Source organism: Humulus lupulus, chromosome 3, assembly GCF_963169125.1.
Source record: "Humulus lupulus chromosome 3, drHumLupu1.1, whole genome shotgun sequence".
Taxonomy (NCBI): domain Eukaryota; kingdom Viridiplantae; phylum Streptophyta; class Magnoliopsida; order Rosales; family Cannabaceae; genus Humulus; species Humulus lupulus.
This window is the reverse complement of record NC_084795.1, coordinates 116,082,618-116,154,706: the sequence shown is the minus strand read 5'-3', so window position 1 is coordinate 116,154,706 and position 72,089 is coordinate 116,082,618. Positions and strand designations below refer to the sequence as shown.

The following is a 72,089-nucleotide window of genomic DNA, read 5'->3' as shown; positions in this document are numbered from 1 at the left end:
AAAATAAAAAAAAAAAAACCCTAGATTAAACTGGTACGAGGGCTGAATATTAGCAGGTATGCAATTAAGCAATTAAAATCCTGGATGCAACCAGGTACGCGACCTGAAAAATAATTGGTCGGCTATCAAGCATATACATCGATCTTAAGCAACCTCTTTAACTATGAATGTGTATAAGAACTTAAAAGGTTTAAAAACACAGAAATATGAGGGAAATGCGTAGAGAGCCAAGTTAAGTAGATATAAAACAAGGACAAATAACCTCGAACCAAGTCATTTGGAAAATTGTCTCGGCCTAAAGGGCCCAATTACAAGGGATGAAAGGTATCCCAAAAAAAGTAGATAATAATTTCTTAACTTTGAGATCCGATAACTTGCTCATGAGAAGATACTTCATCCTCCCCAGCTGGTGAGGCCTTATCAACGGGTTTCGAGGGCTCCTTTTAAAAGGCAATCTTGAAATTTTACGCGGTACCACTCCCACAGCTCGGTATCCAAGAAAGAAAAGTCAACTTCCTGATTAAAGGACCACACCTTGTAGAACATCTCCTCCAGAATTTTATTGGTATGAATTTCATGGCCATCGACCTTTGGCTAGAGTTCATTGCCTTTGAGTTGAAGTTCACAAACCTTTTCCTAGAGCTGATCACGAACCTTGATTACCTTTATGGCTTGCACCTTAGTAATCCTCTCGTTGGACCGGGACGTCTCAAGGTCCACTTCAATATGCTGGATCCTCTCAAGAGCTTTTCCATGGACTAGTTCACGAGCTTAGTAAATGCACTTTATATAATTATGATTATATATGACAAGATCGATGTGAATTAATTTTTTTTATAAACTTATTGTTTTGCATAAAGATATAATTCATATCTTAAAAATGATCATTTGTAGATCAGTCTTAACCATGAGTGGTCATGAACTCCTATTCACGTCTATTTAATCTTTTTATTCATTCGTTAATGTCTCTTAGTATAATGGGGCTAATGACTTTTGTTTTGGAGATTCAATAACTTGAATGGTTGGGAACATGATTTTACAATAATGAAATCCATGCTTTCTTAATGGATCGAATATTGGTTACCTTAAGGGTTAATTCTGGATTTGAATAGTTATTGAGCTCTAGTCCAGAATAACTATGGATCGAATATGATTTTAGATTAATTATTCACATGTGAATTAATGGTACTTAAGGAACAAGAGGTAATTAGAAGGATAAAACAGTAATCCTTCACCAGCTCTAATTAACGAACCAATAAATGGAGGACAAAACTATATATATTGATTATATCAATGGACTGCAAGAGAATACTTTGTAAATATAATCTTATAATTACTAAGAGTACAATGCTATATTTATAATGGAGTAATACTTGAATTAATAAATAAGATTATTTTATTAAAGAGTTTAATTAACAGTAAAGTATATTAAAGCTTAGTATTATAGGTCTAGGATCCTCGAGTCGCCTCTGTATTACACTATCAAGGATAAAGATGTCACATGCATGATTAATGGAGAAAATGACTAAATTACAAATTACTTAATTTTCCAGGGCTAAGTAATAATTATGGGTGATTAATTAATTACTTGACTAATTAGATTTTATTTAGAAAACTTTATATGAATTGAAATTAATATTAATCATTTTTTGGATTAAGATTATCTTAGTATAAGATAATTATTCTAATATGATAATTTAAGATAAATTTAAATCTGAATTTATTGATATTTATTTTTAAAATAATATTTTTATATATATATTTTGAATAAATATATTATCTTAATTTTAATTAAACAAAGAAATGAGAAAAATTAGGGTAGTGGAGTGTACCACATGCCACTCATTGTCCATGCACAATGAGTGGTGCCACAGACACTATCACATGTGCCAAGGATTTGAATTTGAATTTTTTAAATTCAAATGTTATTTTTTATTCAATTAATTGTTTAATTATTTTTTTAATTCAATTAAAATAAATAATTAACTTAAATATCTTTAACTGGTCAATTTTGAATTAAAAAGATATAAACTTGTTTTATTATCTATACGTTTAGAAACAAGAGATCATTATTAGACACATTAAGTCGATAGTTTTTTCTAAGCATGAAACTTAAAAACCTCTCTACGCCTTCTCTTCTCCAAGCACTGTAGATCTCATGTGTTGAGAACATCTACAGAACTTAAATAATCAAATCATTGAATCTCACATGCCCACACACGTCCTTGTGTGTTAAAGGATTGACTTGGAAGACTTTGGTGTGAGCCTTCACATGGATAGGAAGATTGTTTGATAATACGAAAAGACTCAAGGATTCTTGATAGGCTACAAGAAGTATTCATATTTTGTGCATTGATTTAATGTGTAAATATATGTATTCATCCTTGCTTGGTATTAATGATTATTTAAAACCACCACCACTTCCTCTGCGACCCTGATTTTCTATTTTAATAACGACAATTACTGTACGGGAAATGTACAATCTTAGCTTCAAAATCAAAATTTCAATGCTTTAATACTATTGGTTAGACTCAGTGACCGTGTCTACACTATAAAAGGGGTAAACTAGAGTTAAGATTTATTGATCACACTTCTCAATTAACTCTCTCACCACTCTCTTTCTCCAGCTCTCAAGAACACACTTTTTCTCCAAGAAAATCAAAAAGATTTGCTTGACCTGTGTAATTTTTAAGGCCTGTTACATCCCAATTCTCATTTAACTACCGTGGATGTTTAAAAAAATTTGGGAAAGACTTGGAACAAATAATTTGGACAACAATTCATGTTGATGCAAACTTTGTTGCAAGGATTTTGGTATCTCAGACATGGGGAAATTTTGATTTCATTTTTGTGTTTCGCATCTTCTATTGTGTAATTAATTTTCATATTTTCCTTGTATTTACTGTTTTGAGTTCTAAAATTAGGGTAGTGACTACTCACTTTACCAACACCATTTATGTGTTCTCATTGGCGAACATTTGATCATAGTGGGGAAGTCTAACGTTGGCCCCTACTTCAAGGAATACTTCTTCACCTACATGATCAAATCAGAATATCACACCTTTCATAAAGTGGGTAGGTCCGGATTCACACTAACTCATGCCTTGTACATTTCTTATAAACTTTCTCTAATTTGTTCATTATGTAGTCCAACATGTACCCTGAAGTATAAGGTGCACCTCGTTAGGCTTCGTAGGTTGACGGTAGAGAACAAGCATGCCAAGTTAATCGTCAATAATAAGAACTTAAGGGTGTGCTGGCTGTTCAAGTCACACAAACTCATGTAATCAGGCTCATCCTCCATAAAGAGTAGGTGAACAGATCGTGTTCGAACCCAATAAGAGATCCTAGGAGACCCAGAGGACTAACCGAAGATGACACGACCAACTTTCGGCCCATACTCCACTCATTCCTCAATGAGTCATGTGGGGACGTTGGCCCCCGAGGAGGTTGGCTCCACTCAAGGTGATATAAACTTGGACCCCAATGAGGCTAATCACCCCATTTTTAAGCTGCCTATCTGCCCACTTCCCAATCGCGTCTATACCCATCATATAGGTTTTATACTCCCCCTGTAGGAATATTTTATGATCTGGCACTATTTTCTTTAAAGACTAGGGTAGATGAAGGCCCTCATGATAGGTGGATCTTTGAACCAGTTAAGGAGATATTTGAGTCAGACAGAGGTCCCTAAAGAACCTAAGTATATAGACTTAGTCTTTGACAGTTTTCTTTGTACACTAGTGTTGTTCATCTTTTATATTGGTCTTTGCATTTTTGGTAATAGTTTTCTATTCATATTTTCTTATTGCTTTGTCTTATAGCTTGTGTTATGTTATTTGAAGATGAAATAAGTGTTGCTCGTCTATTTGTTGCTGTGCTTGCCTTCGTAAGAGCAAAAGAAAAGAAAATAAAGTGACTGATATCACAATAACAAAGAAGGTATCACGCACTCAGTCTTCTACCCCCCCCCCCCCCCTTCCGTGGTGCCTCAAGTTGCTCTTCCCCTAGTGAGAATTGACCTTACTACGATTAAGACTTATGCAAATAGGCCCCTTCCTTCTAAGCCGGTAGGGACTACTCTAGCCAGTTTTTAAATGAGCCATAATCTTTTTCAAAACATATGCATTCCACCACTGTCAGGTAATATGTATATAATACAAGGCGGGCACCAAAACTCATTGCTCCAGCTCTTCATAATCTTACCTACAACATATAAACAACTTGACAAGCGATAATACTTAGTAAGTCAATCTAGAAACACAATGGCAAAAGTACTAATGCAAACAACAAGGATAAGATTCTATGTGCCTGTAGTTGTAGGAAAATAAGAAAATAAGCAAGTCTAACCCAATTAGCGTTCCAAACCAAACAAGACCTTTGGTCCCATAACCTAAGAGCAACTAACTTGCCCTTGGGCCAATAAAGTCTAAAACTAAAGTAACCATATCACAGTACAATAATACTATAACAATTATTAGATGCATAACCAAATAAGAGTCTCTGATTTTGTACCTTACATTCACAGAGATTATAGAATAAGCTACCAATAATATCCACACAATTATAAGTTACTACAAATAATGAGCTCTAAACAACTCTTCTGAACATTCCCTGTAATGGGTGCGAGTGTAGGTGCACCAATCTAATAAAATCCATCAATGTTGCTCCTGGTGGTGAACACTAGGAAAATGACACTGCCTAAAAGAGACATAGACCAAATTAACAATCATGAGGGCACCCAATACCCCTCTTGAAGTTGAAGACAACATACAACTAATATCACACACACCATATTCATACCTAATCGGCAAAAGTCCTCAAATAATATCCATGTAGGCACTTGGCTCTACCAATAAAAATTTTATAACTCAAATTTGCACAAGCTCATTTTCTCTACTAGTAAGCATTTATAATTCACATCTGAATAGGCTTATTAGTTTTGCTGGTAAACTCATTCAATTATCATTCATATAGGCTCGCGAGCCTTGTAAGTAAATGCTTAGTTAGAACCTGGTCACAACTAGCATATGCTATAATAACAGTCTCTTGCTTTCACTTTCTACAAAATCATGTATACATATGCTTGTGTTCTAATAGATAAGCATAAAGTGTATATGTGTTGTAGCCAAACATAAAAGATTGAACTTACCTCATAAGTTGACTTGCAATAACAGGTTTCCCTTTGCATAACTCAACCATAGTCCTTAGCAGTATTGTTTTTAATAAATAGAGATGGATTATCAATTATGGTAACTTTTATCCTTTTAATTATCTTGGGCATTTAAGATATCTCAAAACATATAAGTTGCTTAAACTAAACCCTAGCAAGTTATGCACATCATATTCTATTTAAGATTTCCTAAACTCGCAAGTTTACTAAATCAAACTAAGCCTTACCATTTGCATATCCTTAGAATTCTTTAACCTTAAGCCTGTAAAAAGTATCTATTTCCACAATTATTACTTATCCTTAAATCTTTTTTTTTATTATTATTTAAACTTAACTTGCTATTAAAATGATAACTTTATTTTTTTCCTTAAAGATCATCTTAAAAATTAACCCTTTATAATTTATCTTACAATTTGTGATTTAAAAATCGTACATAGATTTTAATTGGTCTTGGAACTAAATTTTCTACTGAAGACCTTTTTAAGGGTAAACAAATCAAAAAGTATATAAAGTGTATTTTATTTGCAAAAAGGTTGTATTTTAATTTAAGTTTTATTTTGATACCCTTAGATTATTTTTAGGGAATTCAACCCATATTGATTTTAAGTGTTAATTTCAAGACCTATTTGATAATTAATTTTATTAGATAGGCAAATGATATTCTAAATAATTAGAGCATTTATTGACTAGATATTTAAGGGTCTATTTAGTAAGACAATTAAATCTTGTTTAATGATTTAAATGCTTAATGTGATTATTAATTATTAGAATATCATTTGGTAAATTAATTGGATTAATTTAATTAATTAAAAAGCAAAACATGTTTTGAGAAAACACATATCCTAAAATAATGAGTGGGAGGGTGATAACTATAACTCCTATGGTCTCCATTATTAGTTAACATCGATTTTCCATGGAATGGGCCTCGAGGTGTCTTTGTTTGCGTCCCCCTAAGGAAGGTTTTTGACTGTGTTATTATTTAAGGTAAACTTCTATATAGAATTCGATTGATGATGTATTTCAAGTTTGACTGACCCTAAGCCACACTGTTGAGTTATGTCATTATTCTAAAATAATGGGTTACACTCACAAAGCTTAACTAGGCTTTCAAGTGGACTAGTTAATCTTTACCAAACTAGCGGTTGTTCGTAAGTCAAAAGAGCAAATAGTTGATTTTAAGTTTTCACTTATGAATTTGAGAATTGTCTCAAAATTAATTTAAGATTAGTCTGACCTACCCTAAGGCTAGTCCAATAATTTTTAAATTAATTTATCGCAGAATTAGTAATAATTGTTTTTTATGTGTTATTTAAATTATTGTTGCATTCATGCATCATATTTGAGCTTATAAGTCGCGACTCTAGGCAAGTCAACAACACATGACTGCTGGAGGCAATTAGTATCGCGACTTGAGCTTATAAGTCACAGCGTAAGGCAAAGTTAGAGGCTAAGCAAAGGGGATATTTTGGACACGGGCCGTGTCTAAGATATCTCAAGTCGCAGCCCGTGTCCAGAATGTCCCCTTTGCTTAGCCTCTGACTTTGCCTTGTGCCGCGACTTATAAGCTCAAGTCGCGGCACTAATTGCCTCCAGCAGTCATGTGTTTCTGACTTGCCTAGAGTTGCGAATTATAAGCTCAAGTCGCGGCTCTAATTCCATTAATTCTCAAAATAGGACTTTCAACCTCATCACAAACTAACTTTTAGTCGTCCTTAGCATCATTTTGAGTCAAACAACCGCCAAGAGCTTCGTTTTTCCACCATTTTCTATTCTTTTTACATTTTTCTCATGATTCAATGCACCAACCTACAACAAAGATAAACAAAAGCGTAATCTTACACAAAACACAAATAAAGAGTCAAGATTACCAAAAAAATACATTCTGAAACAACACTAAATTGAAGTTATCAAACTCCCCCAAACTTACTCTTTGTTCGCCCTCGAACAAAGGACTCAAAACAAACCTAGACTCTAACAACATGAATTATACCAACAATAACAATTATGCCTCAAAATCATTAATGTTAATCATATAATTCTCAGAAAACTACCAAACAGTTTATTCAATCCAGAATTCTGATTAAAACACTCCATCAACACACTTTACTCTACTAACATTTTGGATTATCAAATCATGATCGTTAAATAAACGTATTTGAAATCAATTATGCCAACCAAATTTCTTTCTAATCAATCCATTCAAACCAAGTAATTCCATAATCTCACCTACTTGCTATTCTCCACTAATATAAATAATGATATGGATAAGAATCAATAGGACTTATATAGGCTTGTAATGACGGCTTAGGTAAAGGTAGAGGAAAATGTAAGCACATGACCCAAAAAGCACCGAATTTACTTCCATAGTAATACAACCTCATAATCCCCTCTCTTGTTTTTCTTTAGAGAGATGTAAAAAATATATTTTTTTCATATGATAGTCACACTCCCTCAAACTTGGTTTTGCTATATATTCATATTGGGAGTGTGTCGAACTTATGTTTTTTTTTCAATATATATACTCTCTCTAATTGTTTTTGTTTTTTTGCACTTTTCATTTTCTAAACCCACTAAAGTCACAATTAAACCCTATTACACATCAATCCCCATAATTTTTTCTTAATCATATGCTTATAATATATTAGGGACAGATATATAATCAAGCTTCAAGTATTAGGCTTAAATGATGGTTTAGAACAAAAAGATACAATGTTAAGCTCAACAGGGGTAAACAAAGGATCAAGTAATTTAAGGTCGACAAGAAAAGCTGAAACGGTTCAAATGATAGCCTAAATAATTTTTTTAAGCATACATGATATATTATTTCGCCTTAAATAACAAGTAAGCAAGTTCTAGAATTTTAGAAAATAATTTCCACTTTCCATTCATCATTCCACTAACCAATCTCAGAAAGCATAACCAATATCAAAATCATAAATTTAACATCATGACAAGATATTCAAAAAATATTGTCTAAACTAAAATGAACTAACGAAGTGTTCAATCAAGCACAATTTTTTTTTTTTCAGATTTCATTTTCTTTGAATTATACTCATAATATTCACTTTATTCTCATCAACACTTGTTGTCAATCATCATTCATGTTGATACTAGACACACTAAAATCAAACTCCAAACACTAACATAAACTAAACAAACCACACAAAACAAAGCTAACATTAAAATAAGCTCCCTCCCCCAAACATAAACTAAAAATTATCCACAATGTTTAAAAATAAGTTAAGCAAGAAAACTTACCTGGTGCGAATCACTTCAAAAAGGTGGTGGATCTAGAAAAAGATGCCAAGGCGATGGATGAGGAAAACAGTGTTGGTCCGCCTCCTGATTTGACCATCGGTAAACCAACTCATTCTGTCTGTCATCCTGAGCTCTACAATAATCATGAAGTTCTCCCAAATAAATGTGAGTATGTTGGTTTTGCCGAATGATATAATCCAATCTAGCCAAGTGCAGATCCAGTGGAGCCTCAAGTTCCAAATATTGAGGATATTCTCCTCTCCTTTCCTCCTCAGCTGCCCTTGAATTGGCTGGTTGGTCATTGGAAGGCGCGGGTTCCTCAGCCGCATCTCTTTCCCCTTCAACTCTCACATGTCTGGGTTGTGGTACTGGTGGCTCCAAGGATGGGTAATTGAACTTTTACACCGTAGCATGAGAAATAGGCCCCATTGCCTTCCTATAAATATCACTAGGATATTTAGGTACCTCCTGTTAGGAAAAAATATATTTTCCTCAATGAAAATTGTTAAGAAAATACAACTCTAGACAAAATATTACAAATAATTAATGATTGATTAAAAGATGTTCAACTCTATGACTGAAAATACAAATAAACAATAGAAGAAGAGAATATAGAAATACAACTCTAAGAAAAAGGACACAAATAAAGTAAAAGTTTTTGAACAAAGGATTACAACTCTTAAGCAAAAGTACATGTAAATAGAACAAGAATAATATGAAGAAAAGCATTAGTAGAAAATAAGAACAAGAACAAAACAATAAACTCTCACTCACACAACCAAGTGAAGAGTGTTGGGGATCACCAAATTTAACAAGGTTTGAAACCTTTGTCCAAAAGCTTATTTCCCCCTAATTGAAGCACTAAGGGACCTCTCACAGATTTTGGAAATGCTTTGTGGAATAATCAAGCCTCTAGGTGTTTCTAGCCAAGTGCTCTAATGGATAGAAAAGTTGTCTTTCAAGTGAGCAATAGGCTCCTATTTATAGAGTTTAGAGACACCCTATAAATTTCAATTCCACCAATCCTCGTGGCTGTTACCAATGATTAATTGGATGTTTATGGAATTAAAATTTAGATTTGGAAGTTATTTATGTTTTTGGAGCCGTTCAACAAAGTTGGAAAAAACTGAAGATTTGGTCAAAGTTTCACCTGTGGCCGCAGCCAGGGGCATTAGTGGCTGCGGCCACTTCTCTCTGTCCCACAGGCCGCGACCACCCACATTTTGTGTCCGTGGCCAATGACCAATTTCAGCACAAAAATTGTGTTGTTTTTCCAAACAGTTCCAATACCCTCCCAATTGATTTTGTAACCCCCAAAACATATCATTGGGGTTAAAATCATATCTCTAACAACCATTTCACATATGACTTTTAAGAAATTTATATCAATATTGTGTAACAACAAATTTACACAATAAAGGGTAATATTTGGAAGTTACAAATTTGTAGCTGAATTTGCAACACCAAATATGTTACATATTTGGATATTTCTCATATATCTAAATATTGTAACTCTCTATTAAATGTTTCAATATGTGACACTCTTTGTCACATTTATTTAATCTAAAACATTATATTATAAAATAATATAACATTCCCCCACTAGATATAATAGTTATCTATTGTAACACTTATTTAATCAATCATTATATTTGAAATATAACGTATCCCCCACTTGATTAAATAAGAACTCTCTCTTATAGGAGTCATTGCATTGGTGCATAAAATAAATTGTTTTTCAACTTGAACTTTACTATAGTGTAATTATCATAAAATTTGGTTGCACTAGACATTACACAATCTTTTCATGATAACAAATCGGTGATAACACATACACCTTTGTGATGTTCACTTGACACCTCTATGTCTCGCTTTGCACTGTTAATGGCCATGTGCACTTTCCATTCATGGACGTTCTTGAGAATACTCCCAATTCTCATGAGAGGCGACACCACCCCTAGGTCCATATAGGCAAAATTCATACAGTATTTTGTTACCAAAAATTCTTGTCTTCATAAGAATAAATTCTATTAAAAAAACCTTTCGGTTTTAACACTCAACTTGGTAACTCACAAGTACTCAACATCTCAGACGGGACTTGTTTGGAGTACAACTAATATTCACTTGATTGACTTGTTGTTAACTATTGAACCTAACACTGGTTGAATAACTAATGTTAAGATAGGTTACCATCAACTGTGAATCTCTTTAGAGAGTTTAAGTCTTATCCCTCGAGAAGATGTAGCCACTAAATCCATCGTTAGTGGCTTAGTGAAAGGATCCGCAAGATTTTCACTTGTTCTCACATAGGATCACTACTAGAAATATAGGTTTTTTACTTCGGTTTTTATAGTGAGCATACAAAAAAAGCGAAGTAAAAACCTTTTCAAACTCTTTTACATTGCTTTTGAAATTGGCGCTTTGAAAAAAATTACATACTACTTCGCTTTTTTAAAAAAACGAAGTGAAAAATTCATAGTGGAGAGGGCCGTGTTTGGTTGCACAAGCCCTTATATTATGTTTAAAGATAGTAAAAATGCAAAAAAATGGCCAAGCCAAATGCAGCCCTTGTGCACTTTTAACTTCGGTTTTTAGGTAAAAACCGAAGTAGAAAGTGCACCTTCCACTTCGATTTTTACCTAAAAACCGAAGTTAAAAGTGCACAAGGCCATATCACTTATGGACCTTTAACTTCGGTTTTTAGGTAAAAACCGAAGTGGAAAGTCCACTTTCTACTTCGGTTTTTACCTAAAAACCAAAGTAAAAGGGCTTTATAACCCCTTCACTAGACCCGAACGGTCATCTTCCTCAAACCCTCTCTACCCTCTATGCAAAAAAAACCCCCAAAACCTCCATTAACCACCGTGAGCCAACACCCATTTTGATTCTCCAAACCCTTTTTTTTTTGTTTTTTCTTCATTTCTTGCAACATTTCTACCCTATAAACCGAAATATAGTCCAAAACTCTGTTTTTTTTTTGTTTTTTAGAGAAAAAAAAGCATTTGGCCGTGGGTATTTTCTTCATTTGAAAGTGGTGTTTCTTGCCGGATTTTGAGCGGATATTTGTCATTGCAAGGGGATTTTGAGCTTCAAAACAGGTATAGATTACTAAAATGTGGTTTTGATGATAATTTTTTATTTTTCTATGTTTTTTTTATTTTTTTTATTATTCCGAATTTAAAATTAATATAATTAATATTTTATTAATTTTTATAATTATTTGTTTATTTTGTTAGTTTAAATAATTTGATAAAAATTAGGTTTATTATAAATATATATATGTATATTAGTTCATTTTAGAAATTTTGACAATAGATAAATTTGTTTTTTAAATATTTGAAAAAAAAAATAGCTTGAAGATGATCAAAGTGTTGTTCATTAGTTTCATTAGCTAGTTTGATTTTTTTTATTTATTGGTTTGATAATTAATTATGTAGTTTACTAATTATGTAATGTTTTAGTAGGGTCGTTGATTGAGTGGTGAACTTTGTTGTTCATTTCGGGTGCATTGAAGATTAATATTGAAGGTTAGTTATTTTTTTTATTTATATTACTACAAGATTTATGTATAAAGATAAGACTAATGTAATCATGCATATTAGATTTAGTGAAAGTTATGTTTGAAAATTAGTGAAGTAGGCTCTGGGAAATTTGCGTGCTGTGGTGATATAAGGATGGATTGATTTATGCTTGATTATTTTGTTTGTTTGTGTTGTTGTTATAGGAAATTTTGAAATTGCGGTATGCTATAGAAACAGAGGATACTCTGCCGAATTTTTAAAAAAAATTATAAGACTAGAACCTAATAATGATAGATTCATCTATGCTTGATTATTGTGTTTGTTTTAAATGGTTTTATAGGTAATTTTGAAATTACGGTATGCTATAGAAACAGAGGATACTCTGCCGAATTTTTTAAAAAATTTATAAGACTAGAACCTAATAATGATGGATTCATATATGCTTGATTATTGTGTTTGTTTGTATTGATTTTATAGGTAATTATGAAATTACGGTATGCTATAGAAACAGAGGATACTCTGTCGACTTTTTTAAAAAATTTATAAAACTAGAACCTAATATAAGTTTTTTTCTAACTTATTAGGAATTGAATATTGTTATTAGTATGGATAAATCATGGATGCTTGAGAGGAGAGAAACATCACAATTTCAAGATGGATTCAACAAATTTTTAGAGTTTTGCCTAAAGAATTGTAGTGATCCACAAAAAATTCGTTGTCCTTGTATCGATTGTGGTAATGGAGTAAAGGGGAATATTACCATGATAAAGGATCATGTATTTTGTCGGGGATTTGATATGAGTTATAGTAAATGGTATTGGCATGGAGATTTATTAAATGATGATCCATATCCATTAGGTAGGCGAGGTGTAGATGATTTTGAGAGTAATGATTTTGATGATCATCCTATAGAATTGCTTGATGAAGCACAAGAAGAGTTTTTTCATAATCCAGAAAAATTTGATAGTATGGTTAGAGATGCAGACAGACAATTGTTCAGTGGTTGCAATAAACTAAGATTGCCCACAATGGTTAAATTTTATAACATAAAAGCAGAAAATGGAGTTAGTGATAAGTGTTTCAGTCAATTTTTAGCTGCTTTCAAGGAGATTTTGCCGCTAGAAAATTGTTTTCCGGAGTCTACATATGAAGTAAAGAAAACATTAAGTTTGATAGGGTTGAAGTATGAGAAGATTCATGCATGTCCGAATGATTGTATTTTATATCGTAAGGAGTATGCAGACATGGACGCTTGCCCAGAATGTGGTTTATCACGGTGCAAACCTAACAAAAGTAAGGAGATTAGGAAACTAATTCCTCAGAAAGTGCTATGGTACTTACCTTTGATTTCACGGCTGAAGCGATTATATCGAAGTGCAGAACACTCTAAGAACTTAATATGGCACGAGACTGGACGAGTGAAAGATGGTAAACTCCGACATCCTGCAGATTCACAGGCCTGGAAGAAGGTAGATTATATCAATCCAGAATTCAAAAATGAACCAAGACATCTTCATCTTGGTTTAGCTGCTAATGGAGTAAACCCACATAGATCTCTTAGTAGTAGGCATAGTTCATGGCCTGTCTTCCTGGTTATGTACAATCTTCCTCCTTGGTTGGTGATGAAAAGGAAGTTCATGATGCTTTCATTAATGATTTCAGGCCCAAAACAACCAGGACATGATATCGATGTTTACTTGGCACCATTAATTGATGATTTGAAAGAGTTGTATGAAAATGGTGTTGAGGCATATGATGGTTTTAAAAAAGAAGTGTTTAATTTGAAAGCGGTGTTGTTATGGACTGTTAATGATTTTCCAGCATATGGTAACCTATCAGGTTTAAGCACAAAAGGTTACCAAGCTTGTCCAATTTGTTGCACCAACACAAGGGTCCGTCGCTTGTCAAATGGACGCAAAATGTGTTATATGGGTCATAGACGATATTTGCATTTAAGTCATCCTGACAGAAATAAAAAAAAAAACATTTGACGGTACTGTGGAACGAGACATTGCTCCTTTGCCATTGTCAGGTGAGCAAATTCTTAAGTAAGTAGAAAAAGCTGACTTTAGGTATGGGAAGAAGAATAAAAACAAAAAAGTCAATGGATGTTTTCAAAGAAAATCAATTTTCTTTCAACTTCCTTACTGGAAAGATTTACTCGTTAGACATTGCTTGGATGTCATGCACATAGAAAAAAATGTATGTGAAAGTATAATCGGTACATTACTTGATATCCCAGGTAAAACCAAAGATGGTTTGTCTAGTCGTTTAGATCTTGTTGAAATGGGTATAAGACACCGCTTAGCACCTGAAGAAAAAGGGGCTCGCACATATTTGCCTCCTGCTTGTTTTACATTGTCTAAAGAAGAGAAGCAAGCCGTATGCCAATCATTGGCAGGGATGAAAGTGCCTGATGGTTACTCATCGAATGTTCGAAACATGGTGTCTATGGAAGATTTGAAGTTAATTGGAATGAAATCACATGATCGTCATATATTAATGCAACAATTACTTCCAATTGCCATTCGGTCAGTTTTACCAAAAAGAGTTAGAGATAGTGTGACAAGTGTGTGCATCTTCTTTAATCAACTATGCGGAAAAGAATTGGAAATGAAGAAGTTGAATGCATTGCATGATGAAATAGTTGAAAAAAATATTTTCCACCATCATTTTTTGACATCATGATACATTTGATGGTCCATTTAGTAAGAGAAGCCAAGTTGTGTGGGCCAGTTTGGGCGAGATGGATGTATCCATTTGAAAGGAATATGAAGGTGTTGAAAGGATATGTACGTAATCACCATCGCCCTGAAGCTTGTATGGTTGAGTGTTATTTAGCAGAAGAAGCTGTGGAATTTTGTTCAGAGTACATGGTTGGAATCGACACAATCGGAATTAGCAAACCACGGAATAACTCGGATGGAGTTGATAGAGGATTACGAGGGAAAGGAACAGTAGTGACCATATCTCGTGCAGAATTAGATCAAGCTCATTTAGTTGTGTTGGAAAACAATCCCGAAGTTCAACCATATATAACGTAAGTTATAGATTTAATAAACATTATGCTCATTTTTATGTATAATTGAAATTTTAATATGTTGTACTTTGTATTGTAGTGAGCACATGGAGTTATTACAATCAATGATTCCCAACAAGGTTAAAAATAAACAGAAATGGATTATAGATGAGCATAATAAAACATTTAGTCGATGGTTGAAAAATATTATTCTAGCAAGGTTGGGAGAAGAAAACCATGGAGTGTCGACAAAGTTAAAACGCATATCATTTGGACCAAGTGTTCATGTAATAAAGCACAATGCTTACATTGTTGGAGGAAAAAGATTTCACACAAAGTCATGAGATGATGCTCGAATGGTTCAAAATAGTGGAGTAAGTATTGTGGCAGAAGCAGTGCATTTCACTAGTGCAAAAGACAATAATCCAGTTGCTGGTACTATGGCATATTATGGGGTTGTTGAAGAAATATGGGAGCTTGATTATTCGTTATTTCAAATTCCTCTGCTCAAGTGTTCTTGGGTGGACAACAATGTTGGGGTTAGAATTGATGAACTTGGATTCACTTTGGTTGATTTAAGTAAGAAAGGTCACAAGAATGATCCTTTCATCATGGCTACCCAAGCAAAACAAGTGTTTTACATAACTGATCCTGCTGATGATAAATGGTCAGTTGTTTTACGAACCCCATAAAGGCAGTTTATAGAAGATGAAAATGACGAAGAAAACGATGATTTGTTTCATGACAATTTTATTGTTGAACAACCAATACATGAGCAAGTTGAGAAAATCCATGATTTCCATGAAGATGATGATGATAAGGAATACATTAGAAATTATATTAGAGACGGAATATGGGTAGATTGTGGATCAACCAAGAAAAGAAAAAGGAAAAGAAAATGTGTCCAGTGAGTAATGTATTCATTTTTATGTTAAATATGTATTTATTTATGTCATAATTGTAACGTTAATTCTTGTTTATGTGCAGATGACAATTTCTGAAGGGGAGAACACACCAAATAGGCGAGGCCCAACAAAGAAGAACAATATCAATAATAAAAAAGCTAAGGGAATAAAGAGAAATATTCAGTTTAATGATAAAGGTCAACCTATAGGGAAAGCATATAGTGAGATGCAATCGTACCTTGGAGTTAAAACTAGGAGAACGGTCTCTCTCAATTATAAGGATTGGAGACAAGTCCCACAAGAATTGAAGAATAGAATATGGGAGGATGTATATGTAAGAAAATATTTTAATTACTTTAATATATTGATCATTTTCATGAATTACTTTGCATTTCATTAATCATTTTCTTTCTATTTCAGGGTGCCTTTAACATTCCAGAAAATTGGAAACCAGAATTAATGAAAAGTGCGGGAAGAATGATGAGAGATTTTATGACCAACATCACTAGTGACTACATCTACCCTTTGGCAGAAGACGGTCTGATAGATGAACTCCAAATCCTTCCTAAGCAATATCCAGAACTTGACCTAGAAGATTGGAGGACATTTGTTAGCCACCATTTATCTGTAACGTCATGCGTTGTCGGGTACCTTTAAACGACACAGGTCGGGATTTTTCCCCCGGGTTAAGAATATTATTTTAAATAATATTATATTTTTTTTGGAAGTATTCCATGAGTTATTGCTAGCCAAAATATGAATTTTGTGATTTTAAAAGTCAATATAAGACTTTCGGTCCTAGACCGACACAAAAACCCTGATCGAGTAAAAATCTTGAAAATAAAACGAAAAATCATGGCAATTATATTTTGGGCATAAAATACATTCATAAAAGTTAAAGTTTGGTCAAAAAATAATAAACCTAAAAGAAAATGGAAATTTTAAGGCATTTTGTGGTAAATGCCTAATTTTGCCGAAATGGGGAATTTTATTCCATGAAGGACCTTAGGTTAAATTTTATTATGTGATTAATTAAATTAAATGTGAGAGAAATTAAATTTAATTAATTAATGTTAAGTTTGATGATTAAAACTTAATAAGAGTGAAAAAATGTGTCAAAAGCCAATTTGGACTTTTCTTCTCATGAAACCTTTATTAACCTTTATAAAAAAAATAAAAAAAAATTAATGATCACATATATGGCAAAGGGTGGCCGGCCATGTGGTATTTTAGAGTGGTGTGAACCCAATTTTATAAAGATTAAATCCCATTTAATGAAGAAGTCAAGTGGGCAAGTGGGTAGAAAATCACTCAAGTACTTTGTGATATTTTGAAGAGTTTTGTGAGCAATTCTAACTCTAAGAACCGACCACTCTCCCTCTCTCATTCACTCATCTGAATTTTGAAGACCTCTCAAAGTGTTCTCTCAATATTCAACCTCAAGAACACCAAGGAAAACTTGGAGGCTAAGTCTTGGTCTAGGAAGTATTTTCCCTAAGGTAAAGCTTCACTAATCTAGGCTTTTGTAAAGTTTTAAGCATAGAGTTTCAAATAGCTAAATAACTATGTTGTTGGGGGAAGTTGGTTAGGGTTTTTGAAAGGTTTTGGAGGAGCCAAAGCTAATAGGAAGGTCCAAACCTTAAGCAAGAACACCAAAGAGGTAAAAAGTTTACTTTTGATGATTTTGTTGTAGGGTTTTTAGTTTTAAGCATTATTTTGTATATTTAATGCTTAAAGTTTCTTTTTGGTGATGTAATAAGGTTATGGTAGTTGTTTAATAATTTTTATGATGCCTGTGTATTGATTTTTGAAAATGGGAACCAAAACCCCCAAGGGTTTTGTAGGATACCCTAAAACAAAACATGTTTTAAAGTGTGACTTCCAAGGGGTCAAGCAGCCACTGTATATTGGTTTTGTAAAATTAAATTGTACTGTGATGTTGTTGAGATTGAGTACATAAAATTGAGCTTTTGAAACACAAAAAAATGTTTAGAAATGAGTAAGTTATTCTATTTCAAAGTTTAGGTAAAAAACTGTTTTTTCGTATTCTTATTTTCGGAACCAAGTTTGGACAGCCACTGTATAAGGAAAATGAACCCCGTTTTTTCTAAAATTTTGTGGACATATTGCTGGAATAACCTATTATTCCACTGTAAAATTTGGTAAGAAAATATTGAACGGTTTGAAAGTTATTAACTGTCAAAGTTTGGAAAAAATAAGGACCTGAAAATAAGGTCATTTTTACCTCATTGTTGGAAAATGATTTCACCAATCAAAAATGCTCATTTTGACCTAAGATTTTACAAAGAACTAAATGGCATAACAAAAATAGAATTGAGAAATTTTGGTAACAATTGGGTAAGTAAATTTCAAGTTATGAACTAACGAAGTATGTAGTTAAAAATGTGAAAAATAGGTTTTTCACACTTAGTGTAAAAAAATGAGATTTTGGAACATAAGGTAAAAAGTAAAATTTTGCTTATTTCAAGATATAAATTGGTAAGTCTTGAAATCATATTTTCACTAAAATTACCCCTTTGAGTTTAAATGAATTATTTTTATTAAAGAGCTTTTATTCTTTCTAAAAATAAGAGATTTAATTTATTAATAGTTAATAAATTAAAAGAGGGTTTAAAACCCTATAATTTGAGAAAATAATTAAATGAATTATTTTTCTAGTAAGTAAAATTGATTAATTGATTTTGGAAAATTAATTAGTCAAGAAGGGAAATTTTTAACAGTTTTCCTAATTAAGACAAATTAGGCAATTTTCTTAAATCGGTTTTTAGATATTAAAACCTTAAGAAAACTAAAAGGAAAATTTAAAGAGTTTATTTTCTTTAAAAATAATTAAGGAATTTATTTGTATTTTCTGGATATAATACCGGCTAAAATCTTACATATTTTAACCGACTAGTCGAAAGTGCGGGTTAATAGCGATACCTTGAAAGAATAAGATTTTTAGCGGGTTGTGGGGAAATACCATTGTGATACCCGAGCCTAGGTATCGAGACCTTAGGATAGGTCTCCCCGAGACTTAGGGTTTAGTCTCGAATATTTTGTATGACTTTCCTTAATAGGTTTAAAACCAAGTAAGGATTATAAATCCTTACAAATGACTTTTATTAAAATGACAAAACTGCCCAGAATAATAATAATGAATTATGAGTGCCATAATTAATCCGAGTATACTGTATGGATAACTACAGTATTGGCTAAGCGTAATTGGACTAAACGTTGGAGGGTGAAAACCTGCTGAGCGCTAGCGACTCCAAGTAAGTCAACTTATATTGTATGGCTGCAACATGAAATGATTATTGTCTTGTATGTTAGTATAGGGATACATGCACATATATAGACTGTCATAGAAAGTTGCTTAGAGACGTTAGTCTAGTGAGTGCTGATTTAGAAAATATGAACGGTAGATGTCTGTCATATCCTAGACGATTGATCCCCGTCACACTGCTTGATTTTATTTATGTCCAGTTCATTACCGCGACGAGTGGCCATGAGATGAGGATAAGCTGGTTAAACCTAGGGGCGCCAAGATAAATGGGACCTAGGGGCCCTCATGCTTACTTAATCATTGGACGGTTAGAATCCGAGCAAGTGCTCTGATAAGTTATTCCCGGATAGCAGCCGTGAATATTGGCCATTCAGTGAGAGTGCCTAGAGATACTAGGGGTTGCCAAGATTGAGTGAGGCTGAACACCCTAGGGGCAACTGCTCACCAGCACCACTGATTAACATAGAAGTCTCCGTAACACCGTGTAAATTGGATTACACTCTTGAATAAGTAGCAATGCCCTAGGTAACACAATAGTTACCCTTGATGAGAATATTTATTGGCTAGATCTTAGTGTGGAAACTCGGTTCTCTTTTACAGATTAGCAATTATGTTGGAGGGCGCGTTATGCCTGAATTGTTGGAAATTGTCGAGCGTTGGTCTCGAATTATATGGTGATATAATATATCTGCTTGCTTTGGGATTTTCTGAGTGCAGGGATATAATTGTTGATAAGAATTAGTTGCGATATAATATATCTGCTTGTTCTTGGATTTTCTGAGTGCATGATTTTTATCTAGATATGAATTAATTTATCCTTGGTTATCAGGCATGACCATAAGTTTGCTAGGACACTTTAGCGTTCTTGAAATTGATTGTGTAGGGTCCGGATGGGTCCGGATCCCTATTTCTCTACCTGCTTTGTTTGAAAGTTGATCTTACTAAGCGTTTTCGCTTACCTAGTTGTTTCATGTTGTAGGTAAGGGCAAGGGAAAGGCAGAGCAGTGAGCGCCGGAGTCTTCCTTGCAAATGTACATGTGGACCGACCTTTTGGGAAGCCTTTTTATTTTTGGAAATGTTGTGTAATTTTCCTAAACTATGCTCACTCTAATCTTTATAAAACATGTTTGTAACTAAATGTTAAGTATGGCCATACGACTTTTTAAAAAGTTTTTTTTTTCTATGTGTTTTTGAGACATTTTGTTAAATGAAAACATTTATATTTCCGCATTATTGAGTCTTGAAAATCCGGGTCGTTACAGTTGGTATTAGAGCTCGAGTTGAGCCGGTTCTGTAGACAACCCACATGTACATTTCGCAAAGATAGACCGGCACTCACTGTAAGTATTGTTTCTTCCTTTAGTGTGTTGTTTTCTTTTTATTTACCTTCATTCTATATATTGTAGGTTATGGTCGATATACCTGAGATAGGTGACCCTGTGATAGGAAAACTACCCATGATCCCTTCGCCTAGAATCAATTTTCTATAGACTCTTTAACGATGAGAATTCCTTGCCACTTTGAGTAGGAATGACGACATTGGCGTGCCATTTGGAAATGTATGCAGTACATGACAGAAGTCTTCAGTAGAGCCAGAGGAGGATCTCGAGCAGTCTGACGAGGATACCGACATAGAGCTGGATATGTTGATGGACAACTTAGATTAGGTTATGATGTGAGGGTCTTGTTGATACTTTTTGTAAAGACCTTGCAAACCTACTAGGTTGTAGGACTTTGGTGTAGTTGTAGCTGAGAACCCGCCAATGGAGGAAGTGGCTAATGAAGAACTTGGCGACGGGTAAATTTCTTATGAGGAGCCGATGGACCAAGATGAGGAAGATCGCGAAGAAGATTCCAAGGAAGATCCTGAGGAAGATCCCGAGGAAGATCCCGAGGAGGATCCTGAGGATGGTTCTAATATGGCAGCGGAAAGCGACACCGGCTAGGTGTTAGGAGCTGCATAGGTGTTAGAAACCCACCTACTTTTGAAATTTGTACCTACCTTGTATATGATTAAGGAAATTAGTAACTGGTCTAGCAGGGATATAAGTCCATTTTTTTTAGGGCTAATTTTGTAAATCCCTTAGACTTGCCAACCCAAACTTCAAACATTGTTGTATATGGTATAGGTTATGAAATGAAGTTGCAGGATGACACACCGTACATGCAAGATGTGTTACTTTGTTCGGATAATATTCATAATGTGGTGGCAGAGGGTGTTATCATTGATGGGGTGGGTCCACTGACTATTCATGGTGTTCAACTGACAGACGAATACGCGAGGGTGCGAGTCACCAAAATGTTACAAGAGGATGCTGAAATCCCATGTTCTGTTGGGGAGATACACTATGTTCGAGATACTTATGACGCATTCCTTCCTTGGCCAAAAGATTTAATTATGACTGACCAGGTATAAACGAATTCTTTAATTTGTTACCTATTAAAATATTTGTTGGTCCATTATTTTAATATTATTTTTACTTGATGTTGCGTAGGTTCCTCTAAAAAAGAAACCTCCTATGTCAAAAAGTTCATCCAAGGATATGTCAAAACCTCCTATGACTAGCCCGCATCTGTCATCAGCTGGGTCTCACATCAATCCAGAAAACACTCTGACCGAAGGCCAACCATTTGCCGATCACATCATGAATCGCATCCATGTTAGCCTTCAGTTTATGGTGAGAGAATTTTGTAGAGTTTAGGGAATAAACTCAGTCGTCTCCATTCCAGTGGACCCATCATTCATGAATCGCGAGTCAATCTTCCTAACTTCAGAGGATGTGGAACAAGTTGCTACCTTGCATATGATTGGAGGCTCAGCAATGATATTCGGATTAAGGTATCCCTTAAACTAATTCTTTGGAATGATAGGAATTTAAAATCAGTTATGAGTACTGCTCTGTGATCTGTTGAAAATTTTCATAGACATTGAATGTTTACAGGTTTGGGAAGTCCTATTTATAGGGGAAACTCTGCTGAAATTTTTCAAAATATTTAACACTAAAGAAAATTTTGCAGATGCATTTGGGAGTCCTTATTTCCAAATCAGCGTGTCTATTACAAGTTTTATGACATTGAACGTCTTAGCATTAATAATGTTAACGATGTAGAGCAATCAACCATTGACTTGGCGAATTGGTTGATGACAATGGATAGAGTTGGTCAACTTTACTTTATACCTTGGAACATACGGTAAGAAATAGTGTAAACTTTTCTCATTTGATTAGTCATATATTAAAAATTTAATTATTTTACTTAACATACGCTTCTTATTTTATGGAACATTGGATGTTGGTGATTGCTATGCCAAAAGGAAAAATCGTGTTCTTAGATCCATTGAAATCACACAAACGTCCTGAAGAAATTGATTCAATGATAATGAGGTAAGTTTTAAATTTTTTAAAATATTTCTTAATATGCAACAAATATTACATGTTACTACATTTTAATAACTTTTGTTAATTTTCTTTTTAAATAGTGCATATTATAGGGCTTCTTTCGATGAATTACTCGGCAATCCCACAAAGATATTCAATGTTACATGTCCAAGACAACCACAAAGTCATGAATGTGGTTTTTATGTCTTGAAGTACATTAGAGATCTTGTACGGGCATCAAATGCAATGACTACCCTAAAAGAAAAAGTAAGTTAATATTTTATAATTTATTTGCTATCGATAATCTATGAAATTAATTTATATTTATTAATTTTACAGTTTGGTGGGAAGACGCCATATTGTGAGATTGCAGACCTCTTGCCAATCCAACATGAATGGTTAGGCAAATTGATGACATACATTTATCAGTAAGCCTATTTTGTTTAGTTGTAAGTTTAGTCTTTTGTAAATGTATTAATGTTAAGGCTAGTTATCTTACTTAAGTACTTGTATTTTATATGCTTATGTACAACATTTTTAATTAATAAAAGTTATCATATTTTCATTCAAAAAAAATTCTTAACCAATTTCAATTGTAAAAATATATATAATTGTAATATCATATAATTAAATCGTTGAAAAATAATTAGGCCAAAAAAAAAAAATATTAATTAGATCAATTAAATAAAATTAGGCCAAAATATATATATATAAAAATAGAAACCGTCCATTTAAAAATAATTAGAAATATATTTTAAATAAAAAAGGCGGGCACTTTCTACTTCGGTTTTTAGGTAAAACCGAAGTAAAAGGTCTGCTTTCTACTTCGGTTTTACCTAAGAACTGAAGTAGAATGTCCCCTTTTACTTCGGTTCTTAGGTAAAACCGAAGTAGAAAGTAGACCTTTTACTTCGGTTTTACCTAAAAACTGAAGTAGAAAGTACCCTTTTTACTTCGGTTTTACCTAAAAACCAAAGTAGAAAGTGCCCAGGATGGTAGCATATATTCAATTTCTACTTCGGTTATTATGTAAAAACCGAAGTAGAAAGTGGGGATTCTACTTCGGTTTTTAGCTAGTTTTTACTTCGCTCCGAACTACTGCGGTTGCGAATTTTAGCGAAAACCGAAGTAAATCAAGCTTAAAAACCGAAGTAAAAGCCCCTTTTCCTTGTTGTGGATATTGAGATGACTCCTCTTTGACTCAATTCTCATACATATCCATGTCTTAGACTAATATGTCTAGACTTCCCATTATACACTCTGCTGTATTCTCTAACCAATGTTGCTTGGCTATCACAATGTATCGATATAGTGGATACATTCTGTTTGACTAGGGGTATCTCTTTCAACAGATCCCTTAACCATTTGGCCTCTTTGCTGGTAGCAGCTAGTGCTATAAATTCTACTTCCATAGTGGAATGGGATATACAGGATTTTTTCTTGGAACCCCAAGAAATTGCACCCCCACCAAGTGTAAATACCCAACCAGTTGTGGACAAGTTTTCCCCATGATTGGATATCCAGCTTGCATATGTATATCCTTCTAATATTGAAGGAAATTTGGAGTAGTGAAGGCTTAGTCCTTTGGTTTTCTTGAGATAACCTAGGACTCTTCCAATCGCCTTCCACTGATCCACACTTGGATTACTTGTAAACCTACTAAGTTTACTTACAGCAAATGCTATATTAGGTCTAGTACATTGGGTAGCGTACATTAGACTCTCTATAGCACTAGCGTACTCCAATTGAGCCACCGCTCTTCCTTCATTCTTCTCTAGTTTTACACTATGATCGAATGGAGTATTGGCATCTTTAACCTTGAGATGGTTAAATTTGTTCAATACTTTCTCAACATAGTGGGCTTTCCATAACGCAAAACCCCCACTATGTTTCTTTACTTTGATACAAAGTATAGTGTCAACTTCTCCAAGATCTTTCATCTTGAAGGTTGATGATAGAAACCTTTTAGTTTCTTCTATTCCTTTCATGCTATCACTTAGAATAAGCATATCGTCCACATATAAGCAAACAATGATCAAATATCCCTTACAAGTTTTGGAATACAAACACTTGTCTCCATTGTTATGTCTAAAACCATTAGACATGATGGCTTGATCAAATTTCTCATGCCATTGCTTAGGAGCTTGTTTCAATCCATATAATGATTTTACAAGTCTACATACTTTATGTACATATTTTGGTAGGACAAACCCTATGGGTTGTTCCATATAGACCTCCTCATTGAGGTCACCATTAAGGAATGTCGTTTTGACATCCATTTGACGAACATATAAGTTGTGTATAGAAGCTAAAGCGTACAAAATTCTTATAGAAGTTGTTCTTGCAACAATGCATAGGTATCGAAATAATTGATACCCTCTTTTTGCCTAAACCCTTTAGCTACTAATCAAGCTTTAAAGGTTTGGATAGTGCCATCAGTGTGGTATTTTCTCCTAAATACCCACTTACACCCAATTGGCTTAGACCCCGGTGGGAGTTCAACCAATTCCCAAGTGTTGTTGGAAAGAATGGAATCCATCTCATCATTGATGGCATCTTTACAAAATGAACTGTCTCTTGATTGCATAAATTCTCTATAAGTCTTAGGATCATCTTCAACGAGAAGTACAATAGGAATTTTCCTAATGGCTTCCTCTCTATTTCCTTCTACCATGTAGAATGAAATTCATTGAGAATCAATCTCATCCACTACTAGACTTTTCTCCTTTTAAAACCTTTGACTTCTTCTAAGTTCAAAGGGTTGCTTTACATTCTTTTGAGAATTCTCCTGTTGAGAATCAACTTTGGATGTAGAAGCTTGAGAATTGTTCTCATATAACAAGTTCTCCTTTAGAGATGTTGAAGCTTGAGAATTGTTGTCACATAACATGTTCTTGAAATATTAAACTTCTCTAGATTTAATCACAATATTAGACTCTAAGTCTAATAGCCTATAAGCTTTAATATTGTTGGCATAACCAACAAAAGCACACTTTATGGCTCTTGAACCTAACTTTGTTCTGTTAGGTTCGTTTTTCTTGCAATATGCAAGACACCCCCACACTTTGAAGTACCCTATGTTGGATTTTCTTCCTTTCCATAACTCATATGGAGATATCTCATTTTTCTTCATCGTTATTCGATTAAGAATGTGACAAGCGATTAATAATGCTTCACCCCATAAGTTGAAATTCAACTTAGAAAATACCAACATAGAATTTATCATCTCTAGATAAGTCCTATTTTTCCTTTTGGCAACACCATTGTGTTGTGGTGTATAAGGTGCGGTGCACTCATGAATTATACCATTTTTTTCAAAAAATGTATTGAATTCATCAGAGAAGTACTCTCCTCCTCTATCACTTCTTAGCACCTTAATCTTTTTATTTAGTTGATTTTCAACTTCTAATTTATATAATTTAAAAGCATTAAAAGTTTCGTCTTTATGCTTTAAAAGAAACAAATAGGTATATCTACTAAAATCATCTATAAAAGTAAGAAAATTCCTTTTACCATCTCTAGTTAAAATACCATTTAATTCACAAAGATCACTATGGATTAAATATAGTAAATTAGATGATCTTTCTATACTAGGAAATGGTTTCTTAATCATTTTTGCCTTAACACATGTTTCACATTTATCATAGCTTTTAATAGTGCATGCAATCATACCACATTTTACTACTCTTTTCATGGTTGAAAAACATCTATGAGATAGTCTAAGATGCCCAAAAAATAAAGAATCATACTCAACTGTATAGGTAGAATTAGTAATTTTATTGATAACATTGAAAGTTACATCATTGGTGCACAATTTAACCTTACCCTCACAAGAGTACCCCTTTCCCAAAAATACATTTGATTTGGTAAGACTAAGTTTACCGGAGTCAAAAACGACTTTAATGCCGAGCTTGCCAAGCAAATCACCACTTACAAAGTTTCTACTCATTTCGGGAATAAAAAGTACATTCACTAATGTAACTTTCTTGCCGGAGGTGAAAAAGACTTCAATGGTACCTTTGCCAAGTACCTTGGATTTTCCCTCATTGCCCATTTGAATTTCATGGTTGCCCTTTGACTCTTCAAAGGTCTTGAACAATGATTTGTCATGGGTGACATGGACGGTGGCACATATATCATACCACCACCCTTTCACCTTGCCTTGGACCGCCTTCTCCTCACTAAGGGTAGCAACTATGTTTTCCTCTTGAGTTGCATTCGCCTTAGGTCCTTGTTGGTCTTTTCTATGCCTACACTCTCTAGCATAGTGACCCTTTTTCCCACACACAAAGCAAGGACCTTTCTCGCCCTTAAACTTGTTTGGGTTTTTGGACACAAGGATTTCTCGTTACCCTTTTCCCCTTTGTGTTTGGGATGTTTTGGTTGTGACACAACATTTTCTTTGGAAGTGTCTCCATTAGACCCCTCCACAAGTTTATCTCTACATATTGATTCCTCATCGGTTCGAATATGTTTTTGGATTTCCTCCAAAGAATAATCCTCATTTTTCTGAAGTATTCTTTTCCTATTGCTCTTCCAAGTTTGTGGTAATTTAGCCACTATAACACCAACTTGAAAGGCCTCAGGAAGCTCAATCTTTAACACTTTCAATTTGTTAAAAATTATTTGCAATTCATGTATTTGAGGAAGAATAGGTTTATCACCAAAAAATTTGAAATCAAAGTATTGAGATATGAAAAACTTTTTGGTACCTTCCTCTTCTGCCCTGAACTTTGTCTCAAGTGCATCCCATATCTCCTTTGCTGATTTGGTCTCGGTGTAGAGGTCATAGAGCCTATCAGAAAGAGCATTGAGGATATGACCCCTATAGAGGAGATTTTCCTCCTCCTTCTTCCTTCTTTTCTCCACCTCCTTGGGAGTCTCCTTGTCGGATGGCGCTGTCAGAGGTTCTAGAATGGACTCTAGAATGTAAGCGATTTTGAGAGTGGTCAAAAGGAATCTCATCTTGTATTGCCATCTAGTGAAATTGGACCCATCAAACCTATCCAACCTCATTAGATCTTGATTCATCGTCTTGATGGTCTCACCTTCCATTGAAACAAACAAGGGTTATGCTTTTGAATGTTAGGAAAAAATATATTCGCCACAATGGAAATTGGAAAGAAAATACAACTCTAGACAAAATATTACAAATAAATAATGATTGATTAAAAGGTATTACAACTCTTTGACTGAAAATACAAATAAACAATATAAGAAATAGAAGAAGAGAATATGGAAATATAACTCTAAGCAAAAGGATACAAATGAAGTAAAAGTGTTTGAACAAAGGAAATAAAAGGATTACAACTCTGAAACAAAAGTACAAGTAAATAGAACAAGAAGAATATGAAGAAAAACAATAGTAGAAAATTAGAATAAGAACAAAACAATAAACTTTCACTCACACAACCAAAGTGAAGAGTGTTGGGGATCACCAACTTGAACAAGGTCTGAAACCTTTGTCCAAAAGCTTATTTCCCCCTAACTCAAGCATTAAGGGATCTCTCACAGATTTTGGAAATGCTTTATGGAATAATCAAGCCTCTAGGTGTTTTTAGCCAAGTGCTCTAATGGATACAAAATTTCTGTCTTTCAAGTGATTAATAGGCTCCTATTTATAGAGTTTCGAGACACCTTTTGAATTTAAAATTCCACCAACCCCCATGGCTGTTACCAATGATTAATTGGATGTTTATGGAATTAAAATTGATATTTGGGAGTTATTTTGGTTTTTGGAGATGTTCAACAAAGTTGGAAAAAACTGAAAGTTGGTTAGAATTGCACCTGTGGCTGCGGCCACTGCTCTCTGTCCCACAAGCCGCGACCACCAACATTCTGTGGCCGCAGCCACTAACCAATTTCAACACAAAAATTGTGTTGTTTTTCCAAACGGTTCCAATACCCTCTCAATTGATTTTGTAACCCCCAAAACACATTATTGGGGTTAAAATCATATCTCTAACAACCATTTCACATATGGCTTTGAAGAAATTCATCTCAATATTGTGTAACAACAAATTTACACAATAAAGGGTAATATTTGGAAGTTACAAATTTGTAGCTGAATTTGTAACACCAAATATGTTACATATTTGGATATTTCTAATATATCTAAATATTGTAACTCTCTACTATATGTTACAATATGTGACACTCTTTGTCACATTTATTTAATCTAGAACATTATATTATAATATTACATTATATTGTAAAATAATATAACACCTCCCATACTGCACATAGATCAGTATCATTGATCAGTTCCCCAAACCGGCAGTGGTAGTCAGTCGACATAAATCCCTGATGCTTTGGCGGATAACTCAGTCAATATCGATAGAGAGTCCCATCATAATAACATAAACCAGAGAGTCCCATCATAATAACATAAACCAAAAGACACCTATAAGTCCCATCATGAAATTTGTCATAGATATCATAAATCATTGAGCAATTAGCCTTCAACATTTTATCATCCACAAAAATTTGCCAACCGCGGTGTTGAATTTTAGCCCAAATAATATTATAAGTTTCCTGAGGATAAGGATCATCTTGATATTTCATTCCGCGCTCTTGAATTACCGGACGCTGAGATAACCTTTGACAGTGATCAAAGGCATCCTTGTTAATAAAACGTGTCGGATCGAATTCGTGAATTGGTTGAGGTGTTGGTGGGACTAGCGGAGTTTGGGATGATTGGGTGCGGGAAGTTGAAGGACAATTAGCATTCTTAGATGAGGCAGGCCTAGTAGGTTGTTTTCTTGGACCCATACTTACACAATGTATAAATTAAAACAACACAAAAATTTAGCAGCACTTCCCCTAATTTACTGTAATTTCCTCCACTGAATAATTCCAAAAATATCACTCAAATACACTAAATAGACTAACTAGGCAGTTCAACAACCTAATTCAATCCCTTGGCATAAAATTACTTCAATTAAAACTTCAAAAAGAGAATACTTACAAACCCTTGAATCTTGAAGACTACCCACTCTTCAATTCTCCTTTCAATCTTCACTTTTCAACAATAGAAAACAAAATTAGGGTAAGAGGAAAAGAAAAGAAGAAATAGATCAATATGAACTAGGAATTAAAAATTAGGGATATGGCTTAAGGTTATTTGAAGTAGAAGGTAAAGGGAAGAAATGTGAGAGCATTTGCAAAAGAAAAACTGGTTTGAGAGGAAAGGAAATGAAAAATTAGAGGTATGGCTTAGAAAAAATGATTTTAAAACACTTCCCCTCTATCTGACATAGGCGCGCCACGACCTAGACAAGGCATAAAAAAATTCCAGAATTCTCTTTCCCAGGCACTACGACTCAACCTCATCAAGTTGCTGCCCGCCCCTATTTTTAAAACTCAAATGCTCTATGTTTTGGCCAAGTAAATAGAGTATCGTTCCCACAAAGACTATTAACCAATTACCAATAATTGTTCTTTAATTTCTATTTGGCAAACAAAACAACTAATCAAAAGATGCAAATCAATAATAAAAAGACCTAGGTATTAACTTCATCAACTTTTCATTCTACTAATTTTATTAATCAATTCTAAATTTCTTTCTTCTTTTTCTAATAGCAGGTTAACATAAATCGATTCCTATTTTCTTCAAGATATAAGATCTCATCCTATATGTAGGTTTTCTACATCTTTGTGATAACTTAAGCATATAGCAGGAATTAAGCATAGAAACGTAATTACTACACAAGCCATAAAAGTACTTTTGTCAAATATGTAACCTATGTCTATATAACGATAGCATATTCAATTTTCATCTTTTGAATTTTGAATCAAAATCATAAATTAAGAAAATATTGATCATGTATTTACTAACATTAAGCAAACATTATATAGATTAGAATAAAGAAGAAGAATCAATAGAACATCATAATTAAATTATATAGAAATCCAAGTGACTACATTAAACTCTTGATAGAAAATTGTTTAGTTCATATAAGACATGACTAAATCAACAAAATAATAATTCAGAAACATAAGATTCAAAAACATAAAGAAGAAAGAAAAATATAAAAATGCAGAACAACTAATCTAATAATCAAAATTAGTCTCTAAAAACATAATTAAAATATGACATTATGACCTAATTAAACCCTAAGTATGAATTTCTAGTAAAAAAATGACATAAGCTTTGTTTTTCATACGAGGGTCGCGACTTGGGCTTCTCTAGGTGGCGACCCGTGTCAATTTTTGAAGCATTACAAATCTGCTCAAGTCTTCAAGCGCCGCGGCTGAGACATCTCAAGTCACGGCTGTGTCCAAAATGTCCCATTTTCAGGCGTCACGGCTGCGACTTATAAGCTCAAGTTGCAGCACTAATTGGCTCCAGCAGTCATGTGTTTATGACTTTCCTAGAGTCTCGACTTATAAGCTCAAGTCGTGGCTCTAATTCCATTATTTCACAAATTAGGTCTTTCAACCTCGTCTCTTCATCACAAACTGACTTTTAATCGTCCTTAGCATCATTTTGAGTCAAACAACCGCCAAGAGCTTTGTTTTTCCACCATTTTATGTTCTTTTTACATTTTTCTCATGATTCACCACACCAACCTACAAAAAAGACAAACAAAAGTGTAATCTTGCACAAAACACACAAAAGTGTAATCTTGCACAAAAATAAATTCTAAAACAACGCTAAAAATGAAGTTATCAATTTACTATTCCAAAAATTATTGATATTCATAATATACGCTAAATTCCTTTTGTAATATTATTTATTTATTTTAGTAATCATGCCGTCTCCCAAACATACCCTTGATATCTTCCTTGAAACTCTCACATTTGATCTAAATTACATGCATCGTTTGTTTTTGGGGAATGATGATTGCTCTCAAAACTAAAAAGTTAATGAATGTGGTTGTTGAATTGCCCCCATCAATCCCATCCTTTTCATATAGCTATGAAGAACATGAAATATATAATGATTGGAGTAAGTCCAATCATTTGGCCCGTTATTTCTTGCTTTATAACATGCTTGATGAAATGATGGGGAAATATATACATATCGAGAACGCCTATGATATATGGCACTCGATTATAGACGAAGTTGTTATGTCTAATTGTTTGAAAGAAACGAAGGTGAATATGATTTACATAAATTTCTGGTGATTATTGTACTCACACAAGCCACTGACTATATTTTTGTTCTTCGTTGCAGGTTAAGAATCTTTTCACAAAGATGTTAACTCTGCACTAGATGTTGGATAAAGATGGAGCGCATGATCATTAGTTTTATTTGGAATTCTAATTTTGTTATGAACAATTTAAAATTTTTAGTCTGTTTTAATTTAGAAATTTTAGATTTCTATTTAGAACAAGAAAACTAATGTCTTAGAAAATTTTAGTTTATGATTAGTAATGTGATTATTAATTGGGAACTTTATTATTTCTATGTTGCATGAACATGGTTTCGATATTTCTTTCAATAATGATTCGATTGTTATCTCAAGATCTGGTATTGGAATATGTCATGCAAAATCCAATGATTGGTTGTATAAACTTAAGGTAAAAGAGGGATCTATATACAACTCTGAAATGTTTAAAGTTATAAACCCAAGAACTATCAAACGTCTAAAAACAGATTCTGACATTGAAACATTTCTATGGAATTTGAGATTGGGGCATATTAGTTTGTATAGAATTAACAGAATAGCAAAGGAGGGATCTTTAAGAGAATTAACAGTTGGATCTTTTCCAGTCTGTGAATCTTGTCTGGAAGGAAAAATGACCAAAAGACCATTCTCTGCAAAGGGTACAAGAGCCACAGAACCACTCCAACTTGTACACACTGATGTGTGTGGACCACTTAATGTGCAATCTAGAGAATGGTTAGAATATTTCGTCACCTTCATTAACGATTATTCTAGATATGGTTACCTATATTTGATGCAAAATAAATTGTACACTTTTGAAAATTTTGAAGAATTTCAAGTTGAAGTTGAAAAGCAATTAGGTCGAGAAGGAGAGTACCTGGATTATGAATTCGAGGACCACCTGCGTGAGCATAGAATTCAATCCCAACTCACTGCACTAGAAATGCAATAGCAGAATGGTATTTCTGAAAGAAGGAACATGACGTTATTAGACATGGTTAGACAAATGATGAGTTACTCATTATTGCCACTGTCATTCTGGGGCTATGCCATTTATTGTGCAATATACATATTGAATGTTGTTCCTTCCATGTCTATGAGGAAGACACCATTGGAATTATGGAATGGTACTAAACCTACACAATTTTCGTGTTTGGGGGTGTCTAGCACACATACTGAAAGAAAAGACTAGAGAGGTGGAATCTTGCACTGAATTGTTCATGTTTGTGGGATATTCCAAAGAGACTAGAGGTGGTATATTTTTGTAACGCTCTGGATAGCCAAAACCATTACACTGTGTGCTTTAAATAGTGTCAGACTTGCTTTGCTAAACAAGTAATTTGGTTATAAACATGTAACTAAGGTTAATGTCAAGGGCTAGGGTTAAATTTTTTTGTAAAAGGAACCGTTAACTTTTTATTTCAAGTTTAATACATAAATGGGATCCCAAAATGTTACAAACAGATGTTTAAAAGGGTATATAGAAATCAAAAGTTACAAACAGCCAGCCTAAGTGGAAAAATAAGGGATACAACCCTAGTTCCTCTTAAATATCCTTGATCGTAGTGGACGAGCAATCACATATGTACATGCTTCTACCGAAGCTCTTCAACTCATGGCTGGTCTAGCTTTCCTCTTCCCTTACTTGCACCACATAGCACTCATGAGCCAAGGCTCAACAAGAAAAGCTAAACATGTGCATGAATAGTAAATACATATTCCAAATACATATATAGCATGCCCAGTAGTAATTACCTACTCATGCATGCATATAATTACAAATAAATGATCATTGGATCATTCTGGGCCCGATGCTCTGAATAGATGACCATAGAGTCAACCTAGGGCCCTATGCCCTAGCTATGTGGCCATAGAGTCACCTGGGGCCTTGTCCTTAGCTATGAATAACTAGCCATAGAGCCAGCCAAGCACTTTGTTTTCCAACGACCATAGGGTCGACCAACGTAATAGTACATCTCTAATTGGGCCTAAGCCTTTTGACCAGTGCGCAACGCGCTATTGCCGCCCTTGGCTAATAAGTCATGCCCTAAACCAGGTATTCAGATAAAGATACAGATAAGCATACTTTAGACAATACAAGTATGCATACATATTAATTATATAACACAATCAATTAAATGAAAACATAGTAATAACTGTGTTCCTTAACAGGGCCAAGCCCTAACTACGCAGACTATGGGAACAATCACATAACACTTAGCCTGAATAGTAGCCTTCAAGCATGTTTAATCAATGAGTGCATGCATAACTTAATCATATTCAATCTCAGGGGCCGAGCCCTATTTATCGTTATAATCATCAACTAGGCCAAGCCCTAACCACATATATCAAGTATTAGGTGCAAATTTTCTTACCTAAGGTCCTAGTACAATGTAATAATAAGAACGACCCTTGAGCATGATCATTTCCCGAGCCCTAGCGATACCCTAGTCATAACCAAATAAATGATATTCATCAATATTGAGTAAATAAAGGCTTCTGGACCGAGTCCTAGCCTCTGGGCCCTTGAATTCTACTAAATTGAGTAGTACAATCGATCCTGAGCCCTTCGGATTGAGTTCCCGATACTCAAATTCTAACCTAGCCAAAGTTGCCCAGGCAGGCCGCGACCCACGAATAGAAAGCCCCTATCTGGAATTCAAGACACGGGTTGTGACTTGCCCTGAGAGTCGCGGGGCGCCTTAAAGCACAAGAACAACATAAGGCCTAAACAAAATTCAATTAAAAATAGAGTTTATAGCTTACCACAATTTTGTATTAACTCCTCCTAGCTGCAAATAATCAAACTTTAGACCTCAAGCCTTCAATTCCCAAGCCTTAGCTTATAATCATTGAATTTTACTAGCTTTGCCCCAAAATCAAGCCAACAATAGAGAGAGAGCCGAGTGAAAGAGAGAGAGAGAGAGAGAGAGAGAGAGAGCTAATTGCTTCTTTTTTTTATCTATTTTTGGTTCTCTTCAGCAAAAGGAAAAAGTGATTAAGTCACTAACTTGGGTACAAAATGACCAAAATGCCTTATAATTCCCGTTACTTCCAATATCCTCGAATAGTTACCAAATAATTTCTCATTACCTGATCAATCCTGGTAATGTACTAAATTATAAGATTATCCCTAGGCTGACCCCGAGCCGGGTATTCGACCTCGTTATGACTAATCTGCTAACTTGCTACGTAGGATCGCCTCGTTCCAAATAGCCCAAATATATCTACATAATAATGTGGTCTCATTCTATAAACACATAAATATAAAAATATGCCTTTAATGGGCCAAAATTATTAAAATGCCCTTCTAATAAGAAACGGGCCCACATGCATGCAAATATAGTCCTTTATTAATATAACTCACATAATCATGCATATTTACACATAATAATACAATAAAACAGGTATTACCCTCCTGACACCCTAATCAAGGCACTCAGTCATATTAGGGAATTTGAGACATTACAATTTTATAGTCCTAAAGAAAACAAAACATTTATATCGACAAATGCTACTTTTATTGAGTATGACTATATTAACAACCACAAACCTCGTAGTAAGGTTGTACTTGTGGAGATAACATCAGATCAAGTAATAAGACCACCAAATGTTTCTACTGAAGAATGACAAGAGGAAACCACAAGTTCTAGTTAGAATGGTTCCACAAGTTCGTAGTGGAAGGGTTTTTAGGCAGCCAACTCGCTATGAACATGAAGTTCATATACTTGTGTCTGACACAAACAAAGATGATCCATTGACACACAGAGATGCAATGGACGATTCTGACAAAGAAAAATGGCAAGTTTCCATGAACATGGAAATGGAATCAATGTATTCCAATTCCTTCTAGAATCTTGAAGATCTTCATGAAAATGTTAAACCTATTGATTGCAAATGGATATTCAAGAGGAAAAGAGGAACAGATGGGAGACTGGAATCTTTCAAAGCTAGGCTTTTAGCCAAGGGTTACACTCAGAGAGAAGGGGTAGATTATTAAGAAATTTTTTCTCCTATAGTCATTCTTAAATCGATCTGCATACTCTTGTCCATAGCTGCTTGCATTGATTATGAGATTTGCCAAATGGATGTTAAGACAGCTTTTCTAAATGGCTATCTTGACAAAACCATTTATATGTCTCATCTAGAAAGGTTCATAATAAAAGGCCAAGAGAAAAAAGTTTGCAAGCTTCATAGGTCCATTTATGGACTCAAACAAGCTTCAAGATCCTAGAATATGAGAATTGATGACACAATCAAGACGTATGGTTTTGAACAAAACGTTGATGAGCCTTGTGTCTACAAAAAAAATCAAAGATGGCATTGTGGTATTACTGGTTCTTTATGTTGATGAAATCCTACTGATTGGGGTTGACATGGGAACATTGACAAAAGTAAAGAAATGGCTAGCCAAGCAATTTCATATGAAAGATTTTGGAGATGCAAACTATGTTCTAGGCATAAAGATCCTTCAAGATCGTTAGAACAAAGTTTTGGCTCTGTCTCAATCTACTTATATAGATAAGGTACTCGAGAGATTCGGTATGCAAAATTCCAAGAAGGGTGATATGCCAACACGTCATAGAATTATCCTTTCTAAAGAGTAGTGTCCTAAAACACTAGAAGAAGAAGAGGATATGAGACAATATCCCTAATCCTCTGCGATAGGCAGTCAAATGTACGCCATGCTGTCTAAAAGACCTGACATTTGTTATGCAGTAGGGATAGTCAGTCGCTATCAATCCAATCCTGGATTGAGTTATTGGATTGCAGTAAATAATATTCTTAAGTATCTTCGGAAAACTAGAGAATATATGCTTGTATGTTTTGGTGGTCAGCTGAACCCCACTGGATACACTGATTATGATTTTCAATTAGACTGAGATAATCTAAAATTAACTTCTCGATTAGTGTTCACACTTGGTGGAGGACCTGTGGTCTGGAGTAGTATTAAACAAACCAGCATCGTAGATTCAACCATGGAATCGAGTACATAGCGACATGTGAAATGTTTAATTTTTGGAAAATAATTGAAATGTTTGTTTTATATGAATTAGGAGGTAAATGATTATTTGTAATGATTGTGTAATGTTTGTTTAATTATTAGTGTTACATTTTTGTAAGTGTGACAACATTATGTGATTAGAATAAGTTGCATTTTTATTTATTTAGAGAGTGTGTGTGTGTGGAATTGTTTTATTTTTTATTTCATTTAATTTAAGAAAATAAAAGGAAAATGAAATGTGTTGTCATCTTTTGGGACAAGAGGACAAGGCTTATCTCATAGGTAGTTTTTACATTTGGGATATGATTTAGATGTGGTGTAAGAAGATGAAATGGTGGGATTTAGCATAATTTGTGGGATAGGATATTTTCTTAGGGGTTATAAATAGAATAAAATTTGAGCCTTGGAGAGCCATTTGGGTGTTGACAAGACTTGGAGAGAAAGAGAGGGAGAAGGGCATGAAAAAGAGAAAGAAAGAGAGAAAGAAGGAGAAGAGAAAGGGGTTCCAAGATCTCTAGGTATGTGTTATTATTTTGAGTTTTGTTTTTGGTTCTTGATCATCTAAGATTAGATATCTCTTTCTCAATTCTAAGAAGTTTCTTTCTCTTTTATTTGGTAGTGTATTTCAAAATCCCTAGGTGCCAAAGGATTTATTTTCTTTGTGTTCTTGAACACCATCAAGAGGTAATAGAATTTTTTTTATTCTTTCTTTTTTTGATTGGTCGTTCTCTTAAAAAAAACATGCTAAGGTTGTGGATTTACACTTGCAAGATGGGAATGATTTGATTTTTGTGCTCTAGATATTTTGTTGTTCGTTTCAATTGATTTTGAGATCTCACTTATGTAAAGCTATGTTGTTGATGCATGATGGGTTCGGCCAAGGCATGTGATTTTGGATACTTTAATTTTATGTTAGGGTGATGATTGACATGGAATGATTATATTGATGCAAAGCTAGAATACTAGAAATATGCTAGTTTTTTTTTTTTTTTTTTTGAACTTTTGCTTTTGGAAATTGTTATAGTGTAGCGGCTGCCTTATTGATAAATGAGTTTTAGGCTCATTTATGGTCTAGTTTTTAGGAAGGTTTTCATTAGCTTAGGGGTATTTTATCACAGATTTATGCTTATTTGTTCATGTTTCAAATTTTTGATGTTGAGATAGTGAAAAGAGATGAATGAAGTAAAAGTGGGAGAAAATGGAGCAATTTTAGAGAAAATCGAGTCGTTTTTGAAGCAAGGAATCCGAGTTACGCCACTGTGATTAGAACCCCAGCGCTAGCATAGTAGCGCTACAGTGCTACTTGGTTATTTTGAAGGTTTTGGTTTCTGTGAATAGCGCTACAGTGCTAGTTGAAATTAATTTGGAGTCTGATTGTAGCGCTACAATGCTACAAACCTAGTGCTACAACGCTACAAACCTAGCGCTACAATGCTACAAACCTAGTGCTACAGTGCTAGTTCGTGAATTTTTTATGGGATTTGGCTCTGTTATCAGCGCTACAGCATCCAAAACCTAGTGCTACAACACTATCAACGTGATTTTGAAATTTGAAGCCACTTTTAGAAGGAAAAAATGGTCTTTTCACTTGGGAACATTGAAAACTCTTTAAGTGACATTATTCTGTGAATTCGAGAAAGGCTGAGGAGTTTTGTATACTCTAGATTAAGAAAAGACTGTTGGTTTATTGTTTCTAGATTTCTTCTTCTGTTTTTATTGTTTTCTAGATTTTTTCTTCATCTTAATTCTTTAGGTTATTTTATATGAACAATGATCTTAATGTTATTGTTTATTTGATCAAGAAGAAAAAATATATTGATCAAACAAGCTAATACAACAAGAGGCTGGAGCAAGAACTCCCCCTCAAATTACAAACTAGAGACAAAATATAACATTTGTTTCTCTCTAGAAGAGAACTTCTTAATACTAATACTAAGGACTCTAGCTTTAACAGAAAATTTGATCAAAGAATCAAGTTGAAAAATAGTGTTACCGCTAAACTCAAAACAACATTTGTTTCGATTGGACCAGATAAAATATATTGTGGCAGCAAGAGCCGCTGTCACTAGCCAAGAGAGCCAACCTCTTCTACCTTCAGCCAGCCAACCATAGATAGAATGAAACACTCTCTTGGAGAACTCACAGTCAAAAAATAGGTGAGAATGACTTTCAACCTCTAGAGCACAAACCGGACAGGCCATACAGGGAATGGACAGATGACAAGAATGAAGTAAATCCCTTGTGAGCAGTTTCTGGTTTATAGCTTGCCACAAAATAAATCTGTGCTTGGGCACTAAGAGTTTGCACCAAACATATTTCATGCAACTAATTGGTTCACCTGGTAGGATCAAATAATAAATTTTACTCAACTGAAGTTTCCCATACACTTAGCAGACTCCAAAACCGAAATAGACAAAGACTTGCTGAGTTTGATCAACTTTCTCCAATACCAGCTAGTATCATGCTGCAAATCATAGTCCCAAAGCTAACTCCCTTTTAAGTAGATACAATTCACTCATTTCACCCAAAGTAAATCCTATTTAGAAGAGATAGCCTAGATATATTTTGCAAGCAGAATTTTATTCCAGATAGGCCCCTCTTTAAAACCCAAACCAGCATAACTTTTTGGACGGCAAACTTGTTCCCAAGAGGTAAGATGAAATTTACTTCGGGAACCCTTTTCTCCCCAAAGAAAGTTCCTACAAAGATGATCAATGCCTCTAATAACTCCCTGAGGTAACAGAAAAATGCTCATCCAATAATTGCGAATTCCCAATCAATTGCCTTCCATTTTGTTGGTCTCAAAGGAACTCCTAGATATGTCAGAGGAAAGAACCCTTCAGCCAGCTGAGAAAGATTCAAGAGAGAGTCTTTAACAGAATCAGATACTCCTCCAAAATAAATTCGGGACTTATGATTTTTTATAAACAAACCCGAGGAAGAGGAGAAGACCTCAAAAGTTCTTTGAATAATCTGTACATAATTAATATTAGCTTTGCAAACCAGTAGTAAATCATCACCAAAACAAAGACTAATAAGGTTTAAAGATTTGCATAAAGGATGGAATCTGAAGTTTTTCTCCTTGGAAGTTTTAATCAATAAATGCGTAAGGTATTCCATCACTATAACAAAGAGCATTGAGGAGATAGGGTCACCTTGTCGAAGCCCTTTACCACCCTGAAAACAACCTTGAATTCGACCATTCATCATCAAACGGTAGGTAGTTCTTCTTAGACAGACCATGATCCATCTGATAAATCGACCAGGAAACCTAAGTGCTTTCAAAAGATTCTCCAAGAAGTCCCAATCTATGGAGTCATAAGCTTTATTAATGTCAATCTTCATCAAGCACCGAGGAGAACAATGTTTCCTATTGTAACCCTTAATTAGGTCTTGAAGAATGAGAACAGTACATGCAAGAGATCTATGTTGTATAAAAGCTCCCTGATTTTGATTGATTAGAGAGAGGGGCGAACAGAAGCAAGTCTGCTACAAAGCATTTTAGAGATGCATTTGTAAATAGTTGTACAGCACGCAATAGGCCTATAGTCAGCAGCATTAGCAGAATAATCAACCATAGGTATGAGACTAAGATAGTATTGTTCAAAAACTTAGGAGCATAACCAGATTCAAAAATGTCAAGCACTGCCAGGGACACCTCCTTGCCTATATCTTTCCATAATGCTTTGAAGAAACTAGACCCAAAGCCATCAGGGCCATGGCTCTTTATAGACTTAATACTGAACATAGCAGATTTAACATCTAGAATGGAAAACGGTTTGATCAACTCCAGTTGGGCATCAAAATTCAAAACCAGACCAAGAGCAATAGTGATAGGGTCAATATAACCTGAAGCTTTACTTTAACAACCCAAGAAATTCTTAAAATGTTGTAAAAAAATGATTGACAGCCTTATGATAGTCATCCTCAACTCGACCTCCATTAGATACAAAAGACACAATCCTATTAGCAACTTTTCTTTTCTTCAGACTAGCATGAATAAAAGAGGAATTTTCATCACCAAAATGAAGCCAATCAATCTTTCTCTTTTGAGAAATAAAACTGGCATAAAGTTTCTCCTGTCTCTTAAACTCCAGAAAAGTTGTTCTTTCTTCAGCACACAAACAACTATTATTCGGGTCATTATAGAGATTAGATTTTGCCTGTTGAAAAAGAACTTTACTTTTCTCATAGTTACAAACCACATCTCCAATAACCCTCCAATTGAACTTCTTCAACACATGCTTGAGGCGATAAGCTTCCAAACAACCTGCTCCAAGCCACATCCCTCAACTTTTAAAGGCTTGGACCAGTTGTCCAAAACAGTTGTCCTGAATTGAGGATGAGATGCCCACATATTATAGAAACGAGAAGGTTGAACCCCCACATTTTTAACTGCTACTTGCTTAAGAAGAATAACACAGTGGTCTGAAACCACCTCCCAGTGAGAAACAGCAGTAACATTAGGAAAGGAGTCCAACCAGTCCTCATTAGAGAACATCCTATCCAACTTAGAGTAAATACGATTCCCCCCTTCCTGATTGTTAGACCACATATAGTAAGATCCCATTATCTTCAATTCTTCCACCAAACAAAGGTCAAGCCACTGTCTAGCATCTTCTAGTTCTTTCACCGAAATAGGCCTCCCACCCACTCTATCATTAGGGTCAAAAATAGCATTAAAGTCACCTAAGACGACCCAAGGTTTGACTGGAAAAATAAAATGAGCCAAATCATACCTAAGAGACCTCCTAGCCTCCAACTGATTTGATCCATACACAACAGTAAGACAAAAATCTTGATTAGTGTTACATATTCGAACTCTACAATTGAAAAATTGGTCATTTTCTTGGATAGCTTCAATACGAACCCAGCTAGCCTTCCAAATCAATAAAATTCTACCCTCCAATCGCAAACTACTATAATAATCCCAACCAACAAATGTAGAACACATAACTTCCTTGAGCATCTCTCCCTTGACTTTTGTTTCAAGGAGAGCCCCAATTCCAAATTTATTCAAACGACAGACATCAAGTATTGACATCTTCTTATTCTTCTTATTTAATCCTCTAACATTCCAACTCAATATGTTGCAGAACTCCATTCAAATCTAAATTCTGGGATGAGTCATTCAAAACCTTCTGCTGCTCTTGAAGAACACTAAAAGAGTTCCTGTTTTGCTGAATTGGAAACTGGCCTACTGGTTTCAGGGCCCCAGATTTTTTCGGATAGAACCACACTTGTTCTTTATGACTATCACCTGGTTGAGACACTCCCTTCTGCTATGAATGAGACTGAGAATAATTTATCAGAGCAACATCTTGTATAGTAACATTCTCCACATTCTCAGCAGGATCAGATTCTTGTGATTTCTTATTATTCTTCTTCCTCCAAGCTACTTCAGAATCAAATTTACAGGTAGCAATTGTGTGTCCCAGCTTTTGGCAATGTGAGCATTACATAGGTAACCATTCATACTCGACCTGTTGCTCCATAACTTGACCTCTCTCATTGAGGTAAGTAATAAATTGGGGTAGAGTTTCAGAAATCTCCATATCCACTAATACACGAGCAAATTTAATCATAGATCTATCTTTGGTTATCTTATCAATCATTATAGGCCTACCTATTGTACTCACAAGAGCACTCAAGAAAATTACTCCCCAATATTGTAAACCAAGGTCAGGAAGCCTAATCCACACTGGTATTGATTTTATTGACTTTAAAGAACCAATATCTGTCATCCAGGGCGGAAGGACTACAGGTTTCTTATCAAAGAGAATCACCCTTGATTCCAAAACCAGATCACGCGTTGCTTCATCCTTGAACTTTACCATCATAAAACTACCATTCATTCTAGCCACACGCTCTATACCAAGTTTTCCCCAAATCCTTTTGATAAATCCTTCAAAAACTGCTAGTGGAGGATTAGCACCTATCACCACATAAATCAAAGTAGATTTCCATTAAGAAGCTTTGACTTCAATCTCATCTACATCCAGTTGAGCAACTATTTGACCATCCTTCTGAATAGGCTCCATGGAATGCAACTTTGTACACCCATATGAAGGAAGAGACTCCCTAAATTGGGCCCAGGTTTCTTTGGCTGACTCTTGAAATGACCGAGCCTCAACCTCTTCAGCCCATGACATTGAACACATACCTGTAGCTTGAGTAGATTGTTCCATCGTAGGAAGACCTAGATCCTTAGAGTCGACCTCCTTCGCAGCAAAACCAGTATCTAATTGCTCATCACCAACATTCTCAACATTCGGAATCCGATCAGTTGCTTCGCCTTTGGATGAAGGGAGCTCCAGCATAGCATCTTGCTTAATAAGCTTCTGCATAAATTTACGCCTCCTCGCCATGGCTAGAGAGAAATCTTAATGTTATTGTTATTATGTATGATATGAACTAAATCCTCTATCTAGGGGTTAATGTAGTCACTTGAATTTCTATTTAATGCTATTATGACGTTCTATTGACTCTTCTTCTTTTTTCTAATCTATATAATGTTTTCTTAGTGCTAGTAAATATCTGATCAATATTTGCTTGATTTGTGGTTTTGATTCAAAATTCGAAAGATGAGAATTGAATATGTTATCATTATATAGACATAGGTTATTAATTGGACGAAAGTACTTGTATGGCTTGTGTAGCAATTAGGTTTCTATGCTTAATGTCTACTATATGTTTGATTAAGCCTCAGATATGTAGAAAACATCCAGATAGGTTGAGATCTTATATCTTGAAAAATATTAGGAATCGATTTATGTTAACCTGCTATTAGAATAGGAAGAAAGAAATTTAGAATTGATTAATAAAATTAATAGAATGAAAAGTAGATGAAGTTAATACCCTAGGTCTTTTTATTAATGATTTTCATCCTTTTATTAAATGTTCGGTTTACAGTTATTTAAATTTTGTAATTAGATTTATTCATCTTAATTTTGCTTGCCAAATAGAAATTAAAGAGCAATTATTGGTAATTGGGTTATAGTCTATGTGGGAACGATTCTTATTTACTATCTATATTACTTGAATCGATTACGTATATACTGTCGTACCATAATTTACCGATCACTTATTTTATGGGATTTTGGAATATAGTTCAAATTGTTTTGTGTCTTGTTGATTAAAGGTTCTAATGCAAGCATGTATGAAAGGGTGATTTTGAGAAATGGGATTTTAGGGTTTGGCTAGCATGGTTAGTGGGTTATGGAGATTGTTTTGATAGTTCTAACTTATTTCTATGAATTGTTTGAGAAGCAGAATGCATGATAGGATGTCATGACATATGTTGTTGAACTGTTTTGTTGATTTTGATGCGAAGGTTTCATCCACTATATTGTTTAAAGGGTTTTTGGATTTGTTTTGGATGAATCATTGTTGCGTTGTATTTTTCATACATTAGGGAGCTTGTTAGAGTTGCTTGATTAATAAAAAAATAAATTTGTGAGCACTATGAGTTTCAGCCATGACATTTTTTTAGGCCTAGGTATCTATTTTAAATTGATTCATGGTGTGGTGGATATTTATGGACTACAACTAATAGAAAAGCATGCTAGGTTTTGTGTATTATTATTTATTTATATGAGCATGTTGAACTATGATTCTTGTCTTGATGATTTGGATAGGAGCATGATTAGCATTTTGTAATTTGTTAGAAATATTGATGAGTTTATACTATTCTATGAAAAGTCATGATTTCATGATATATGCTAAAGATGAAAATGATTAGTTTCATATATTTTGTTCTTTCCTTTCATTAAGAAAACCTATGATTTTATGTGAATTTATATACTTAAAATAAAAAAGCAAATAAATGAATTACATGTTGAATTTTATTGTTAAGTTTATGAGATTGCCAAGCATGTGTATCTAGGGGTGGCTTTTGTTCCATGATGATATTGTATTTATAACAATGTATTTTAAACAAATTTTGAATAATTGTGAATGCCATGATTTTATGTGATTAGGTGTTCTAGAAAGAGAATTAAATACAATTACATTTTTATTCTTAGAAAAGAATTATTTCTTATTTTGTGGTTGGATTTGGAAGCATGCTAGAACTTCATTAATTAGTTTGGTAATATTATTTGTAAAATAAATTATGAATATTAAAGAAGTTTGTATATATGTTTTGATTAAAGTTTGGTATCTTTTGCCTATTGCTGATTTAGGCCATGAGTAGTTTGTGAGTTTTAGTTTTGATTTTTGGGATTATGTCTCGATGTATGATTTCAAATAGTTTTAAGATGTCAAAATTGTAGCAAGCATGCTAGGAAAATTAATAGGTAATTAGTTAAGTGTTAATAATGCTTGCTGAATTTGTGCAAATTTATTAAGAAATAAGTGTATGATATCATAAACTTTTGCATAGTTTTCAAGAAGGGTCACACATATGCATGTTACATGCAAATACATTTTTATGCGTAATTATATGTTAATCGAGCAAGTCGATTGTCATTGCATTAAGACCTTTAAGGTTGATATGTGTGTCGACTTTGTTTTTCATGATGTTATGTGTGATATGCAAGCATGATTATGTGAATCAGTTATGCTAGAATCTATAAAGTGGTGTAACTTGTTATGAGATAGATGTCACGTCTGCATGGCCCATGCACACATGGGATATGTTTAGATGCGTTCATGTGTGTTTTACATGATATTAAGACAAGTATTTAGATTGTTATTCTAGGCTCGTTGTGATGTATTCCCACTCTTATTTTGCTTAGACCTGACAAAAGGATGTTAGCTATATTTCTGTTTTGTTTTGAATGTACTTTAGTTATGCGATATGTATGGATTTGTTTGTGTTTGTTTAACCTAGTTATCCAGCATTATTAAAGGTAGACTTGCCTAAGATTCTAGCCAAAAACGGTTCCAGGGAAATTCATGGCGAAAGGGGTGCCAGAAGAATTATGGCCAAAAGGGTGCCATGGAAGTGATCAAAAGGGAGTCACGTGTGATCATTGTTAGGAAAATGTAACTTTCCTCAATGGAAATAGGTAAGAAAATACAACTCTAGAATAAATATTACGAATAAATAATTATTGATTAAATAGTGTTACAACTCTATGACTAAAAAATACAAATAAACAAGAGGAGGATTAGAATAAGAAAATAGTGAAATACAACTCTAAGCAAAATGATACAAATAAAGTAAAAGGGTTTGCAACAAAGGAAATGGGAGGATTACAACTCTTAAACAAAAGAACAAGTAAAAAGAACAAGAAGAATAAGAAGAAAAACAATAGTAGAAAAATACAAGAACAAAAACAAATAACAAGAAACTCTCACTCACACAACCAAAGTGAAGAGTGTTGGGGATCACCAACTTGAACAAGATTTGAAACCTTTGTCCAAAAGCTTATTTCCCCCTAACTCAAGCACTAAGTGATCTCTCACAGATTTTGGAAATGCTTTCTGGAATAATCAATCCTCTAGGTGTTTTCTAGGTAAGTGTTCTAATGGATAGAAAAATTGTATCTTACAAGTGAGCAATAGGCTTCTATTTATAGAGTTTAGAGACAGCATTTGAATTTCAAATTCCACCAACCCCCATGGTTGTTACCAATGATAAATTGGATGTTTATGCAATTAAAAATGAGATTTGGGAATTATATGGGTTTTTGGAGTTGTCCAAAAAGTTTGGAAAAAACTGAAAAAAACTTGGTCAGTTTTCACCTGTGGCCGTGGCTAGGAACATTAGTGGATGTGGCCACTAGCCTCTGTTCCCCAGGCTGCGGCCACCAACATCATGTGGCCGCGGCCACTAACCAATTTCAGCACACAAAAATGTGTTATTCTTCCAAACGATTCCAACACCCTCCCAATTGATTTTGTAACCCCCAAAACACATTATTGGGGTTACAATCATATCTCTAACAGCCATTTCACATATGGCTTTAAGAAATTCATCTCAATATTGTGTAACAACAAATCTACATAATAATGGGCAATATTTGGAAGTTACAAATTTGTGACTGAATTTGTAACACCAAGTATGTTACATATTTGGATATTTCACATATATCCAAATATTGTAACACTCTATTATATGTTACAATATGTGACACTCTTTGTCACATTTATTTAATCTAAAACATTATATTATAAATAATATAATATTACATTATATTATAAAATAATATAACATTCCCCCACAAGATTAAATAGTTATCTATTGTAACACTTATTTAGTCAATCATTATATTTTAAAATATAACATATCCCCCACTTGATTAAATAAGAACTCTTTCTTCTAGGAGTCATTTAATTGGTGCATAAAATAAAGTATTTTTCAACATTAACTTTACTATAGTGTAAGTATGAAAAAATTGTTCAAAAATTTGGTTGCACTAGGCATTGAACCATCTTTTCATGATAACAAATAGGTGATAACACACACACCTTTGCGATGTTCACTTGAGACCTCTATGTCTCGCTTTGCACCGTTAATGGCCATGTGCACTTTCCATTCATGGACGTTCTTGAGAATACTCCCAATTCTCATGAGAAGCGACACCACCCCTAGGTCCATATAGGTAGAATTCTTACAGTATTTTGTTACCAAAAAATACTTGTCTTCACAAGAGTGAATTCTATTAAAAAACCTATCGGTTTTAACCCTCAACTTGGTAACTCACAAGTACTCAACATTTCAGATGGGACTTCTTTTAAGTACAACTAATAGTCACTTGACTAACTTGTTGTTACCTATTGAACCTATCACTAGTTAAAAGACTAGTGTTAAGATAGGTTACCATCAATCATGAATCTCCTTAGGGAGTTTAAGTCCCATCCCTAGAGATGATGTAGCTGCTAAATCCCTCGTTAGTGGTTTAGTGAAAGGATCTGCTAGATTTTTACTTGTTCTCACATAGGATATTGAGATGACTCTTCTTTGAATCAATTCTCTTAAATATCCATGTCTTAGACTAATGTGTCTAGGCTTCCCATTATAAAATCCGATGTATGCTCTAGCCAATGTTTCTTGGCAATCACAATGTATCGATATAGTGGATACATTCTCTTTGATTAGGGGTATCTCTATTAATAGATCCCTTAACCATTCGACCTCTTTGCCAGTAGCACCTAGAGCTATATAAACTTTTCTTCCATAGTGGAATGAGATATACAAGTTTGTTTCTTGGAACCCCAAAAACTTTGTAAATACCTAACCAGTTTTGGACAAGTTGTCCCCAAGATTTGATATCCAACTTGTATCTGTATATCATTCTAAGATTGAAGGAAATTTGGAGTAGTGAAGGCTTAGCCCTTTGGTTTTCCTGAGATAACCTAGGACTCTTCCAATCGCCTTCCAGTTATCCACACTTGGATTACTTGTAAACCTACTAAGTTTACTCACCGCAAATGCTATATTAGGTCGAGTACATTGGGCAGCGTACATCAAACTCCCTATAGCACTTGCGTACTCCAATTGAGCCACCACTCTTCCTTCATTCTTCTCAAGTTTTACACTATGATCGAATAGAGTATTGGCATCCTTAACCTTGAGATGGTTAAATTTGTTCAATACTTTCTCATAATTGTGGGCTTGCCCTAATGCAAGACCCCCACTATGTTTCTTTACTTTGATACCAAGTATGGTGTCAACTTCTCCAAGATCTTTCATCTTGAAGGTTGATGATAGAAACCTTTTCGTTTCTTCTATCCCTTTCATGCTATCACTTAGAATAAGAGTGTCATCCACATATAAGCAAACAATGATCACATATCCCTTACAAGTTTTGGAATGCAAACACTTGTCTCCATTGTTATGCCTAAATCCATTAGACATGATGGCTTGATCAAATTTCTCATGCCATTGCCTAGGAGCTTGTTTCAATCCATATAAGGATTTTACAAGTCTACATACTTTATGTTCATATTTAGGTAGGACAAACCCTTTGGGTTGTTCCATATAGACCTCCTCCTTGAGGTCACCATTAAGGAATGTCATTTTGACATCCATTTGATGAAGATATAAGTTGTGTATTGAAGCCAAAGCAAACAAAATTCTTATAGAAGTTGTTCTTGCAACAGGCGCATAGGTATTGAAATAATCTATACTCTATTTTTTCCTAAACCCTTTAGCTACTAATCTAGCTATAAAGGTTTGGATAGTGCCGCCAGTGTGGTATTTTCTCCTAAATACCCACTTAAACCCAATAGGTTTAGACCCCGGTGGGATGTCTACCAATTCCCAAGTGTTGTTGGAAAGAATGGAATCCATCTCATCATTGATGGCTTCTTTCCAAAATGCACTATCTCTTGATTGCATGGCTTCTCTATAAGTTTCAAGATCATCCTCAACGAGAAGTACAATAGGAATTTTCCTAATGACTTCCTCTCTATTTCCTTCTACCATGTAAAAAGAAATTCGTTGAGAATCTATCTCATCCACTACTAAAATTTTCTCCTTTCTAAGCCGTTGGCTTCTTTTAAGTTCAAAGGGTTGCTTTGCATTCCTTTGAGAATTCTCCTCTTGAGAATCATTTTTACATGTAGAAGCTCGAGAATTGTTCTCATATAACAAATTATCCTTTAGAGATGTTGAAGCTTGAGAATTGTTGTCACATAACATGTTCTCAAAAAATTAAACTTCTCTAGATTCAATCACAACATTAGACTCTAAGTCTAATAGCCTATAAGATTTACTATTGTTGGCAAAACCAACAAAAGAACACTTTATGGCTCTTGAACCTAACTTTGTTCTATTAAGTTCATTTTTCTTGCAATATGCAAGTACCCTATGTTCGATTTTCTTCCTTTCTAGAACTCATATAGAGATATCTCATTTTTCTTCATCAGTATTCGATTAAGAATGTGACAAGCGGTTAACAACGCTTCACCCCATAAATTGAAATTTAACTTAGAAAACACCAACATAGAATTTATGATATCTAGGTAAGTTCTAATTTTTCTTTCGGCAACACCATTGTGTTGTGGTGTATTAGCTACAGTGCACTCAAGAATTATACCATTTTCTTCACAAAATGTATTGAATTCATTAGAGAAGTACTCTCCTCCTCTATAACTTCTTAGCACCTTAATCTTTTTATTAAGTTGATTTTCAACTTCTAATTTATAACTTTAAAAGCATCAAAAGTTTCATCTTTATGCTTTAAAAGAAACACATAGGTATATGTGCTAAAATCATCTATAAAAGTAAGAAAATACCTTTTACCACCTCTAGTTAAAACACCATTTAATTCACAAAGATCACAATTGTAATGCCCTCCTAATCCAGGACTGTTACACTGCGTACTTAAAATTGTGCCAGACCTGCTAATCAGGTCATTTGGTTTAAATCGTGTAACTAAGGTCGGTGACAAGGGTTAGGGTTACAAATTTAGGTCAAAGAACCATTGACTTTATGCCAAAAGCTTTATATAACATGGGATATGAAAATATTACAACTCAACAGTTAAAAAGGATAGATACATGTCAAAAGTTACATCAGCCGACCTAAACGAAAAAAGAGAGCTATAACCCTAGTTGCTCTGAGATAACCCCAGTCGTGATGGTCGAGCAACTGCATATGTACATGCTGCCACTGAAGCTTTCCAACACATGGATGGCCAAACATTCCCTTTCCCTTACCCGCACCACAAAGCACCCGTGAGTCAAGGCTCAGTAAGAAAACAGAATGTGCAACAATAGAAAGTATAACTTTAAAATAACCATTCAATAAAAATAAGTAACATTAACTCATAGCCAATATCATCTAAGTTCAATCACATGATCATTGGATCAACCTGGGGCCACTGTCCTATTTAGTTGGCTTTTAAGCCACTTCCCGGGCCTATTCCCTAGCTACGTGACAATAGAGTCACCTAGGGCCTCGCCCTTAGCTCTGTCTCACTAGCCATAGAGGTATCCCAACCACCATGGTTCACCATTGACCTTCGAGTTGATCAACAAAATAGTACGTTACTGTTTTAGGCCAATGCCTCTCGACTAGCACACAACACGCTATTGCCGTCCTTGACTCATAAGTCAAGCCCTGATCCAGGAATTACATATCTCAATACAAAAAATAGATGCGGCTAGGCACATCCCATAAAATTAAGCACATATGCATGCTAATCACATAATCCATTTAATAAAAATTTCCACAATAATAAGCATATTCATAAAACGGGGCCAAATGCCCTAACCATAGAATTCATGCAACGAATATAAGCACTTTAGCATTAATCAACAAGCCTTTAGAATAATAGCCTAACATAACCAATCATGGGGCTTAAGCCATAATCATATTAATATATAATAGACGGGCAATGCCCTAATCACATACGACACATTCTCAGTGCAATTTTTTAACCTTAGGTGCAAGCAAGAGTAAATAGGAATGACCCGTGAGCACGAACTCGGTTCTGAGCCCCTAGCAATACCCTAGGTCACAACCATAAAATATGATTCTATTAATATCGAGCGATCAAAGGCATCTGGACCATGTCCTAGCCTCCGAGGCCTTGGGTCCAACCAAACCGTGTAGTGGAAGCGATCCCGAGCCCTAAGGAAACAGTTCCATTTTGAAAATAAACTCCCCAAGATAAAACTGCCCAGGCAGGCTACGACTTGCCCCCATCTTGGTCACGGCACGCCCCCCTAACCAGCCTCTTCCTCCTCTCTGTCCAGAGGCATGGGCCGCGACTTGGCCTATCAAGTCGTGGCGTGCCCCCTAGCCATAGGCTTCCCAAGGCACCTTGTTTAAGATAAGTCGCGACTTGTCAAGAACAAGGATGCGACTTGGCCCCTCAAACCTAGAAATTTCTTTTTTTTCAGCAGCCAAATTCAATTCTAACCATACCAAATTTCACCCCAAAACATAATTCAATTATCCCAATCACTCTAATATGTTCCCAGCAACAAAATCAAACAAAGCTTAGCCTTAAAATCTCATTAAAACGCCAATTCAATCCATAAGCTAAAAGGGTTTAGGAATATCCTTAAAACAGCCAAGAAACTCATAATCTAATTGCTTAAACCATAATTCAAAGCTTACCTCTGATAAAGAGTGAATCCCCTAAATTGCTACCGAATTCATTCTCAAGTTTAGAGCTCCAATTTGTGACTTCTAGCCCAAAAATCCCACTTAGCTTCAAAGCTTTTCTTGGAAAAGTGTCTAAAGAAAACAAGAGAGAGAGAGAGAGGAAAGGGTCAGTTTAGGATGAGTTCTAAGTGTTTCTAACTTTTGTCTTTTCTAACTTAAGTCAATCCCAAGGCTCGGGGTACCGAAAAGTCCCGAAGGGCAAAATGGTAAATTCCCCAATATTCCATCCTAAACACTCTAACTCCAAATATATCTCCAATTATTTATTTTCATAACCCAATAACCAATTAGATATCTAATACCCAAAATACCCCTTGACTCAAACCTAGGATCTCCAATTATGTTTACCCAAAAAATGGTTGCTGATGACGTGGTAGGGATTTCTCACACGTGGTTGACACGTGGCAGAAGTGTTGTTCGACTATCGACCAGAAGCACATCACTTCGTCAGGCTTAACTTTCAAATACGACCAGGCTGGTAGTATAATTTGATTTGTTTCCCTCTAAGTTGTAATCTTCTAATAATTGCATTGAATATTTCCTCATTATTACCTTGATATGCGGTTATTAAGGAAAGATACGGCCTGTTGGCCCATGTAACCCTCCTTGAGCCTATAAATATGCATGAAGTAGCTCAAGGAAGTGACTTTTTGATCCCTGAATTTCTTTGCTAAGATTGAGAGAGAAAAGAAAGATATAGTGCAATTATCCATCGTTCCATTGTATTTCTTCCAAGGTTTGTGAAACTCAAGAACCCTAGTTCTTTGATCATGGCTTTGAGATTCAATATCATTAATAACACTAAGTGGACGCAGGTCATTACCATTCTTTGGGGCCGAACCACTGTAAATCCTTGGTGTTTTCTTCTTTTCCATTAGATTATATTCTTCATTGTCATTTCATCTTCTGTCGTACATTTGTTTTCGTGTTGTTGGCCAAATCAAAGGTCAACATTCTGGTGCTTTCATTGAGAGTTAGACAAAAAAATGTGAAAAAATCTAATGGCGAAAACATCCAAGAAGACTGGACAGGCTGCTGGCGCTGCACCATCCCAACCTCTTCCCCCAAATGTGGCTGAGAATGAACCACATTTGGAGTATGTTGAGGAGGAGTTAGATTCGGAAACACTGAGGGCAATGCTAGGAGTGTTACGGGATGAGTTGGCTAATTTGAGGGTCAATCAGGAGAGTGTTGCGGAGACAATGGCGCTGTAGCAAAGAGAAATAGAATGCTAGCGCCTGGAGCTGAGTGATCGGCAGGCGAAAATGGATCGTCGGTAGAGAGATGCCATGGTCACCCTTGAAGAAGCCATTCAACTAGCTAGGAGTCAGGCTGTGCCAACCTCCCAGCCATATCAGCCACCAAATGTGCCACCTCAAGGAGGTCCCAATCCAAGCCCTCCGCTCATGCCGGCAAGCCCTCAAAGGCCGGAGCAGCCGCCTATGGCTCAGGATGATGCCCTACCTCAGGATCCTAAGCAGCAGCCTCCATCTCAGGCTGATCGAGGAAATCCCCAGCACCCGAGGCAGAATAGGGCCGGGCAACCGCCCCGCAACCCTAGACGCTGCGAGGATGAAGAGACAAATCTACCGAGCAGGGGGCAGCGTCCTTCGGCCAACAAGAGAAACACCGGGCCAAGCTCTGCGATCAGGGGCCCCCCACGACATAACAATGCACGGGGACCCAACGAGCAGCGCAGGCCTCCCCGTAACGCTCGGGAAGTGCCAGCCCGAGGAGGAAATAGCGTGAATAGTCGGTCATGTAATAGTCAGCCACAATTCAGAGATGGCCATGACTATAATGAGGCAGATTATGGCAGAAGAAATGCTGGCCAGAGAAATGAGGAAAGAGGTGGAGGCAGAAGCCCCCCTTCTAGAGAAAATAGGCCAGCTAGCCACAACGCTAGGGGGCAACCCAAGCAGCAGAACGTCTTTAGTCAGCTGGGAGCTAGCGAGCAGAGACATAGAGACGATGATTTAAGGGACGTACTTAACGATCACCGTGAGAGGCACGACGAGTACGCTCCCCCGGCATCAGCGGCCCCACCAGTCCCAGAAGTTGTTCAGGCTCAGATTGACGCTCTGAACCAAGCGGTACAGCAACTGGTCGAGGGACGAACGTCCCATATCGAGTACGATAGGAGGAGGGGCACTCCCTTTATACAAAGGATTTTTGTGGCTGAAACCCCCAGTAAGTTCAAGATGCCAACTTTGCCGAACTTTGATGGGTACGGAGACCCAGTATCTCACGTTAATAAGTTTGAGATACAAATGGATATACAGAAAGTGTCGAAAGATTCCTGCTGTCGGATCTTCCCTTCGACACTGTTTGACACCGCCCAGGAGTGGTTCTTTAAGTTCCCTCCTGCTAGTATAGTATCTTGGGAGATGTTTGTAAAGGAATTTTATGGATAGTTCTACGCGGGTCGCGTACACCCCACAGAGGCCAACCAGTTGGTCGAGATACGCTAGAAAGAGGGAGAGCCCTTGAAAGAATATTTCCAACACTTCATGAGAGCAGCAGCTGGAGTCAAGACAGTGGGCGATGAGGGTAAGATGATGGCTCTAACTGCTGGGGTTAGGCACCATTCACCCCTTTGGAGTAGCCTCAGAAAGAATGGGGTAAGAAGTACCTAAGAGTTTTTGGATCGTGCTGATCGATATATCAAGCTCAAAGACGCGATTGCCAACGAAGGGAAATTGCCAACAAAAGACAAGGGGCCCAAGGAAGAACCCGCCAAAGATGCCAACGGGGCAAAAAAGCGCAATGGCAACGGCAACGGCAACGGGAATGGCAATGGTAGAAGCGACTGAAAAAGGGCGAACAATGAACCCTCAGATTCTGAGAATAAATTCCCCAAAGGCAATCGATACGATCTGAGATTCACCAACTACACAGCCCTTGTCGAAAGCTGAGCTAAAGTCTACCAGGCGACCAGCTCAAGCGTGCCTTACAAGCGACCCGAAGCTATAAGGAAAGATATCTCTAAGAGAGATACAACAAAGTTCTTTCATTTTCACAACGACTACGGGCACGACACCAATGAATGTAACCAGTTGAAAGATGAGATTGAGTTCTTGATCAGGCAGGGACATTTAAGAAGATATGTGCGAGACACAAGAGGGCCTTAGCGAGAGGCTCAAGGTGGCAACGAGCAGGCGCCTGCACGCCAACGCTCGCCACCTCTACAGCCTGCTCCTGTGGCAGGCACTTTACTCACCATCTGCGAAGGCCCACATCTTGGAAAAGACATTGGGAAGGCAAGGGAACGATATGCTCGAACCCTACGCCACGACCAGGACATCGAGATGATGAGTGTGGAAGATCGAGCACCGAAAAGGCTCAAATAGAGGAGGAATTGATAACCTTCTCTGAAGACGATGCCCAGCACGTGTGATTCCCACACTCTGATCCGCTGGTCGTAGATGTACAAATTGCCAACATGATGGTAAAGAGGGTGTTCATTGACACAGGAAGTTCGGTCAACATCTTGTACAAGTCTTCGCTGAAAGAATGAAGCTATCCGTCAAAGACTTGGAGCCATGCAACCAAACCATTTATGTTTTTTCTGGTGAAGGGCTCGCCCCAACAGGGTTGATTAGGCTTCCAGTTACAGCAGGTACTGCACTTGCTAATAGGACATTACTCACTACTTTCATAGTAGTTGATTGTCCTTCAGCATAAAATGCTGTAATTAGGAGACCAATTCAGGCCGACCTACGAGCTGTCACTTCAATATGGCACCTTGCCATGAAAAAACCGACAGACGCAGGGGTAGGATGCGTATTGGGGAATTAGCGGGAAGCAAGGGAGTGCTACAACGCCTCGATCACCAAGGCAAAGAAGGGTGTATCGAGAGATGTTCCCGGAAAAGAGTTGCAAGTGGAAATTGATGCTCAGGCCCACTCAGGTGATAATATCACCAAATAGGGCGTTGCCCAAAGTGAGGATAGAGACTTGGATCCTTGCTTTGGGGATTTTGAGGAAGAAATTGGACCCATCGAGGACCTTGAAGAGGTCCAACTCGATGAAGAAAATCCGACCAGGGTTGTGAAAGTCGGTAAAAACTTAGAGACAACAACAAAGCAAGCACTGGTGGAGTTTTTAAGGAGGCACCAGGAATTATTTGCTTGGTCGCACAAAGACATGGTCAGAATAGACCCTGCCGTATCAGCCATGTCCTGAACATCGACAAGAGTTTTCCACCGGTTCAACAAAAAAGAAGGTTGCTCGACAAAGATAGATCAAAGGCCTCAAAAGAAGAAGTCGAAAAGCTGAAGGAAAATGGATTCATCAGGGTGGCATTTTATCCATCGTGGATCTCTAATCCCGTGCTAGTCCCCAAGCCAAATGGCAAGTGACGCACGTGCGTGGATTTCACAGACCTTAATAAAGCCTGCCCCAAAGATTGTTTCCCACTCCCAAGAATTGACCAGCTGGTCAATGGATGCATACTCCGGGTATAATCAAGTTAGTATGCATCCCCCTGATGAGGATCACACTAGCTTTCGGACTGATACAGGGCTTTACTATTACAAAGCAATGCCTTTCAGTTTGAAAAACGTTGGTGCGACTTACCAGCGACTAGTCAACCACATGTTTAAAGAACTGATCGGCACAAACATGGAGGTCTATGTCGATGATATGCTGGTCAAGTCGAAGAAGGCAGAAGGGCATATAAAGGATTTGTAGGAGTGCTTCAACGTCTTGAACAAATTTCAGATGAAGTTGAATCCCCTTAAATGCTCCTTTGGAGTAGGATCAGGGAAGTTCATGGGATTTATAGTTAATTCAAGAGGAATTGAAGCCAATCCCGAAAAAATTAAAGCCCAGATCGATATGAAATCGCCAGCAAAGATTAAGGATGTTCAAAGTTTAACCGGATGAATTCCCGCTCTCAGTAGATTCATTTCGAAGTCAACAGATAAGTGCGTTCCATTTTTTAATCTACTTAGAGGCAACAAAAAGTTTGAATGGACGGAGGAGTGCGAGCAGGCTTTTCAAGAATTAAAAACTCATATGGCGCAACCACCCATCTTGTCAAAGCTGGTCGATAAGGAAAATTTGTTCATCTATCTAGCGATCACATAATATCCCGCTAGTGCCGTTTTAGTAAGGGAGGAAGAAGGCGTGCAGAAGGTTGTTTACTATATAAGAAAAAGGCTAATTGGAGCAGAACAGCGGTACCCGCCCATCGAGAAGCTAGCCTATTGCCTAATTTTGGCCTCTAGGAAGTTGTGACCTTACTTTCAAGCTCACCCAATCACGGTTTTGAACGACCAGCCTCTACGACAAGTCCTGTAAAAACCAAAGGCTACGGATAGATTGTTAAAATGGGCAGTCGAACTTGGGCAGTTCGATATATCTTACTTGCTGCGAGTAGCGATAAAAGGACAAGCCCTGGCTGACTTCATCGCAGAGTTCACTGAACTTACAAATAACGAGTAGACTGAAAAACCTAATGAATCTAAGTCTCAAAACCAAACTCCCTCGTGGAAATTATTTACAGATGGTTCTTCTAATGAGTGCCACGTCGGAGCAGGAGTTACATTGATAATGTCGGAAGGGCATCGATTTCACTGCACAATCAGGTTTGACTTCACTGTTTCTAACAACGAGGCCGAGTATGAAGTATTACTCGCTAGGTTGCAGTTAGCCAGGGACATGAATTTAAAGGTCCTTGACATCTACAGTGATTCTCAGCTAGTAGTGAATCAAGTCATGGGAGAATACCAGGCGCGAGGTTTAAAGATTGTTGCCTATTTAAACAAAACAAAATATCTATTGGCTTAGTTTGACAAATACACCCTCCAGCAAGTACCTCGCGACGAGAATTCCAATGCTGATGCTTTGGCCAAGTTAGCAAGTAAGAAGGATGCTGATACTCTAAATATAGTATCGGTTGAGCGGCTCTCTATGCCAAGCATTCGAGCAGAAGAGACCACTATGGTGATCCAGATGGCAGATACATGGATGGCACCATATATAGAGTATCTGACGCAAGGTGTGTTACCAACGGACAGAAACAAAGCCAGGACCCTTCAGCGGCAAGCTGCTAGGTATATCCTGGTCGATGTAATCTTGAACCGAAGGGAATACTTAATGCCACTCCTCAGATGTATTTCAAAAGAGAAGGCCAAAGAATTGATGAAAGAGGTACACGAAGGCTTTTGTGGAGACCACGCTGGGGGGCAAAGCTTGTCAAAAAAGATCCTAAGGCAAGGATACTTCTGGCCCACGATGAATGAAGACTCGATGGATTTTGTACGGAGGTTCGACAAGTGTCAGAGGTTCTCCAACATCCCACGAGCAACCCCTAATGAGCTTAACCAGATGCAAAGTCTGTGGCCATTTGTAGTTTGGGGCATAGATCTAATCAAATCTTATCCCACAGGAAAGGGCGGCGTCAAGTATGCTATGGTTGCCGTCGACTACTTCACTACATGGGCCGAAGCCGAGCCACTCGCAACCATAATGACCAAAAAGGTGCTGGATTTCATGATCAAAAACATCGTTTGTCGCTATGGACTGCCAAGGAAAATCATCTCGGATAACGACACTCAATTTGGTAGTGATTTATTCAAGGATTTTTGCGAACGACACGGCATTATCAAGAGTTTTTCTTTAGTCGATCATCCCCAAGCAAATGGACAAGTCAAAGCAGTCAAAAAAACGCTAAAGGATACTCTAAATAAAAAGAGTTGAAGAAGCTAGGGGACATGGCCAGAGCAATTTCCTGAAGTACTTTTGTCGTACAGAACATCCCATCGAACAACAATAGGCCATACTCCATTCTCTTTAGCTTATGGGTATGAGGCTATGTTGCCTGTTGAGTTAGATATGCCTTCGCATCGTAGAATAACGTGCGATCAAGGCTCGAATAGCCAACTACTGATGGAATCCCTAGACTTGGTCGATGAGAAGCGTGAGCAAGCCCAACTCTGGGTAGCTTCATACCAGCAAAAAGTCGCCCGTCATTTCAATTCTAAGGTGCGAGAAAGGAAATTCAATGTCGGAGATCTAGTACTTCGAAGAGTTTTCATAAACACCCACGACCAAGACGCTGGCGTACTCGGACCTAATTGGGAAAGGCCTTACCAGATTGAACAAGTCCTCCATCAAGGCACCTACAAACTTGCTCGCTTAAATGGAGATCTTATTCCTCGCTATTGGAATGGAGAACACCTGCACAAGTACAGACACATTTTGTCTATTTATTATGAGAAATATAAGGGATTATGCGCAGCCAGTCATCCTTGCCGATTATTGTATTTTATACAAGTATTTTCTCATTACGTGTGTTGTTTTGCTGTATTACAATTTTAATTATTTTGCTCCGAGCAATATTATTCGAACAGGTTTTGATCAAGGCAAGTGACCAAGGACCTAAAGATCCTCGATCACTTGGGGTGCACATAAGGTAACTAGTAAGCAAAGCATATCGAAAGGTATGTAAACACATCAGCAAAATAAGTCAAAGCATGCTAGGGTACTTAGAGTATTTTTCTAAATTTTGTATTTTGTTAAATCAAACCAAAGTACTATGCTAAGTTCTGTCATGCAAACAGATGTTATAATAAGACGCAAATATATTATAATATCAAAATGGATCCTTTTACACCATGAGCAGTCGCTGCTTGGATGTAATTGTTCAATTAAAAGTAAAAGTTGTCCGTGCAACAATAAATATTCAACTAGAAAATAAATGTCTTTACATCACGACCCGTAGGTCGTGTACTTGAAAGATTAAAGAGAAAGAAAAATAGCAAGCTACGAGGCTGGAGGATCTTGAGGGGTGCCCTGGTCGACGACAGTTGTAGCTTCATTATCCGCCTTGTCCACGCCAGTGGCCAAGGAGATTTTGGGCGAGGCAGGTACCCTTGCTCTCTCTTCTTCCGCCAATCGAGCAATGCAATAGGCTATCTCAGCATGCCTTGCGTGCTCGGGAAGATAGCTGAAATCAGCCTCTTGGTTGTGTTTACAGATGTCATAGAAACACTTAACCGTGGCGTTCGTGTACCTTTCCAAATTGCTGGCGTTAGCTTCTTGCAGCTTCTCGATCTGGCCCTCCAATGTTGCACTCTCCTGTCTGCTTGCGGTCAAGTCCTCCTCGAGCTTTTTAGCGGCACGATAGTTGATGCAGTTAGACTCCTTGAAGTTGTCCCTTTTCTCGATGGCCTTATCCAAAGCAGTTTGCTTCTCCCTTAACTCCTCAGCCAGTTTTTTCTTCTCCTCAAGCATTGCCTCAAGCTGTTCAGCGTATTTGGCTTCGGCAACTTTGATTTCTTCAACGTGTCATTGCTCCAAAGCCCTAGACTGCTCGGTGATAGCAACCGAACGGAGCCAGCTGGCAGTAAAGGTCAGCATTGCCTGCAATCAGAGCGAAAGTTAAACTGACTATAGAGTATAAAATGGTTGTCTCCACTGAAAAAGATAACTTATACTGGCAAACTCATTTAATACGCGGGTGAAGATTTATTCGACGTCCATCATCTCCGTCACAGCCATCGCCTCTCAGCAGCGTTCGTGCTTCACAATTTTGGCCACCCTGTCTTTGACTGATCTTAAGGCGCGACTCGTTATATCGCCGCCTGTGGAAGCAGGAGCAGCCTGATGAGTCTGGTCGGTTGGGGCCGATGGAGAAGGTGTCGACCCGACAGGAGCAGGAGGAGTTTGCTGCTCAAGAGTAGAAGGACGTGGTGTTACGTTTATTGAAGGTCCATCTGCTGGAGGGCCTGCGGTACGGGTTTTCTTGGCCTGAGGTGCTTTACTACTTTCCCCGGGATGCCTCTTGCTCAAGGGATCTTTAGGAGCCTCAGGGGCACTGTATATGTAGAACACATTCTCGAAGTCCATGTTTGTAAGAAAAGCAAATACACGAATAGTGAGATAGTATAAACGATTGAGTATGTTATGTAAAGAAAAAAAATTGTAATTGAAATACCCGAGCTATCATTACTGGTCGTTACATTATATACTCTACTAGTGTTACACTCACTCTCTGGCATGAAGAAGTTTGAATCTAAATTGGGAGCGTACTTAAAATTTCTATGCCCGTTAAATAAGTGACAGGGAATTGGCAAACTATCTAAGAGCGAGAGATCAGTACCATTCTCATCCGAATATTTGTCAAGGGGCTCGAGAGGTTCGGTGGCTTTCTTCTTTCCCTTTCCCTTTGGGGTGGGGGAAGCAGTAGCCCGCGGGGTGCTGGAGGGTTCCTTGATTGTCACTCTAGTTGCCCTCCTCGGAGGGGGTTGTGACACGTCTAGGTTCTGCTTGGGAACTTCTCCACCAGTTGTACTCCCCGTTGTTGACTCCCTCACATCCTGATGAGGGGCCAAAAGGTCGACCAGTCTCAGATTGGCCTCTGTGACCAGTTGTTTGACACTTTTCTCTATGTCGGTCATGCTGTCTAGAAGGGATGATCGGATCTCCATGTCTGGAGTTGGGTTTGGTCGCAACCATGGGCCTGAAACGCACTAAATTTCTAAGAGAAATGCAGCAAAAAAATAAAGAAAGATAAACGACCAGTGGTACAAAGACTTTACATCCTTGTGTGAAGGCCAAGTTGTTCGCGACCATGTCAGTCGTCAAGAAATACTCCAGATGGTACTTCCCCACGTTCGAGATATAAGTGGTGTCAGTCAGGAAAGTGTGACCTGTTTCCTGGTGACAGAAGTGGAAAACCCCGTGTTTTCTTGGCTGGGGTTAGATTTTAGGTTGAACAGATAGTTGACCTCATGTGGTGTGGGGACGGGCCATTTCTTAAGGCAATAGAGGATATAGAGTGCAGCAAGCATTCTATATCCATTGCGATTTATTTGAAAAGGGGCGACCCCGAAGTAATTGGCCATCCCCTGGAAAAAAGAATGAAGAGGCAACGTCACTCCTGCCTCGATGTGGTACCTCGACCAGGTGCTGAAAGCGCCTCCAGGAAAGTTCCCCCGTTGGTCTTAAGTGGGCTGGACTAGTGTCACCCCAGGAAGTCCATATTTTTTAATATAAATAGCAATCATCCTGATCGTTACCCCGCTGACAAGGGCGATGTACCATTCAACATCTGGTTGTACAACGTTTTGAGGCTGAGCGCGAGTTTGAATGTTTGGGTCAGGGATATTTCTTTCCCGACCACTGGTCAAGGGAATTCTAGCCTAAGGAGCAGGCTGATTTGAAGGGTTGGAAGGTTTCTTTTTCTGGGTAGTGGATTTTACTCTACCCATGGCTGGAAGGTTTGACTGAGGTCTATTGGGTGGGGTTCGAGAAAAAGGAAATCTTGGTATCAACAGCGACGGTTGCTCCTCGTCTTCAAGTAATTGGGCAAGCAAGTCATCGTCGATAGGCCTTTCACCTCCCCACGGATCTTACATGAAAAGCTGCGAACAGATAAAGGGGGAGGTGAGAATGTAAAGCCTAAAAATATGTGTTGAGAGTTAGAATAACGTTGCTTGGGTATAAAAGTTAAGATTTTATACAGCCAGTAGAATTCTAGCAAAAACACTAAGTTTTATACGAGCAGTTTGAAAAACATATTGAAAAGCGGAAGTAAAAAGTTTTTCAGGAAAAAAGCTTTTTCGAAACCGAAGGGGCGGGAAAACCCCAGTTTTTCAACTAGCCTAAAAATCGAATTTTTACTTCGTTTTTACGCCCTAAATCTACAATATCGACTACCAAACTAGCTCCTAACTTCTACGAAATGTTACTTCACTACCCTATCAAACATCTATTGGTATACACTCAATCCCCATAACAGTTTCAGCTAAGAACATACAAAGGTTCAGAGATAAAAATAAGTATGAAATAGTTTTTGCATGGCAACTCAAACGTCTAAGAAGTTCGTGAAACTTACTTAGATGAAGAACAGAGTCTTAGCATGAAGTCTGAACACAAAAGCTTTCGAGCGTCCCGATGTGAGTACCTAGGAATTTCTGGGCTCTGAAGATGAATTACTTCGAAGTTCTTGGAGAGGGGATGGCAAGTGAAAAGTAAAAAGTAAAATTGTGAATTTGGGGTATTACTTATAGTGACTGCGACACGGTAAAAGAAGTAATCATGAATTGCCTTTTTCAAAGCATGGGAAAGTGTAATAGTCGCCAAACAAGTTATTGGGAAACTAAAAAGACTTGATTGGACATGATTGATCACTTTTTTCAAGAAAGCACTTGCGGTTCTGACAGATTTCGTGGGGTATTCGAAGGGTCAGTTTCCAAAGTTTACTTATTGCTGGTCGCAATAAATAAACTTGGGGGGCAAATGTTTACCCAAAAAATGGCTGCTGATGACGTGGCAGGGATTTCTCATACGTGGTTGACACGTGGCAGAAGTGTTGTTCGACTATCGAACAGAAGCACATCACTTCGTCAAGCTTAATTTTTAAATACGTCCAGGCTGGTCGTATAATTTGATTTGTTTCCTTCTAAGTTGTAATCTTATAATAATTGCATTGAATATTTCCTCATTATTACCTTGATACGCGGTTATTTAGGAAAGATACGGCCTGTTGGCCCATGTAACCCTCCTTAAGCCTATAAATATGCATGAAGTAGCTCAAGGAAGGGACTTTTTGATCCCTGAATTTCTTTGCTAAGATAGAAAGAAAAAAGAGAGATATAGTGCAATTATCCATCGTTCCATTGAATTTCTTCCAAGGTTTTTCAAACTCAAGAACCCTAGTTCTTTGATCACGGCTTTGAGATTCTATATCAATAATAGCACTAAGTGGACGTAGGTCATTACCATTCTTTGGGGCCGAACCACTATAAATCCTTGGTGTTTTCTTCTTTTCCATTGGATTATATTCTTAATTGTCGTTTCATCTTCTGTCGTAAATTTGACTCCGTGTCGTTGGCCAAATCAAGGGTCAACAATTTAAATATTAAAAACTATATAATAAACAGATATTAATATTTTCAAATAAAGATTTAATAAAAATAACAAGTATTTAAAGAAAATATCGTTAATATCTAATATCTTAATTCTATTATTTTAATATATTAAAATATTTAAAATTAAGTTGTTAGCCTATTTTTAAATTTTAATTTTAATATTTGTTGAAAATATCTAATTATTTAAATCTCAAACAACACAATTATCTTATTTTTAAAAATATTTTTAAATGATAAACTAAATATGATATTTTTGGCCTTGTTATAAAGAAAGAAAAGAGATCATTTTGTTGCATGAGAGGCTAGAGAGAGAGAGAGAGAGAGAGGGCATGAGGGCTAGGGAGAGAAGGAGAAAGAGAGGAAGGTGATTCCAACTAGGTTTGTGTTCTTGTTCTTCTTTGTGATTTAATCCTCTACCCCCTTCTCTTTTTCAATTTTCTTCATACTATGTCTTTTGCTTCTTGGTTGTTGTTGGTTTTTCTCTCTCTGTGTGGGTTCGAAAAACCCTAGGTGTACCATGAGGGTGATTACCATCTTTCTATATATTGAGTCTTGATCATCACAATGGAGGTAATGCAGATTTTTGTGCCCTTATATTTGACTTGATGTGATGTTGTGATCCTTTGATTCGAGTGGTCTTCATGGAAAAAGCATGTAGAATTGTAATATTTGTTTTGAGTTATGAATATGTGTTGTGGATACTTTAGTCCAACAACCTTGATTTTAAGTCCAACGGGCTTATAATTAAATGGGAAATTTCACGGGCCTAAAGCCCATGATAATTTTCACCTAGGGCTGATTATTGGCTATTATTTTATTGATTTTCTAATTAAATAAGTAAGCTAATTGAGCCTATAAAAGAAATGTATAGTGAGAGTTGAAATCAAATTTCTAAAACACAAGTTTTCTAAGAAGATCAGAAGATCTAGTAGGTTTTAGATTCTCTCTACATACATAAGTCTTTTTCTAAGCCTCATTATTCTGTTCTCTTCTTCTCTCTGTACCTATCTCATGTGTTGAGAATTGACAACCCTAGTCTAGGTGATCCTAACGATACATTGGAAGGTTGTGAAGAAAATTCAAGAACAATTCATTTTATTGGTAATACTCTGCAACAGAAAGGATACAATGGTTAGAGAAACTGAAGGAAGGACTCTATTATTTCGTTGTGTATAATGTAAGTGTTCTTATCATTATTTCTGTTTGAATTCAATTTTAGAAACATGTTTTAGGGTTTCTTATATTAATTCTTTTAATATAAGAACTACATGAAAATAAACAAGATCATGTATAAAGTTTCCTAACAACTAGTATAGCTAATCGTATTTATAGTGACGTAATCACGGTGGAATATAAATATGATTATATGTTCAAGCATAAGTTAGTACTAAATGGATTTGCACTGACTTGTTAATCTACGATATGATCTACTTACACATTGTAGAGTTATGTTCTTTCTAGAACATTAGCAAAGTAGATAAGAACGGGTGTATTTGTTACATTGGACTGAACTAACATTGATAGTAGATAGGATAAGTAAACATACTATTATTATCTATTCTAATCATATCATATAGTTGACAATAGGTCAATTCAATCTCAATTTTGACTGGTTAGTATTCTATTTGAATGAATTATTTGAGTTCTTTGACTTATTCGTTACCAACTTACCCTACAAACTAGCCCATACTTACATCTTGGGAACTCAGTAGTATAATTGAGTGGGAGTGTAAATCATAAATATGAAAATCTATAGCTTCTAATGAAGAAGTGAAATGATGGTTTCCTTTTAGATTGGTTCAAGGTGCTAGATGATAGAAATCTCATTTCAGTAATTAATATTAGTTTACGAAAATATCATTTATAAAGAACTAAGTGTTTTAAGGATAAAATACAATGAGGGGTAAAATGGTATTTTGGTCCGATCTCATTGTAGACCGTCTATAGAGGATTGAGTAACAATTATAGTTGTAAAAATAGATAATTAATAACGTATCAATATTTGTTATAGAGCGTTCTATGTATTCAAGAGTTCAATGCTGAGTCTTTAGTGGAGTTAGGAGGAATTAATAAGTTAGTAAATTTATTTGTTAGATTTATGATAACTTATTGGAGCTTGATTTCATAGGCCCATGGTCCCCATTGTACCTTGGATAAAATCATCTAGATAGTCTCAATTAATTTATTTAATTATCAATTAGAATTATCAAAGTTCACTAGGTCAATTTTGGATAGTTTCACAGAGTTATGTAATTTAGAGAAGAAAAGATAAATTAGGGCAGATTTATTAATTAAGACAATTGGTAGCTAAATTAATAAATAAGTCTAAATCAAGGTTCAAATTAGAAATAATTAATTTGATAAAGGATTTACATAATTATTTAATTAATTAAATCAATAGGAAATAATACATGTCTTGATTTTAAGTCCAATGGGCTTATAATTAAATGGAAAATTTTACGAGCCTAAAGCCCATGATAATTTCAACCCTGATAATTTGATACTATTTTATTTATTTTTTAATTAAATAAATTACCTAATTGAGCCTATAAAAGGAATGCTAAGTGAGAGTTGAAAAGGGATTACAGAAAGACATTCTGATAAAAACTTAGAAGATCTATTCTTGATGCTCTAGGTTTTAGATTCTCTCTACAGCAAAAGTCCTTTTCTTAGCCTCAATATTTTTTTTCTCTTCTTATCTTTGTATCTATCTCGTGTGTTGAGAATCGTCCACTCTAGTCTAGGTGATTCTAAGGATACATTGGAAGGCTATGATGAAAATTGAAGAACAGTTTAGTTTCTTGGTAATACTCTACGACAGAAAGGATACAAGGGTTAGAGAAACTAGAGGAAGGACTCTATCATTCCGCTATGTATAATGTAAGTGTTCTTATCATTATTTCTATTTGAATTCAATTTTAGAAACATGTTCTAGGTTATCTTATATTAATAAGTTTAATATAAGTTCTACATGAAAATAAACAAGATCCTGTATAAGTTTTCCCAACAAATTGCACTCTAAGTATTTATAGAATTATATTTACAGAGTTTTCTCTAGTGGACCATTGATATAATCAATATATGCAGTTTTGTCCTCCATTATTGGTTTGTTAATTAGAGCCGGTCAAAATTACCGTTTTACCCTTCTAATTAACTCTTGATCCTTAAGTACCATTAATTCACTAGCGAATAATCAATCTATAATCTAATTATAGATTGGAGCTCAATAACTATTCAGTTTAAGGATCAACCCTTAAGAGAACCAATATTTAATCTGTTAGGAAAGCATGGATTCCAATATTGTAATTCATGTTCCCAGCCATCCATGAAATTGAATCTCCAAACCAAAAGTCATTAGCCTCATTATTCTAAGAGACCTTAACGAGTGAATCAAAAGATCCAATAAACATAAACAAGAGTTCGTGAATACTCGGGATTTAGACTGATCCACAAATGATCATCTATTATGACAAGAATTAAATCTTTACGTCAAACGACAAGTTTATAAAGATAATTAATTCTCATCGGTCATGTCATATATAATCTCTATAATGTACAGCACATTTACTAAGATGTCTATCCACATCAGTAATCCAAATCTAGATTACTTGCATCTCGTATGCTTAACAAACCATACTAGTAACCATTCATTAAAGATTCCTTACTTTAATATGTTACAGACTATTTTATTATCTTAATTATCTCGTACAAATACACGATCATATTCTCATGAATGAATAGGCAATTTTCTTGATATTATTATATAATTAATTCAAACGATAATTATAATAATCAAATATAATAAAATTGTACTTTTATTTAAAAGTAATAAAATATCTTTACATTCTTTTAGGGCATTAATCCTACCAATAGTACCAACCAAGGTCATGCGAGTCCAAAGGTTTATGAGAGGACTGAAGCCCGGGATTGCTAGAGATGTCAAGATTACCAGTGATGATGTTGTTAGTTATAATGAGGTTTTGGATAAGGATATTGATGTGGAATACTTCAGGGCTTCATCTGGAAGGACAGTGCTGCAAGAAGGGAGACCAACAAAAACAAGGACTTCCTTGAGGGCAACAAGAGGAAGGCCCATGAAGGACAGAGCAGTGGCAATGACAAGAGGCCTAAACCCCCGGCCATGAATGGCAACAATCATAACATCCATAACAACCACAACAACCTTATCAGTCACAACAATGATTGTTATCGCGGAAACCACTAGAAAAAAATAGTTGAGCACCCCAACTGCCTTAAATGCTTGCGCCTACATTTGAGGGAATTCCATGCACGAACCAAAAAATGTTACAAATGCGTTCACGTAGGTCTTCTGAAGAAAGATTGCCCACAGCAGAGAGCAGGAGCAAGGCAAGGCAACAATAACAATCTAGTGCCAGCAAGAGTCCTTGGATTGAGCCAGAAGGAAGCAGCCAATAGTAACACCGTTGTCACAAGTTAGCTCCCTATTTCTGGTATGATATGTAGAGTCCTCATTGATTTTGGAGCGACTCACTCTTGTGTTCCTATGAATGTAGTTGATAAACTAGGGTAGCCTTCTAAACTTTTTGAGCATAGTTTAAGTACCATGTTACAATTGAGAGATGTTATGTCGCCAACTAGGTGGTTACAATTAGTTTCCATAATAGTTGAGGGCAGAGAATGCCCAGCAAACCTCATAGACCTAGACATACCAGATTATGACATTATACTTGGCATTGACTGGTTAGCAAAATATGGAGCAACGATAGACTGTCGGAGGAAAACAATGGAGTTCAGACCTGAGGAAAGAGAACTCTTGACTTTTAAGGGAGAAGTGACTGGCTTTCGCACACCTATCATATTTGCATTAGAAGCTCAAAACATGATGCAACATGAGTGTTCAACATTTTTGGCAAACATTGTGGATAAGACTAAGGAGACTGAGCTAAAAACTGTGGATGTTCACATTTTTTGTGAGCTCCCTGAGGTGTTTGCAGAGGACTTAACAGGTTTATCCCGGGACACATAAATCAAATTTGGAATCGAACCTGCACCAGAAACAGCACTAATCTCAAAAGCACCCTACCGAATAGCACCTGTGGAGTTGAAGGAACTAAGAACCTAGCTAGAGGAATTGTTGGACAAAGGATTTATATGACGTAGTCATTCATCATGGGGAGCACCAGTTCTGTTTGTGAATAAGAAAGATGGAAGTATGAGAATGTGCATCGATTATAGAGAACTCAATGAGGTCACAATTAAGAACTAATATGCTTTTCCTAGGATAGATGACCTATTTGACCAACTGCAAGGAGCAGTAGTGTTCTCAAAGATTAATCTGCGATCCAGGTACAATCAGCTAAAGGTGAAGGTAGGAGATATCCCTAAAATGACCTTCTGAACTCGTTACAGACACTATGAGTTCCTAGGGATGTCTTTTGGACTCACTAATGCCCCAGTGGCGTTCATGGACATGATGAACAAAGTATTTAAGAACAACTTGGATATGTTCGTAGTGGTGTTTATACAATATCCTTGTCTACTCAAAGACTAAGGAGGAGCATAGACTACGAGAGCACCAACGTTATGCTAAGTTCTCTTACTTTGAATAATTGTTGAAACAAGTGGCTTTCATAGGGCATATAGTGTCCAAGAATGGAATAACAATGGATCCAGGAAAGATCGAGGCCATTAGAGACTGGCCCCAACCCATGAATGACTCAGAGGTTCAAAGCTTATTAGGATTATAAGGTTATGTTAGGGTTTTTTGCCCCAATTAAAACCCAATTTCTTTGTAATCTCATTTTATTATCAATAAAGGAATAGAAATCAATTTTGACCTAGTCAATTGCTATGCTCAGGTGATTCTAAGGATACTTTGGAAGACTGTGATGAAATTTAAAGATTGGTTCATTTTTTGGTGATACCCTGCGACAGAAAGGATACAACAGTTAGATAAATTAAAGGAAGGATTTATTCATTCCGCTACATATAATGTAATTGTTCTTATCAGTATCTCTGTTTAATTCAATTATAGAGACATGTTCTACGTTTTCTTATATTAATTTGTTTAATATATGATTTACATGAAAATAAATAAGATCCTGTATACGTAATTCCCAACAACTGGTATGAGAGCCTTTTGTAATTTTAATTTTCATCCATGAACATGGTAAAAAAAAATTGAAATATTTGACGTGTTAAGTAATTGTACGGATTTCATGTTTTTTATGAAGCATATATGAATTTGTATGTGATTATTAGTAATTTTGGGTTATTTTGTTGTCTTTTCTATACAATTAATTTTTATAAATGCTTTATCTGGTGTAACACATTGTAAAAATTATTTATAAAATGTTTTTAGGTTGAAAAATTACACAATTTTTTTTTTTTAAATTGGGCTATAAGGGCCTCTTGCGCGCATCTGCACGCGTTGCCCTTCCCCACGCGCGCAACACTCGACGTTAATCTGCGCGCCCCTCGGTAGCATCTCACCTAGCGCATGCGTCCCACGGCACAGCTCCCCTTGCGCGCACGCATGTACCCAACAGTCACGGTGATTAGTACAAATACGGGTACTGTTCATCGCATTTTTTTTTTATTAAAATTAAAGATAATAAAATATAAAATTAATTTTTGTAAAAAACCCAAGAATATCAGATTTATTTTGTCTTTTTTTTTTTAAATAAGATATTTTTGTCGTTTGTTACTTTAAAAATTATATATTTTCTACAAAGTTTGAAATTCAAATTTAAAAATAGGATAACTAATTAATTTAAATTTTTTTTAATATATTAAAATAATATAATTAAGTTATGAGATATTTATTTTTTTAAATAATTTTTATTTAAGATATCTTTTATTTCAAAATATTAATATTTGATTATTCTATGGATTTTAATATTTAAATTATTTGAAAATTGAAAATTTGTTGACGGGATATTTTTTATGGATATTTGAATTTGTTTCACTATTTAAGATATTTTAGGTTTACTACAACTATTAATATTTTAAATAAATGGTGAAGATATTTGCTCATAGTTGTAACAATACAATATATATTTTGAAAAACATTTAATGATATTTGATTTGAAATTTAAAATTGGTAGAATTTTAAATAATATCACATTTTGCAAACCAATTAATAAAATATTAATTTTTTTATTGTTAATAAATGGGATTTAAATTAACTTTAGGTTAATTGTTGATAAATTTCATTTAAATTTACTTACTTTTTTTTTGCAAAAATTTAATTAATTCGAATTTTAGATAAATTCTAGATAATTGTGGTATTTTTGCAAATAAAATTAATTATGCTATTTTTGCGCAAATTCTTTGTAATAACCAAGTTTTTATTTTAGTTTATTAGATAAATTAGTATTTATCTTAGTCTATAATTTATTTATTTATTTTTATTAATTTTCTTGGTGGGTGTATAGATTGTTAATAATAATGATAATTGCCTAGAATGTAATATTGTTGACACACGTGTGTGTGGTGTTTATTTATTTATTTTTTTGAATAGATTAACTTGTTTTATTTTATGTATTAGATTATATGAAGATGATGAGTATGATAGTGCATGGTTGATTCGGTCAACTTTTGTGGGCTAAGATTTGAATGTTAGTTTTTTTTTTAAGTTTTGGTTAACAAGGAAGTAGGGAATCAAGTTGTAGTGAGATAGTTAGTATTTAAGAGATAAAGCAAGAGACTTATTAGGTGAGTATTTTAATAAGAAAATAATAAGTGAATGATAGCATTAGCCGTACAAAATGGAGAGAAGCTAGGAAAAGTAGCTTTAGTCTTGTAAATTCAAAATAAGGGATATAATAGTATCTTTGTGTGATATGTGTGTGGTCTGTTAAGATAGTTGTGGAACAAATAGTGTTAATTAAAATAATAAATAGCAGCCAATGATACGTGGAATGTATTTATGAAAGAGTCAAAGAAACTTAGTAGATGTTTTTTTGAAATTTGAATTTAAGGCAGACTTAACTACAGTAGGATTAGGAAATTTTGTTAGGATCTTCTCTATATATATAGACGAAATGGGTGCGGTTGAATGATCTAAGCTGCTGTACTTTTTCTTTCAAGATATTGATGCAATGAAAGAGTGAGAGTGTGAGAGAGGATTAGAGAATCATTTGGGATTGCACATTCTATCGAGGTTTCTAGTGGTGTTCTATCAAAAAGATAAGGTACTTTTGTGTTAATATGTTATGGGTTAAAAATTATCTATTTAGCTCATCTTCTAATTAGGTTTTCTTTTTATGATTATGATTTAATTAAGGAAGTGATACTCTTAAGGTGGCGCTTCTGCTATAGCATTTTAAAAGTTTTAGTTCGCAATCACTCATATTCTCGGGATTTTGAGGTAAGGAAATTAGGTAGTTATTTATGTTAGAATATGCATGTGTGATATGATTGTATGGAATATGTATGGCTAACGTTACAGGGACAGGAGGGATTTTTACGTGAGGTAATGTGGCTCTAGTTTGCCTATT

General features: G+C 35.8%; 1 protein-coding gene across 1 annotated transcript; it reads right to left on the bottom strand.

The window, feature by feature from the left end:
• Window positions 1–39,408: 39,408 nt before the first annotated feature.
• LOC133824956 (uncharacterized) lies at window positions 39,409–41,761 on the bottom strand. Its single transcript, XM_062257968.1, has 5 exons — window positions 40,928–41,761; window positions 40,615–40,820; window positions 40,187–40,517; window positions 39,661–40,101; window positions 39,409–39,504 (listed from the first exon to the last, which is right to left on the bottom strand). The coding sequence occupies exons 1-5, from the start codon at window positions 41,759–41,761 to the stop codon at window positions 39,409–39,411; spliced, it is 1,908 nt and encodes a 635-aa protein (XP_062113952.1).
• Window positions 41,762–72,089: the final 30,328 nt, after the last annotated feature.

Bases quoted from the DNA above. Each gene is read 5' to 3' on its own strand.
- LOC133824956 (XM_062257968.1), bottom strand. From the start codon at position 41,761: ATGGAGTTCTGCAACATATTGAGTTGGAATGTTAGAGGATTAAATAAG. The intron at 40,821-40,927 runs GTTGTTTGGAAG...CTTTTTCAACAG, and splicing joins AGGGATGTGGCTTGGAGCAG to GCAAAATCTAATCTCTATAA. The intron at 39,505-39,660 runs GTTTGCAAAGCT...AATCTTTCTCAG, and splicing joins TTGGTGATGATTTACTACTG to CTGGCTGAAGGGTTCTTTCC.